The sequence below is a fragment of the Nannobrachium achirus genome, assembly GCF_963921795.1.
Source record: "Nannobrachium achirus genome assembly, chromosome: 13".
Taxonomy (NCBI): Eukaryota; Metazoa; Chordata; class Actinopteri; order Myctophiformes; family Myctophidae; genus Nannobrachium; species Nannobrachium achirus.
The window spans coordinates 10,693,084-10,764,157 of record NC_137833.1 but is presented as its reverse complement, the minus strand read 5'-3'; the positions used below and the strand labels follow the sequence as shown (position 1 = coordinate 10,764,157).

The window sequence follows — 71,074 nt, the reverse complement described above, 5'->3', positions numbered from 1 at the left end:
CATCTGTCCCAGATCCCACCCCTCAATTTGGAATTGATGGATGCATGGGATTTAGGGGAGGACGCTGCCTATATATGGACTGATTATTTATTGCGGGGGCACTTGCGTGTGGGTTAAAACAGCGGCTCTCAAATTTCACTGGACATTTTAAACCATCCTGGCAGCATGGAACTTAACGCAGGTTCTGTAGCATATATTACTAAATAGATTGTCATTTTCTTTCTCTAGGACACAGTTTACTGGAGGAGGTGGTCCGTCTCCAGCTGTTACGGACGGTCCTCTGTGGATTCCAGAGGCGCAGGGAGCCGGTGGAGCCCGTGCACGGACACCAGGGCGTCATCACCACCCCAGCAGCGGCCCCGGTCCGATATTCATCAGAGAGTCGCAGGCGGCAGGCGGCGATGGCGCACGGCGGCCAGCCCGACATCAGCCACCACATGTACGCTCCCCCATCCTACTCGTGTGCGGGCGACGTGTACCACCAACACCAACAGGACCAGTCGGCGGCGGGGTACCTGGCCAGCTCCGCGTGCGCCGTGGCCTACCACCACACGCCGCCCGCCTACGGTTCGGGTTCGGCGGCGCCCAAGCCGAGCGCGGTCGACGGGGCCGCGCTCCTGTCCATCGTCCCCGACTACGGAGGCTTCTACCAGCAGAGCTGCCAGCGCGGGGACCTGCCGCCGCTGCATGGCGGGGGCTTCCCGGAGAGGAAGTCGTCGTACCCGCTCCTCACTCCTCTGAACACCATCAGGAACTTCACCCTGGGGGCGGTGCCGGCGCCCGCGGCCCCCATCGAGGGCCCCATGGCCGCCGCCTTCCACGGCCACCACCACAGCCTGCCGCTCAGGCCCATCCTGAGGCCCCGGAAGTACCCGAGCCGGCCCAGCAAGACGCCGGTGCACGAGAGGCCGTACCCGTGCCCCGCCGAGAGCTGCGACCGGCGCTTCTCGCGCTCGGACGAGCTCAGCCGCCACCTGCGCATCCACACGGGACACAAGCCGTTCCAGTGCCGCATCTGCATGCGCACGTTCAGCCGCAGTGACCACCTGACCACGCACATCCGCACGCACACCGGCGAGAAGCCCTTCTCCTGCGACCAGTGCGGACGGAAGTTCGCGCGGAGCGACGAGCGGCGGCGGCACGCCAAGATCCACCTGCGGCAGAAAGAAAAGAAGACGTCCTAATGATTTTAACAATGCGTCAGTGTTCCTTCCGGGCGGCCCGTTTGCGTAGCTAGGGTGCAGAAGATGAGTACAACATCGCAGAGTGTAGGAGTGTCGAGTCGTCCGGCGACACTCGAGAAGTGCCAAGACTTTCCGAACCTCCAGGCTGTCCAGTGCGTCGGTGTGCTCTGTGCCCGGACAGTTTGTCATCGTGCCATTTGTTCTCAGGGATAACAAATTATAATAAAATGAATATAAACAACAACAGTGATATACAAACCACCAAGTAAGATTGACAGAGTTTTCTTTTTTTAGTGATGCACAGCTGATGCGCTGGCTCATTTCCTGCTGGGAACAGTACAGCTAAAAACCTCTGGGTGGAGCTAAAGAGCTGCTTCAAAACCTCTGCCTGGACTTGTCTATTGTGGATTGCTTCTGTCATTGTACTGATGCAATGATCGAAGAATCGTACTCCAGTGTTCATTTCAACCTGACATCCCCATTTTGGGAAATGTTCTTATAGGCAAAACTGTCAAAACGTTTTTTTTTTTTTTCTTTTTTACATTTTCCAAAATACATTTACAAAAAAATATATATTTTAAGTAGTCACACAATAATGCTAAAAGGATAACAAAAAAGGCCTGGGGGCTTGTTTCCATTGAGGTCCTGGGTATCAGGCACGTGCACACATAGACATCAAAGGGGGCTCGAGCCCCTGCCCTTTTATCCATCTCTAAAAAAGTGCCCTCTCCAGACCATGAATGCAGTCTTTACTATGGTGAAAGAAATGCAAATGCCCTCTTTCCATGCCATATACCTGAAGGCAGTATTCGAGAGAATTGCCTTGTCCAAACTCTCCTGAACTTGAATGCAGCGTCTTATGTTGAAATCAAGAAGGAAGTAGGAAACAAGCATTGAAAATAGCCAACGCGTTGTGAGCTTGGGAGGTCTGCTATTTTCAATGTTTTCACCAAAAGGCCCTTTTAGAATTTTCAGCCCCTGCCTCTCTAACATTCTCTGCACGTCCCCTGGTGGGTATTCAAATCCTCAAGCCACATAAGGATATACACTATAAACGAGATCATCAATAATACTGGGAGTAGTAAAAGGTTTTACAGGAATAACATTGGAGAGGCATTTCTTTTGGCAACCTTGAAGACATGTGTTTAGCAAAGTGGCCGATCTACAAGCCCACAGCACGTGGCAATGTGACCTGCTGTGAGCTTTTTATTCTTCTTCTTTTTTTTACAAGGGATCATAATTATTTTAGATTGTAATTAGAGAAAAGAAGAGTGTTAAAATGTTTTCATTTACTGCTTTCTATGGTAGCCATTTTAACGATTTTGATGCGTACAAGTGTTAATACAGTATCTGGCTTAAAGTCCTGTTCGCAATTTGGTGTTAGGGGAGTTTCTCACCTGAACTGAGTCAGTGGGTCCCTAGACATGAAAAATCACAGAGGTGCTCGTCCGCCATAGTGCCAGGAATGGCGCAATGGCCAAATCAAATATGGCTGCCATCGGCTATGATGAAAATCCAACTTTTCTGTTTCTGGGTGTATATGCACATGTAATACCTCTATTTGGACTAATTGTGGTGTGGGGAATTCATTTCTGATATTGTTTTGACCATTTTGGGCGATTTGGACCTCAAAAGGTCATGGTCAAGGTCATTTTGCTATTCCGAAGACCGTGGGCCATAACTTGGCCATTGTTAGGAGTAAAAACAGGTGCAGTAGGTCTAAATCAACTAATGCTGACATGTATAATTCATTTCTGACATTGTTTTGACCATTAAGGATCATCTTGTCTTTGAAATATCAATGTCAATGCCATTTTCTAAAAACGATTTTGTTCATTACTTGCACTTTTATAGTATTTTTTGTAAGTTTGTTACTATTTTATAGTAAGTTTGTTTTGTTTATAACAAAAGACATACTAGTGGGAAATACAACAAGTAAACATCCGCATTTAACTTCAAAGGGGTGTTTTAAATGGGTGTTTAAATGAGCAAATAAGACTATTTACGAATAAAAGTGACAAATAAAATCACACAACAAAAGCACACATAAAATTAAATAACAATTTCCAAAGTGCACCATATTGGGATTGTGTGCATCCAAGTTAGTATGATGTGTTTTTACAGGATGTATTCAGCAAGGCAGCCATATCCTCGAGAGTCGAATCCTTGCATCCGTCCATGTTCCATTGGTTCTAGTCTTTCCTCAGGTTCCTTGGCTGTTGCAAGCAGGTGGCAAGACATGCACTAGAAAGGTGCCTTGTTGGTCTCAGGCAGCAGTTGTACTTCTCTGCTACCAATGCTGTCTTGTTCTGTCAAGGTCTTTGCCTCTCCAAAGTTTGTTAGATATTGTATTCGGTCAGAAGCCATAGCTGCATGCTTAGTCCCCACCTGGCCCATGCAGTCATCTCCAGTTTCCAAGGCATATGTCCCCTGATCACTGTCTTGGCTAGTGGTGCTCCAAGATGAGAGACTGCTTGATGCTGTAGAAGCATGTGCCGCTGCACACCTAGTGCCATACTGCTACCAGATCTACTTAATCCCCAGTGCTTGGAAGTACAGTATCACTACGACAACTCTCTGGGGTCCACTCATAATCCTGGCGACCCATTACTCCCTCCATTAGGTTAGGGTTATGGGTAGGTTTAGTTATAATAGGGCCAGTTGACTCCACATGTACCAGCAGCTTGGTGACAGCCTCCTCAATCTAGTTCAATCTTTGGGATCTCTTCACCTCCAGCCCCTTTTGCAGGGAGCCACTCATCATCATCAGAGATAACAGAGTCGATAGACGCACCCATCCCTCATCAACTTTACAAATTCTGGGTGTCTGAGGTGAACAAACAGCTCTCCAGTTGTGTGTTCGGAATATGGTGGCCATTCAAGCTTGTGGCGATATAGGTAGAACGGCTGCCTTGGAATCTGAAGGTTCCAGGGTCGATTTATGTCTCCTCCTGCTTATTTGTCGAAGTGTGCTTAAGCAGGACACTGAACCCCTAACTGCTCCCGATGAGCACCTTGCATGGTTTCTTGGTGTGAATGTATGTGTGAATGTGTGTGTTAATGGGTGAATGTGAAATACATTGTACAGCGCTTTGGAGAAGAGCGCTATATACTGTAAATGCAGTCCATTTACCATTATCAGCTCTGTTGTCTCTGTTGATGATGTCGCTAGTGGAGAAGAGATCCCAGACATCTTGAATAGGATTGAGGAGGCTGTCACCTGGTGCATGTACAGCCTCCATTATAACTAAGCCTATCCCTAACCTTCACTAACCTAATGGTCAGAATAATGGGATGTCGGAACTATGAGCGGACCCCAGAGAGTTGTTGTCTCCTTCACATTACTGCTATACTACACCCCATATTTCCAAGCACTGGGGATGAAGGAGATCTGGCAGCAGTATGGCACTGGTGAGACTCACTTGCACTGCATCAAGCAGTCTCATCTTGGAGCACCACTAGCCAAGACAGTGATCAAGGCACATATGCCTTGGAGACAGGAGATGACTGCATGGGCCAGGTGAGGATTAAACATGTAGTTATGGCTTCTGACCGAGTACAATGTCTAACAAACTTTGGAGAGGCAAAGACCTTGACAGAACAAGACACAGTATTGGTAGCAGAGAAGTACAACTGCTGAGACCAACAAGGCACCTTTCTAGCGCATTTCTTGCCACCTGCTTGAACAGCCAAGGAACCTGAGGAAAGACTAGAACCAATGGAACATGGAACAGGGCATGACATAAAGGCTTGTCCTGTTGTCCGGGACAAGTGCCCATACTATGGAGTGGAGGTAGCAAGGGGGGTCATTAGCCGTCCTTTTGTTATTATTTCAATGTATGAAATTTTTATCCGGACAAGTGACTTTTGTCTCCGGACAAGTGAATGGGAAATATACTTGTCCAAAGGACAACTGCCTCAAAAAGTCAATGTCAAGCTCTGATGGATGGAAGGAGCACTTTGACTTTAGTACACTCCTGCCATGTCTGAAGCAAGATACTCGACACTGATGGAGTTCTGTGCATCATATTTTGCCATGGAACAATGCCAAATCAATCCTGTAAAAACACCTCATACTAACTTGCATGCACACAATCCCAATATGGTGCACTTTGAGGGAAATTGTTATTTAATTGTGTGTGTGATTTTGTTGTGTAATTTTATTTGTCACTTTTATTCGTAAATAGTCTTATTTGCTCATTAAAACACCCATTTTAAACCCCAATTTAAAGTTAAATGTGGATGCTTACTTGTTGTATTTCTCACTAGTATGTCTTTTGTTATAAACAAAACAAACTTACTATAAAATAGTAACAAACTTACACAAAATACTATAAAAGTGCAAGTAATGAACAAAATCGTTTTTGAAAAATGGCATTGACATTGATATTTCAAAGACAAGATGATCCTTAATGGTCAAAACAATGTCAGAAATGAATTATACATGTCAGCATTAGTTGATTTAGACCTACTGCACCTGTTTTTACTCCTAACAATGGCCAAGTTATGGCCCACGGTCTTCGGAATAGCAAAATGACCTTGACCATGACCTTTTGAGGTCCAAATCGACCAAAATGGTCAAAACAATATCAGAAATGAATTCCCCACACCACAATTAGTCCAAATAGAGGTATTACATGTGCATATACACCCAGAAACAGAAAAGTTGGATTTTCATCATAGCCGATGGCAGCCATATTTGATTTGGCCATTGCGCCATTCCTGGCACTATGGCGGACGAGCACCTCTGTGATTTTTAATGTCTAGGGACCCACTGACTCAGTTCAGGTGAGAAACTCCCCTAACACCAAATTGCGAACAGGACTTTAAGCCAGATACTGGATCATGTCTAAATGTGTCTTTTTAGACACAATAAGCCCGTTCCCCAGATGCACCGCAATCTTTCAAGGGCAGATGTGACTTATGGGGGCTCTACTGGAAATAGTAATAGAAGAAAGAAATGGCTGACATATTGTGTCTAAAAATACATTTTTAGACACTTGTACGTTGTACACCCACCCACCGAAATCAAAATCGCTAAAACGATACTTGTAACAGAAACTTTTACAAAAATATTTATATCAAAGCCTATAATCAAGTTATCCAGGATCCTGGTGAATCAAGACCATGAAACCTTTGATTTTGTGAAAAGAAAAAAGAAAAGAAAATCGCTAATCAAATAGTATTTATTAGTAGGTTGTATCATATGATTAAATATCCTGGATGGCTTCATTCTAGGCTTAAAATAATTGATATCAATATTTTTGTAAAAGTCTATGGGAAAAATGAATGGGAGATTGTTTTAGTGGCACCAGTAAACCACGCCCACCAACATGCCCTATTACAGGGGTCTTCAACGGTGGGTCCGGGACCCCTAGGGGATCCTCAGAGGGGGATCTCCAAATCATTGCGGGATAGGATTTTTCTTTTTTTTTACATTAACCACTTGAACCCTATAGCATGCCCATTTTGAAGGGAACATTAGCCAAAAAATAGCAGCTCTACAAGCTCACAAGGCGCTGTGAGGCCTTTAATTGTGAGCTTGTAGATTGGCTATTTCTGGCGATGAGGTTTGGTGTAGAAGGAAAAAAGAGCAGACAAAGTACAGAGCCAAAGGTCAAGTTTACTATTGAGGGTTTAAAGGGATATTCCACTTTCCAAAAAAACTTTTGGTCATTTTATCGTCTAATCAGGCCTTTATGAACACCCTGAACAGTTTTTAATTTGCTTGATTCAATATTTAGATATTTGATATAAATGTTATCAGGCCCTCCAGGCCCAGTTCCTCTCCACATACACACCCATTGTAACTTCAAACTCCATTTTAACCATGATAGATTAATTAAAAGCACCCATTATCTTTTTCTGGTGACTCATACTACCCTCCTAATACGTGAGCAGGCTGTGTTATTTTTAATAATTCTTTTGGAAAATGGAAAAGATTAAATACAATAAAATATTATAAAAAATAAATGAAAAAAGTTATCGAAAAAACACGGCCTGCTCACGTATTAGGAGGGTATTATGAGTCACCAGAAAAAATAATGTGTGTTTTTAATGAATCTATCATGGTTAAAATGAAGTTTGAAGTTACAATGGGTGTGTAGGAGGGCCTGGTAACATTTACAGCAAATATCTAAATATTGAATCAAGCAAATTAAAATCTGTTCAGGGTGTTCATAAAAGCCTGATTAGACAATAAAATGACCAAAAGTTTTTTTGAAAGTGAAATATCCCTTTAAGTAGTGGTCAAATGTCTTAAGATATTATAATAACGTGTAATGAAATGAAATCTATGCAAACTTTTAATCTGTAACAATTCTATACGTAGTGGTGGTGGGGGGTCCCTGGCTGCTTCATCTCTCTCTCTCAGCTAAGGGGTCCTTAGCCTGAAAAACGTTGAAGACCCCTGGCCTGCTCTATAGCAAGCAAGGACTGCTACCAGAATATGGTCGTTGTCGGGCAGGCACCTCGTATCTCCAAGTTTCAAATTTGTAATTTTTTTCACAAAGTAAAGCACTGCTTCATCACACAAGGCCATCGCACAAAATTGGTGAAAACAGCTGATCTACAAGCACACAATCGTTGTGTGCTTGTAGATCGGCTGTTTTCACTAGTTTAAATCATTGTATAAATACAAAATAAACGGTTTTGTAGATACAGGGTTTCCACCCGACAACGACGATATAGAGCCATTACAGAAGGACACATTGTTAAACTGAGGCGTTCTTGTTCATCATTCCAACATTGGTACAAACCTCTATAGCCATGTGACCAATCACATGACTTCATGGAAGTGATGTCACAGGGAGATGTAACAATGCAGATGTTCAAAGTGCAAAAATAGATACTGTCACCCAGTAAAATGACACATTTTCTTGACCCACTTAAGCCCTATATATACACTTCTTTGTACGACAAATAGAGGAAATAGCTCAGGGGTGCCCAAATTCAAGGTAGATTGTGATCTACCGGTTGATCACAAAGGCTGAGCAGGCAGACCACATGGCATGCCCCTAAAACAAATTATATATATATATATATATATATATATATATTAGGGGTGCAACGATACACAAAATTCACGGTTCGGTTCGGTTCGACATTTTGGTCTCACGGTTTGATACTTTTTCGATACAAAAATAAACAGAAATGTCCTTGATTTATAAATGTATTTTTATAACTATGTATTTTTTTGTTTTAACTTTGAACAATACGGTACCCAACCTAATAGGGTAGTGGGCTCTGCGGACTCCTAGGGGTCCTTGAGGGGATTCCAGGAGAATGTGGATGTGGAGTGGTATTGTATTCTATTGTTCGATACAGGGTCATTCGGTTCGATATTTCTCGGTTCGATTCGATTTTTGATATTCGGTTCGATATGTTGCACCCCTAATATATATATATATATATATATATATATATATATATATATATATATATATATATATATATATATATATAATTAAAATATATTTATAAACTAAAATCACAGGACCCCTTTTTTTGGCATCTGTCACTTGAATTAAGGTGACTTGGTTGATTGACATCAAGAAGGGCCTGTCAGCTCCCTTCACAATGCAATGCTTGTTTTCAAGAGTCAGTGTCATTGAAAAGAACCCAAAACTGCACTGCGAGGCGTTGTAAGCTTGTAGATCGGCTATTTTTGGCGAGGTTTGTAGAGAATGTAAAATTCAAATGTTCACGATTTTTCAAAAATAGCAGATCTACAAGCTCGCCGCGCTGTGAGGAGCTTGTATATCTGATATTTTTCAATAGTTAAAGCATAAAATAATGATACACAAAACGTGTACGCGTTCTAAATGGGTTAATCTGCAACACAATTTTATACGATATGTAGTGGGGGTCCCTGCTTCGTCTCTCCCTCGGCTAAGGGGTCCCTGGCCTGAAAACGTTGAAGACCCCTGAAGTAGGGCGTTAAGTTACGAAAAAGAAAAGGGAAAAAAAAAGTTAAAATATGGCGATGAGAGGTTTCTGCCCGACACGGCGACGACTTATTACTGTAACTGGACAGTCAGGGATGTTATCATTAATGCAGTAGCCTCGGAAACCCAGACTTTTATTTTGGCGATAGGAAACCCAGACTTTTATTTTGGCGATAGGAATAAAAATAAAAATTACTGCAGTAACTGGACAGGGATGTTATCATTGTCAAAGCTGCACAGTAACAACTCTAGTGTAAATACAACCATTTTGTGCCATCAGTAATTTTATAAGAATAGATATTTTGACATTTTGATATGGAACTTTCACGTTTAGGAGTTTTGCTACAGTAGCTACAGGTCTGTTCACGTACTACCAGCAATGTTGAATGTAAAGAAAAGATCAAATAAATTATCTCAGCTCTGTTGTGTTTATTATTATTATTATTATTATGAAATGAGTGGAACACTGAATTGACGCTGTCTTAAATAAAATCATTGTAATGAATATAAATGTGACAAAAACAAACAAATATCCATGAATTCAAGTCACCATGGCATGGGGTGAGTCATCGATAGGAAAAACATAATTTGGGGGGTGAACTACTGATTGATTGATTGATTGTTTTTTCTTTATTTTAGTGTCATGCTTCCAAGGAAGCCCAGCCCATATGGACCTACAGGACACTTTTACATTTCATTTAACAAAAAACTATTCACCGACATAATTCACACAAACAATGATCAAACGAATAACCAACTTTAACACTCAAGCTACTATTTGAAAAGCTGAGACTGTCTTCTACTCCAGGCTTTAGAAACAAAATGTGCCGTCTTAAAGACTTCATAATTAAACAACCATTCTAACTTCTGTCCATCATCCTCCCAGAACAGCTCAGGTTTTGTTTTTGCATGACATCAAACAAAGGGACCCTCAAATCATCATATAGAGTATACTAAAACATGAAATGAAATTCATTTTCAACATCTTTCAGGTCACATACATTGCATATCCTATTCTCTTCTGGTGCAGCTGAGAACCTCCCCACCTCAATAGCTACTCCTTTAAAAAGGTAAGAAAAAATGGGTGTTCTCCTTTAATGGGTGTATTGACTAAAGTCCAAAGGAGTTTTCTCGTTTTGTACCAAATCATTTCATTTGAGGCAATGCATGGAGACAGACACATTTTATTTTTATTTTTTGTTTTTTAATAATTTTGTTAACCAACATCACTCTCGTTCACCATGTTTACTACAGCGGTAGGTTTTGTAAAAGTATAGTGCAACACTTTGTGCTATTCAGCGGCTGCTTTAATCCAAAGACACCCATCACACACAAGTAGAAAGTGCCTTTCTCTAGCCATTGAGCAACGCAAGGAATTGAACCGATAACCAGTGCCGGTGTCATGTGTTAATGGCTCTACAGAGCTAGTTGACTTTGTTTTTTTACAACAAGGGTTCATATTTTAGATTGGAATTAGAGAAAAGAAAAGACGAGCGTTAAAATGTTTTCATTTACTGCTTTCTATTGTTTTAGCGATTTTAGTATTTTGATTTCAGTGGTTGGGGGCATGCGTACAAGTGGCTAAGTATGTATTTTTAGACACAATAAGCCAGCAATTTCTTAGTTTTGTTACTATTTACACGGACACCAGCCCCCATAAGTCACATCTGCCCATGAAAGACTGAGGTGCATCTTGGGAATGGCTTAGGAATGCGACAAAAACTAAACGATATCCAAAATTAGATAAACGTTTTTTTCTTGGGTGAACTATTCCTTTAAACACAGGATGAAAATAGCCGATCTGCTTACAGATCAACTATAGAGCATACATGAGACATCATTCTAATCAGTGACAAACTACCCCTTCTAATTGGCTCATCATTCACAACGCATCAATTACTTGTGTTAAAGGAGCACTTCAGCCATTTTCAACCTCATCTTCATATATAAATTGGTCCTCACTAAATGCTCATTATGAGATGGCGACGTTTCTGTCTACTCAGTGTGTCTCAGAGGACGGCTGTGGACTACCAGCGACATTATCACAGAGTGCAGAGTACATTCATATTATAGGTATTCATATTATGCACTTAAACATTAACATTATGCACTATTATGCACTTAAACATTAACAGTTTGTTTGCTAAATATGAACAAATCAAGCATATGGTTCACGAAGGTAAGGTCCATTTTCTAACCTTCTCAGAGACCAAACTTGATGACTCTATCACTGACTCTCAGATCGAAATTGACAACTACTCGGTCATCCGAAATGATAGAAACAGATTTGGTGGTGGTGTATGCATGTATGTTCATAACTGTATTAAGTATATCCCCCGCCCTGACCTACAACACAGCTCTTTAGAAACTGTATGGGTGGAAGTGATTCTTAAGAAAGCTAAAAACATACTAATCGGTGCCATCTATAGACCGCCCGACCAAAATGATTTCTGTGAGTTACTGGAGGAGAGCCTTGCACCGGTGGACAATGTTGAAAAATACATTATTGGCGATTGGAACATAGACATGCTTCGTAAAGAAGCTCCTCTATTCAAAAAGTTCAATAAGCTATGTAATCAACAGGGTTTCACTCAGCTCATCACCAAGCCAACTAGGGTTACAGATAACTCTCAAACCACCATAGATCTCATTGTAACCACAGACAAATCTAAAGTCTCCGCGAGTGGGACTATTGAATGTGGTGGTCTAAGCGACCATGATATCATTTACTGCACCCGCAAAATACATAAGTCCAAAGCTGACGGCCACAAAACAGTTGAAGCTAGAAACCTCAAAACCTACTCTAGCGAAGCCTTTAACCACAAACTGGAGAAATCTGACTGGTCCCCAGTACTAGCTAGCACTCAGGTCGATGAAGCCTGGCTAGGCTTTAAATCCATTTTCAACACTACCCTAGACGAAGTGGCTCCTTTGCGTAGGGTCAGGGTTAAAGCCCGCTCACAGCCATGGTGGAATTCGGAAATCTGTGAATCAATGAAACTCAGAGACAAAAAATACTCTGAGAAACGCAAATATAATCACAAACTCAAAAAAGGCCCCAATAAACACCTTGAAGCCAAATTAGAATTAGTCAGTTTAGAGGCTAATAAACTGAGAAATCGGACAACCTCCTTAATCCTTTCTGCCAAAAAAAACTACTTGGATGAGAAAGTTGAGGAAAACATCCACAAACCACGAGACCTATGGAAGCTATTTAAAACCCAGCTAGGCTGTGGTGCTAAACTCAGATCCATAGCCAGCAACATATCCATCCAAACTCCCATAACCCTCCTCACTGATAGTCTTGATGTAGCCAAAAATCTCAACATCTACTTCACCTCCATGGCCAAAAATCTGGTCAATAAACTGCCCGCTCCATCTGGGCTGTTTGGTGTTAGGCACATCTTGAAATTCTACAGGAACCTTGGGGTATGCAAAGACAACTTTAAACTTGCCACGGTGACAACTGATGAAGTGTTTAAAAAACTGCGCACCCTACCTCAATTCAAGGCCGCTGGCCATGATAAAATTGCCCCCAAATTTCTCATAGACTCAGCTGCCACCATTGCCCCAATCATTACCCATATTATTAATCTATCTATCAAGCAGGGTTATGTCCCCCAGGACTTCAAATTAGCCAAGGTAACCCCCCTGCACAAAAAAGGCAGTAAACTTGACCCTGGCAACTACAGGCCAATCTCAATCCTTAGTTCCATCTCTAAGGTAATGGAAAAAATTGTCTATGAACAGGTGGCTAAATATCTTGAAGAGAATAAACTAATCTACGAGTTCCAGTCTGGCTTCAGAGAGTCCCATTCCACAGATACATGCCTCATCTATTTGAATGATTACATCAAACGTGAAATTCACGATGGCAAATATTGCGGCATGGTCATGCTGGACCTCCAGAAGGCATTTGACACCGTCGATCATTCTATTCTGATTGAAAAACTCAAAGCTATTGGTCTTGATAGCACAGCAGTGAGATGGATGCACTCTTACTTGGTGGGGAGGGAACAGATGGTGGAAGTCAACGGAACCCTGTCCCCCCCCCTCCCAGTAAACTGTGGAGTACCTCAAGGGAGTATACTAGGACCACTGTTGTTCTTAATATACGTAAACGACATGTCATCTGCTTGTGACTGCAATCTGTTTCTGTTCGCGGATGACTCGGCTCTCCTAGTCTCAGGCAGAGACATTTTGCAGGTTGAAAAGGCCCTTAACTGTGAACTTAACAAGATCTGCACCTGGCTCAATGACAACAGACTCTCAATTCACCTAGGCAAAACTGAATGTATCCTCTTTGGATCTAGTCAGAAACTTAGCCTAGTTGAGAACTTCACAATTAAAGTAGGTGACACTGTGATAGAAAGAAAAAAACACATCTGCTACCTGGGTTGCATCCTGGAGGCTAACCTATCCAGTGAAAAAATTACCACCAAGGTAATCAATAAAGTCAATCAACGAATTCGCTTCTTGCAAAGAGTTGCCCCACTGATCAATATTAAATCCCGAAAGACACTAGGAGGTGCTCTTATTGGGCCCCTCATTGATTACGGAGTCCTTGTCTGGTATCGCGACGCCCCAGCTGCCTTAAAGCTAAAGCTCCAAACAGCCCAAAACAAACTAATTAGGGTTGTGCTTGGTCTCCCTCCTCTGACCCACCTTACCGAGCATCACCACGAAAGCGTGGGGTGGCTCAAAGTAGCTGACAGAGTACAGCATCTTGCAATGGGCCTGGTGTACAAGATACACTACACCTCCAAGATTCCCATGTACCTGACAAACTACTTCTTAAAGGTCAAGGATGTTCACGATCATAACACCAGAGGCAGCTCCACTAATCATCATCAGCGTAGATTTAACACTAAACAAGGCGCTAACTCGTTCTCCTGCTATACCATCAACATGTGGAACGCCCTTCCACAAGCCCTAAAGGAGAGCAAATCCCTAGCCTCCTTCAAAATTGGTATGAAAAGTCACCTTCAGACAGCAGCTACCCATGACTTGTAAATAGACTAAGCCCCCATGCTCCCCCCCCCCCTTTTCTTTGTATTCTGCCTTTTGTATTTGATGTTATGCTTTTGAAACTGATATTATCCTAGATAAAGTACTATGTTCTATCCGTCTGTCTTTCAATGTTATATGAGATACTTAACCCTCTAAGGCCCACGGTTGTAATATTACAACGTTTGTATTTTATCCAAAAAAAGGTTTAAATCATTTTATTTTAGCTCCCCCTACCACCTAAACACCACCATTGGATTCTATTGTTTAGTATTACAATGCCATTGGCCACAATATTTGCATATAAATACCCCCCACAGGGGCTGACATTCACACCCGCCACACCCGCTGAAATTCCAGAGTTTTGACGAACAACATCTCACTTTTTCATGGAAGCTATACCTCACAAAAACATAAGTAAAATGCCTGTACTATTTTTTTTGGTGATCATTAGAATGTCTAGAACATGTACATATGTTATTATTGTGAAAAATATCCCCCATATGTAAATTAGAGCATGATTTATGATTTTTGATTTATGGCTATAAAATCTTACAAAAACATTTTTTTGAAAAAAACATTACATTTTCCTCTGATTAAGACTCCTACAACACCATCTGATTTTTTTCAATTTTTTATTTCAAGTATTTCTTAATGCGGGCCTTAGAGGGTTAAAGTGTGGTTCCTGTGGAAATAAGCCTCGGCTTTCTAGGATCTCCTTTTAGTTGACCTTGTACCAGTGATTTGTACTGTCATGAAACTGTACTTTTTTCTATTGCAAACTTCTAATACATTCTTCAATCAATCAAAAAACAATGGCTTCTATTATTTCAGCATGCTCACCTTCCAGTCAGAGAAAGGCTGTATTAGCTTGGGATCAACCCCCCGTCGATGTCACAGGTAGGCAAGGTTTCTGAACTCTCCACAGCCCGCAGTTCAAATCTCAGCCACACTGTTTAGAGATAACAACAGTGTTATGGGTCTTTTGGAGGCTGTGGAAAAGTGTCACCTTCCAGTTCAAGTCCCCCACCATCTTGTAATGGTCACACACACACGACAGGGTTCACAATCTTTTAGGGGTCCAGGACAACCAAACGCACCTGTCAGCACTCAGGGAGTGTCGTGTGTGGGAGGAGTAGGACGAAGGCTCCACTACGTCCTCCCGGTGGGGGCTCCTCACTGGCAGATGGTGAGCCAGTAGGATGCAACAGTACGTCCTCCCGGTGGGGGCTCCTCACTGGCAGATGGTGAGTAGGTAGGATGCAACAGTATGTCCTCCAGGTGGGGGCTCCTCACTGGCAGATGGTGAGTAGGTAGGATGCAACAGTATGTCCTCCAGGTGGGGGCTCCTCACTGGTAGGTGGTGAGTAGGTAGGATGCAACAGTATGTCCTCCCGGTGGGGGCTCCTCACTGGCAGATGGTGAGTAGGTAGGATGCAACAGTATGTCCTCCAGGTGGGGGCTCCTCACTGGTAGGTGGTGAGTAGGTAGGATGCAACAGTATGTCCTCCCGGTGGGGGCTCCTCACTGGCAGGTGGTGAGTAGGTAGGATGCAACAGTATGTCCTCCAGGTGGGGGCTCCTCACTGGTAGGTGGTGAGTAGGTAGGATGCAACAGTATGTCCTCCCGGTGGGGGCTCCTCACTGGCAGATGGTGAGTAGGTAGGATGCAACAGTACGTCCTCCCGGTGGGGGCTCCTCACTGGCAGGTGGTGAGTAGGTAGGATGCAACAGTATGTCCTCCAGGTGGGGGCTCCTCACTGGCAGATGGTGAGTAGGTAGGATGCAACAGTATGTCCTCCAGGTGGGGGCTCCTCACTGGCAGATGGTGAGTAGGTAGGATGCAACAGTACGTCCTCCAGGTGGGGGCTCCTCACTGGCAGATGGTGAGTAGGTAGGATGCAACAGTATGTCTTCCCGGTGGGGGCTCCTCACTGGCAGATGGTGAGTAGGTAGGATGCAACAGTACGTCCTCCCGGTGGGGGCTCCTCACTGGCAGATGGTGAGTCAGTAGGATGCAACAGTACGTCCTCCCGGTGGGGGCTCCTCACTGGCAGATGGTGAGTAGGTAGGATGCAACAGTATGTCCTCCCGGTGGGGGCTCCTCACTGGTAGATGGTGAGCCAGTAGGATGCAACAGTATGTCCTCCCGGTGGGGGCTCCTCACTGGCAGATGGTGAGTCAGTAGGATGCAACAGTATGTCCTCCCGGTGGGGGCTCCTCACTGGTAGGTGGTTAGGGTTAGGGTTACAACACAGCAGCAGTGACGAAACAGAAATGTGTGTGGGGAGGAATTAATTTGCATAATGACTAAATTGGGTGAGAAAACTGGGTTAAAAAATAAATACAAGTAAATTGAATATGTAGTATGAGGTATCAACTTCTGATTAAATTCAGTTCGTTCGTAACTTTCTTGTAGAATACCACATTGACAGTGAAGAGTGGGAAATCTATGAATGAAAGATTGTCACTCTTCTGTGACCGGGCCAACTTCAGCTAACTTTGGCTAGCAGTGACATTAAAATATTCCACATTCTGGGGGGTCCTATACTATTTCCTGAGAGACTGCGCCAAAGACGAGTGAGTCGTCAAAGCCTTCTTTGGCTGGTTTATGATAGAGGGCGCTAGTCCGCAGTCTGTGAATGATCCCAGCATAACCAAAGCGCGTAGTGCAGCCAAAAATCTCATTGATGTCAACAAAATCAAGATGGATTACTTACTCTTGTTTCCAAAAGAAAAGAAAAGAACAAGCCACATTCAACCTGCTATAACTCTGCAACAGATTATCGCAGCCAGACGCCCTACAGTAGGAGATCTGTGTGCATCTTTTGAGACCACCCGCAGACGGATTGTCGCAACACAGAATATTCTATGAGTTTCTAAACGGAAATTACATTCTCAGGTGGGTTGCACATTTTCATCCAATCAGGAGAAAAAGACCCACAAGCTTCGTATCTGCTTGTTTATTTGTGTCATTACTTCCTTACTTTTTTAGTTTATCCTGTATGAAAATTGCTTGACCTGAGAACACATTTTCTGTGTTCTCAGGTCATTTTTTCTGTGTTCTCAGCATTGGAGAGACAGATAGACCCTGTTATACTGAACAAACACTCTATAACAATCAGAACATAGGAGCTATTTACCACCTACTTTAACAAACACAAATACAAATCCTGTACAACACTCTCTTTAATGTATCCACTTCCATTCAGAGAGTCAACCACATAAGCCCCGTTTCATACAAACGGTACGACAAAGTGTCACAACAACTCAAAAAGCATAGTCAGCCGATCCGGTGAGAAGGTTGTAGATTAGCTATATATTTTTTGGAAGACTTTCAGGATATAACTTAATTCTTATAACTAAGAATGTCAAGCCCAAAATCAAATTTAATTATAATTATTATAATTTAATTCTATTCAGATGGCTAACATGCTCCCTAAAGATATCTAGTCTCTGTATCACTTCTAGAGGCAGTAGTCTGCCTCTAAAACTATTTTATCTGTGAGAAGCTCTGAAAGAAATTCATGCCCTGGCATGACCAACCAATCAGGGTGCCTCTCGTTCGGATTGGTTAGACTCGTCTGTCAATCATTTTAGCCGCGGGTCGACCGGTCCATGCTAGTGACAGAGAGTAGGTTTCTTTAGCATCTAAACACAGCGTTGTCTCCAAAAATATGAATACTGCGGAAACATTTTCCGTAATCTAAAAAAATAAATAAATAACTTTCATGTATTCTAGATACAGTGCGCGTGCAGTGAAATATTCAACATCTTCTTTTTGTTTTACTTTTTATGGCATACGGCTCATGAAAATCAAACATCTCAAACATTAGAGAAACGTCAACCTTCTGAAGTCAGAGTTGCTTTAAGTCCTGTGTGAAATCTCCAGTGATGATTTGAGATGCCATGGCATCTAATGTGTTCAATGCTTTTTTACACAATATATAGAATTTTGTTGAGACAGAGCTGTATCATTAAATAAAAATTGAAAATGAAAATAACCAATAGCCAAAAAATCTGCTATGTCAGCAGAAAACAACATATCGAAGGCTTTGGAGCGCAAAGGGCGTATGTGACATTTTCAACATTTTACGGGATAGCTTTTCATTGATTGATTAAAAATCAAACCTCGGTTCGAAGTGAAGCGGTGATTTTTTATTCTGTCTTCTAGAGCTATGAAATCTGTGTTCTAGATCTATACATTCTGTGTTCTAGATCTATACTTTCTATGTGCTTTAATTCTATATTTCTATGAATTCTGAATGAATTAATGATTTTCTGGAGGGCCAAATTGTCATGTGAAGCTTGACCAATCCTCAATTCTGCATGCACGGGACATGTACGGGACAGACAAAGCCTGTTAATTCTGGACTGGAATGACCATATATGGACATGTACAGGACACACAAAGCCACTCCTTGGAAGCGGCTTTCACCGCTTCAAAAACTTTAGAAAAATAAAATAAAAAAGTAAAATACATTCATTCAAGCCTAATCTGCATTTAAGTACAGTATAGATTGCTTAAAAACATATTGTTTTTACAATCATTAGAAAGATTCAGAGAATTTCACTTTTGCGCCCTTTGCACTCCAAGCCCTCGGTACATCATATTACATTCAAATTACATTTTTTACAGCCCGCCCCTCATAAAGTCACGTGGGGTCCGGGGTACTGTTCACTGCCACACCAGAAGTCGGCGGGCTGCGAGATCTCCATGAGCCAGACCTCCTCCTCCTCCCGCGGTGGTGGGTCCCGGCCCTCGCTTCCTGCCCCATCACCACCACCAGAGGGCGCCACCGCTGCCGGCGGCGGCAACACCTTGTAATAGTGGCAGTCCCTGCCGTCGTCCGGCTCGTAGGGCGGGGCCAGGATGTCCAGGAAGGCGGTGGGGCCGTCCACAGCGTCGATGCGGTGCAGGTTGCTGTCGTGGGGCGCCAGCACGCACGGCCCGCTCTCCTCCGTGTACTCGCCCTCCGAGCGGAGCAGCGAGCGCCGCAGCGCGCCCCTCTGGAACCACGAGGCCGGGGGAGGAGCCGCGGAGGAAGAGAGGGGCGCCGCCCCCGAGGCAGCGCCTGAGTAAGAAAAGAAAAACTTACGTTATGTTTCTAAATCAGTGGTGCTCAAACCTTTTCATGTCAAGTATAGCCTTGAGGGGCGGCAGTGGCTCTCTGCTGCAGTGGCTCAGGGGTAGAGTTGCCGTCTTCCCGAAGGGCTCCCAGTTTGATCCCGGGCTCCCCCAGAGTTAGTGTCGAAGTGTCCTTGAGCAAGACTCTGAACCCCTAGTTGCTCCCGGTGAGCAGGTTGGTGCCTTGCATGGTTTCCTCCAGCATCGGTGTATGAATGTGTGTGAATGGATGACACAATCTATGTAAAGCACCTTGGATAAAGGCGTCATTATTCGGTAGATGCTTTTAAAAGACTGTTAAAAACCCATTTATTTAGGAATCACTTTGGTGTGTAATATTGTTTATTTACATGTACTTACTGTTTATTCATATGCATTGTGTTATTTTTCTGTGATGTTTTTGTCTTATTTCATTGTGTCTACTGTACAGCACCTTTTAACTTTTGTTTTGAAAGGCGCTTTACAAATAAATTACCTTACCTTACCATTTATATACATTTTGACACCAACCCTCATCTCAAAATATTCTGCTCCAGGGACCCCCCAGAAGCAAAGATTTGAGTTACAAATGTTCACTTTAAATAATATATACAGTAGATTTCCTCAAGTTCTCAGGATTTTTCAAAAATAGCAGATCTACAAGCTCATATAGCGTGGCACTCGGTGCTGCGCTATGAGCTTGTATATCTTCCATTTTTGAATAGCCAAAGTATGAAATGATGGTTAAAGTGGTTAAAATCTAAATGGTAATGGACAGAATTCTGTAGTGTGAGTCGTGTCACAGCAACCACACTTGCAATTTCCCAGAATTGCGTCTTTACTTGCGCCAGCAGAGCGCGCAAGCACTGCGTTCGGTGCAGTCTAATTCCGACAGTACAAAGGCAGAGGATTTTTAGCCAATGAGGGAGCAGCATTCTCCGTGACGTCACCACCCACAAGTGTGACCTGATATAGTCAATAACAAGACGCAAGTTAGCGCCTCAACAGAGTGCCAACTAGCCCGCCCACTTAGAGACAGCACTCATCATCACTAATCACAGTACTTGTGAGCTCTGTTGGCGCACAAGTAGGCCATATATGGCCACGTGTCCACAAGGCCACAGGAGTTTCTTTAGAAAGTCAATGTGGGGGCAGAAACAGCTCCGATCACGTGGTTCATGTAAACTCGAAATAATAGTGACAAACGCTCATAGACTCCAGTGCATTATGTAAACTTCCGTTCAGGGCTTTATCACTATTCGCCAACAGAATACCCAATGAAGTGAACGGAGCAACTCTCCTTAAATGGTGCTGTTAAGGCCTACTTAAAAAGCTGGCGGTGATGTCAGTTTGATGTCATTGGCTCACTGCCTATTTAAATCTTTTTGCTGTGGTTAAAAATGTTTTGTAAGCTATATTCCAGTCTGAGCCCGGTTGCAGCAACGATGAACATCAACACAATCAACACATTTGCTGAGTTTTCCAGAGCTGTTGCCACCGAGGAGGATGATGGCATGTCATGGTCGTACCGATGGCTCTGCAAACTTGTCGGAGTTATCGGAGGAATATCGTGCGCCGTCTCTGGAGTCTTGAACTTTGTAACGATATACCCCTTGACCATTTTTGCTGGAATATGGATGTTGCTAAATGCCTTTGTTCTGTTCCTTTGCGAAGCCCCATGCAGCTGTCCGTCCTTGGTGTGTGCCGATGCAGTGGCGGCGCGCATAGACAAACTCAAACCTTGGCAGAAAGCCTTCATCTACTGCGGAATGGCATTGTTTCCCATGTTCCTGAGTTTCTCAGTTACAACGGTGATGGGGAATGCCATGGCCTTTGCTACAGGAGTCATGTATGGCCTTGCCGCTCTGGACAAAAAGGCAGGTGCGGCGCACCAGATAAACGTGTGACAGGGACGACGGACTGGGTTTCACTGTGAGGCATCCATCCGCTCTACTTCAGTTGTCAGAGGCGACATTCCCTCCTTTCCGCTTCCATCCTACCTACTCCATCCACTTGACATCACCTCCTTAATACCTTCTACTTAAATGTGCATCCGAACCGTATGAAATGAGGTTTCTTCATTGAAATGGACAGACAGATCTATGCCCGAAAGTAAGCTTTTCTGTGGCCCTAGTCTGTGGTTGGAACATTGGGCTATCTATCACCTGAAGAAGTGGTTCATCAAGGGAGACGCAAGAGGAGAACTGGAGAAACAAGCAGGGGCAAAGAACCCGCAGGTCCTTAGACTTAAGAGAAAATGGAGTTCATTCCTGGAGCTGAATGGGGCCCAAGAAAGATCCTACAGGCCTTCTTCTATTGGCTTCACTATTGAGAGCACCCTGACCAGTTATATCATGGGAACTGTGCCGCCCTGAACCTTCAGAGGGCCTTTGCCGACAGCCCAGCCCAAAGCCATCCCAACCAAATGCTACGAATTGGGAAGTGACTTTGAAGCCACAAGGCCACTGCAAGTAGGCTGCAAAATGTATTTTTAATATTTTTTATTGTATTCTTTTTTTTCTTTTCTTAATTTTCCCAAATAATTATTAAAAATAAATGAATAAAGATCACAGCACGCTGCAAGCTTGTAGATCTGCTATTTTTGGAAAATTGTGAACATTTTGTGCAAGTCTTTAAGTCAAGAACAGAACTTTCTAGTATAAACCCATGAATTACAAGTGTGCAAATGGCTTCCCACATGAAGAAGAATGAATACATCAAGAATACATGACAAGGTACAGGGAAAACAGGGCAAATGTTAGTGCCAGGGAGAAAAAGAACATGAAAGAATACAGGAAGAAGAATGTAACCACACTTGCAATTTTCCCAGAATTGCTCCTAGGGCAACCACACAATTGTTATTGGGTTATTTTCTCATCATCTGATGTAACCCTTCAGCCAATCAGATATCACACTACCTTGATATCGTGATGTCATCATTTTCCCCCCTTATCTGATTGGCTCCCCATTAGAGTCAACGCAACCACACTTGCAATTTCCAATTGCACCTTTCTAGTTGAATTTATATTATTATTCTTTTTATTCTTAATTCATGACCTTTTGCTCTTTCAGGGAATGTTTTTTGAAAAAATGTTTTGAAATAATCAAATAATTAAAATAATTAAAAACAAAATGTACGCGACTCACAAATGGGTCCCGACCCAGTGTTTGCGGAACCAGCAAAATAAAGTATTCAATCAATCAATCAATCATCTATTACAGTGGTTCTCAACCTGTGGGTTCGGGGCCACCAGGGGGGTCTGTAGCAACTCATAATGTAATAACGGCTCATAATGTAATAAGGGCTCATAATGTAATAAGAAAAATGTAATAAAAACTCATAATGTAATAATCAGCTCATAATGTAATAAAAAAACGAGCGCATAACGTAATAATGGATTTTTCAATAATGTAATAATGTAATAATGTGTTACATTAAGAACCTCCACATAGGAGGCTCATAATGTAATAAAACTTCATAATGTAATAATGTATTTTTATTACATTATGAGCTGATTATTACATTATGAGCTTTTATTACATTTTAATTATTACATTATGCGCTTGTTTTTTATTGTCTCCACCAGCCGAAGGCTGAGGGAGAGTATGTTTTCCCCTCCGTCCGTCCGTCCGTCCGTCCGTCCGTCCGTGCGTCCGTGCGTGCGTGCGTCCGTGCGTGCGTCCGTCCGTCCGTCCGTTTGTCCGTTACCAGCTAATCTCCGGCGCCGTTGGCCCGGTCGCTGCCAAACTGTGCACACACACTCCCTCGACACCAATTCAGAACCTCTGCCCCAAATATTTCACATGGGCCTGTTCTAGCGCCACCAGGAGGCCGACTTTTGCAAAACTAACTTTTGCCAGTACTCCTACAGATTTTGTCCAAAAATCACGTAAATCAGTAGACAGTATCTCTACAGTCATGTGATCGACATGGATGTGTCAGATTTTCCATATTCCATCCTGATTGGCTAAAACTGGCTTTCAAAGTTTGCAGGATTGGTCAGTTTTGAATAAAATGCCTGAAATCCTGAACGCAGTGTGCGATTTTGGTGAAATTGTGCATGCACATTCCCAATAGGCAGAGGAATAAATGCCACTTAAGAAAAATCAAATCAGCCTCATGGTGGCGCTATAACAGGCCGATTCATGTTTTCACCTATAACTCCACCGATTAGTGTCAAACTTTGTATGCGCACTCCTTAGAGGCCAAGGTAAAACCTTTTCCCTGCATTTTTTACATCAGCCTTTTATAGCACCATCAGGAGGCCGACTTATGTAAAACACATTACATGCCTGACCTGGTGGAGACCTGTGCTCGGAAGAGCACTGCTTCTAGTTACATTATGAGCTGATTATTACATTATGAGTTTTTATTACATGTTTTTATTACATTATAAGCCCTTATTACCTTATGAGTTGCTACACAACCTGCCAACTTTGTTGATGAAGAATGGAACAACTATCTACTAAACATGCAGCAAATGAATACATATGGGGATCATTTAGCTGTACAAAGAGCATCCACAATGTTCAACATACAGTTCGTGATTGTATGGACACTGGGTGTTGATGCAACATCGATAATATCCCCATGTGGTCAGTATGACGACAGTCTGCCATTGCTAGTTCTGGGCCACTTTGCCGAACAGGCACTGGCCGGGTTTCCCAAAGCGATCTTAAGCTTTAGGATGGTCGTAAGACCCATCGTAGCAGCAAAACTGCTATGAAGGCTCCTGTCAATCAAGGCTACGACGGCTTTCAGGAAACCGGTCGAGAGTGTACAATGGAACCAAATGGGCTGCTACGATGGGTGAGCACACCTTAGGAATGACTTCAGAAAACCCATCGTAAGGTCTCCAGGACGATCGTAGAAGAACCTGTGAAGGCTCCTGTCAATCTCGCAGACCTGTCTTACGAAGGTTTTTTTTTAAAGGTGACCTGGGGCACCCTTGAACCCTTTGTAGTGAACCTGATCACTATAAGTATAACTATAAAAGTATATAAAAATCGATCTAAGTCAAGTGGATGGCAGAGTAGCTAGCTTAGGCTACACACCTGCTATAAAAATAAGTAATATAGTGAGGGGAAAAAAAAAGAAAAAAAAAGATTAACTATATATTTGTTATGTTATGCGTCTGTTGGGTTGCTTGAGAGAGCGCACCACAACACAAAATACTTACATAAAAATGAAGAGCTCCCCATTCGTTCTCAAAGTGTGGTTCGGGGACCCTTGGGCTTGGGGGTCCCCAGCTAAATGATATATAATACCGCACGGAAGCAGGGATAGAACCCGGAGTTTCCACTTGTCAGTCCAACACACAAGCCATTGCGCCAATCAAGCGCTGAATTTTATTGGCAGGGCTGTTGTATTTAGTTAGGAAGTTATATTCAACCAAATGGACCCTCATCTTGGGTATGTAGCCTGCTACGTGCATGTACAAATGGGACCATTTAATTGTACAGTACACTCTCTGAGTTACACCCATGATGAGGGTTCATTTGGTTCCTACTTCAACCTTTTTGCCACCGCTGTTGGCTTGGTGGACTGTATGTTAGACTGATGAGTCAAAGCCTCGGGTTCGACTCCCGTTTAAGTGCATCGCCACATATCAAGGACCTCTTGGGGTCCCCGGACCCACTTTGAAAATCAAAGCTCTATAATATAGTCTCATGGTAGCTTATATAAATATTTAAGATGATTTAGACGAACAGTTAAGTCGTAGTTTAAAATTAAAACAACTAGGCTATTTTGTGCAGCTGTTAAATCTTCCAAGTAGAGTTTAAAATAAAAACAAGGGGTCTGTGTGGTCAGTTAGCCTACCAACAAGTTTGTTAATTTTCAGCATTGTTTTCTACTTCTTTCTCGCGGGGCGAGTAGCCTACAATCACACAACAGCTGAAATTCATTTGCGAGCGCAGCTGGTTGTGGGGATCAATCAGGACCCAGAGCCATTCAAGGAGAGTCGGTGCAGAGTTGCATCATCTCCGTTCACATGGGGGCAGAGTTGGCAGAACTCTATAATACAAGGCTCTGGCCAGCCTAAGGGCATGCGCAGAGATGGGCAGTATTTGAAATACATGTATTTGAAATACGTATTTGAAAAACTTTTTTGTATTTTGTAATTTGTATTTGGCTGGGATGGAAAAATTGGATGTAATTTGTATCAAAATACTTTCAGGTCTAGTATTTTCTGTATTTGAAATACAAAATACTTTTTAATGTAATTTTATACTCAAATGGACACATTTTAAACATTCACAAAGGTTTAAACTGTAGGGGGAAAGACACATTTTCCTTCAATCTAATTTGCTGGTGGTTTGTGTGTGCGTGATACAGCCATAGCACTTGACTTTGATTTGCTTCAAATGTAAAGTGCATTATGTTTACAATTTTGAATTACTTGCGCGCAAGTACTGCGTTCATCTGCGTATGTATGTATGTATGTATGTATGTATGTATGTAGGTTGGGTGGTAGGTAGCTGTGTGTGTTTAAGCACGTAGCACAATAAGGGACCAGCATTTCTGGCAATGTCATCATTAACAGCCAATGGGACCATAATTCCTGGTGATGCCAGTGGTGATATCACTGGCATCGCCAGTGGTGATGCCAGTGTTGAGCGCACCTCATGGCACGCTCTGCTGGCGCACAAGCAGGCCATACATGGCCTACTTGTGCACAAGGAGCAAGTTGGCACCTCAACAGAGTGCAGTTTTAGTTATTATTATAAGGCTGGCAGAGCGGTTTTGCACTCTATGAAGTTCTGGCGCAGAGGCACCTGTGCATTCAGTCTCATGCCATAGTTCCTTTAGAAGATAACGGTAAAGTGGGTTCCAGACGATTCGCGGTTACCGCCTCCTAGTAATTCATTTTCAATGAGAGGCAGGCGGCTATTTCTGCCACGCAGCGAAGTTTTGAGGCGGTGAGGCGAGCGGGCGCAGTCCCGTGAAAATCCCCGCGAGCGTGCTCGTTTGTGCAATATGCATGCGTGGGCAGTGAGAGATGGATTGTGTTCATCTTTGTGAAATACCGTGTGGCATTTACTCACTGAGCGAGTGTGTTTGTGTCTCACCGCGGTGCGGCCACCGCTGACCCAAGCGGCGGCCGTATCGTGTGGAAGGCACTTCTGGCCTGAGCTCTCACACACTGGCACACAGTGGTAAATATTTAGGCTGCCTGCTCAAGACAAACACCTAGTATGGTCAATTTAAGTGCCTTCCACACGATACGCGGTCACCGCTATGGCTGCCGCATGGGTCAGAGGTTACCGCACCGCGGTGAGACACAAACACACTCACTCAGTGAGTAAACGCCACGCTGTATTTCACAAAGATGAACACAATCCATCTATCGCTGCCCGCATATGCACAAACGAGCACGCTCGCGGCCAAAATAGCCGCCCGCCTCCCATTGAAAATGAATTACTAGGAGGCGGTGACCGCGTATCTTCTGGAAGGCACTTTATTCTTTGAAATTCTGACAGGCAATTAATGTAATACTTGGCAATCAATCTATAAAATTACTAATCATTGCATCAATTTTTACAAAAAGTATTTATGTATTTTCAAAATACAAAATACGTATTTGAATCTTAAATACATTTCTCTGGCCTGTATTTATATTTTGTATTTTGATACATTTTTTGACCCAGTAGGCCTATTTGTATTTTGTATCAAAATACTTTTCAATGTATTTTCACCCCATCTCTGGGCATGCGTAGCCTGTTTTCAGAGAGGCGCGTTTGGGAAACAGCTTCGTCGTCGTACCGGAGTGTCCTACGACGGGCTTGTACGACTGCGCTTTGGGAAACCCGGCCATTGACACTAAGGCTTGCCCAACTGCCCCCGGCAGGTACATAAAACTTTGGGGCAGGTGAAGTTTGCTTTCAGGTTGCCCGACTGGGCAATTGCTCATTTGAGAGGGGACACGACCGTCTATAAACAACACAATATATCTGTCTAAACACCTGAACGTGGCCATAAAAAAAATATATAAAATGACAAAGTGTGAAACCATAGCAATCATAACTACCTAGGTATTTGGATTTGGAGGTATTGAGGTATGATTACAAATTGTTATTGAGTTAAATTGAGTGGTAATTAAAATCTTACCTATCATTTTATAATGGACGATTTACTTTGTGTACATGACCTTTGGGCAAGTAGAACATGACCTGTACTTGCCCGGCGGGCAAGTGCCTCTTAGACCTTAGTGTCAACCCCTGCTGAAGGTCATGGGGACCATTATGTAAACCTTGATGTACCAGTCACACACTTGATTCAAAGAGCGCACCACTTCGATCTGTCCAGACTTAGGGCCAGAGTGAGGGCCTTACAGCGAGAGTGAGGGCCAGATTTAGGGCCAGCCAGAGTGAGGGAACGAGTCAGGGCCAGTGTGAGGTACTGAGTCAGGGCCAGAGTGAGGGCTAGACTTAGGGCCAGAGTGAGGGACAGATTGAAGTGGTGCGCTCTCCTCTGCTTCCTGGACTCTTTGAATCAAGTGTGTGACTGGTCCATCAAGGCTTACAGACTGTCATACTGACCACATGGGAATATTATCGATGTTGCATCAACACCCAGTGTCGATACAATCACGAACTGTATGTTGAACATTGTGGATGCTCTTTGTACAGCTAAACGATCCCCATATGTGTTCATTTGCTGCATGTTTAGCAGATAGTTGCTCCATTCTTCATCAACAAAGTTGGCAGGTTGTGTAGCAACTCATAATGTAATAAGGGCTCATAATGTAATAAAAACATGTAATAAAAACTCATAATGTAATAATCTGCTCATAATGTAATAAAAACAAGCGCATAATGTAATAATTAAAATGTAATAAAAGCTCATAATGTAATAATCAGCTCATAATGTAATAAAGAATACATTATTACATTATGAAGTTTTATTACATTATGAGCCTCCTATGTGGAGGTTCTTAATGTAACACATTATTACATTATTACATTATTGAAAAATCCATTATTACGTTATGTGCTTGTTTTTTTATTACATTATGAGCTGATTATTACATTATGAGTTTTTATTACATTTTTCTTATTACATTATGAGCCCTTATTACATTATGAGCCGTTATTACATTATGAGTTGCTACAGGGTCCCCAAATTAGTTTGGGGGGTCCCCAGATGATTAACTTAATGTGCAAAAATGTTTTCTCACTTAACAGTAAACCAACATAAAGTTTAAGTGTATAGAGAGTATCTTCTCATTTCTAAAGTGACAATTTAGGGACTTCTTTCCTCTAAAATGATTAATTAAACATTGGTCAAATTTCAAATGTTAGAGGCAGAAATTGTGAAAAGCATGTAGATCTGCTATGTTCACAATAGAACCGTGTTATACAAAATGTAATGCCTCAACTCTTAGTGCTCATAAGATGGGGGGGGTCCCCAGTTCAAATATGATTATTTTTTGGGGGGGTTGCGGCCTGAAAAGGTTGAGAACCAGAGATCTACTGCACCTGGGTGGTCGGTGCGGTCGAAGCAGGTGATGCGGGCGGTGCCGTACATGACCTTGAGCAGGCCGTGCATGCCCGGGTGGTCGTGCAGCGGGATGGACGCGCCCTTGCCCAGCAGGAACACGCCCATGCTGAAGTCCTCCGTCTCGCAGATGTGCATGTAGGTGACCGGCGGCGCGCCGTGGAACGGGTGCACCGCAGAGCCCGCCGGCCGGCCGTCGCCTGCAGGGAGGAGGAGGGTGCCACGTTTCATCTAATGAATCGATTGTGAACGGATAACAACCACTTAAAAACCCATTTGGACATGGTACACATTAGTGTGTATCATTATTTTATGCTTTAACTATTGAAAAATAGCAGATATACAGTACAAGCTCACAGCGAGTGAGCCGCGCTGCGAGCTTGTAGATCTGCTATTTTGGAAAAATCGTGAAAATTTTAATTTTGACCCGATTCTATAAGTGTCTTTTGAATCCTTGTTTCTATGTCAGCAATCTGGCCAGCCATCGTCAAAGAAAAGGTCCTTTTCACTTAAATGGAGCTCAGTTGGTCTGTTCTTGAGAGACTACTATGTCAGTGGTTCTCAAACCTTTACATGTGAAGGGCCCCCAAAATGATATTTATTTGGCCACGGACCCCCATTCAACATATTTAGTTCCAGGGACCACTCAGAAGCAAAATTTGAGTTACAAACGTTCACTTTGAAAATACATATATTCAAAGATTTGCACACATTTTCACAACTTTTTCAAAAATAGCAGATCTACAAGCTCGCGGCCTGTGAGCTTGTATATCTGCTATTTTTCACTGGTTAAAGCATTCAATAATTCTAGGCCTGGGGTGTTCGAACTTTTTTTCAAAGAGAGCTACATTAGAAAATATTAAAACACCCAACGACCGACTACATCTCCTGACATGTACTTTCTTTGCGTGATAGGGATCTTTGTGCCAGCAGTACGCGCAAGAAGGGTGATGGGTGCTGTCTGTCGACTGACAGTAAAAAGATCTGTATGCCTCTCCCTCATTGGCTGGTCACATATAGCCTCAAGTAGCCAGACGAATCTGCCATTGCAAAGACAAATTTCCCTTGGCAGATGATATTGCCTGGCAACGCGAGGCTAGGTCATATACAGTACATACAGACTATTTGTACTGTCAGTCGGCAAGTTGGCACCTCGACTGCAGTCTAGTTTTTTGGAACGGTGCTAATGTGACTCACTGTCTCAGCCTGATGGCCTCAAAAGTCTAGTATCACCCCCATATGGATATCCCTTTGGGTCGAGTTGTTAAGATATTGGACATTCATGTGGGAGACCTGGGTTCGGATCCGGGCGTTTGACTAACCAATCCAATATGTGACTTTGTGTGTATGACTAGGGATGGAGCGTTAAACAAGGGTAGCTCGATAACCCGAAAACAGATTTATTGAGTACCCCGGTATCAATAAGCTTTGGGCTTATCAAGCTTGTAATCGAGCATAGCGGCCCATGATGTCATGTTTAAACAATCAAGACAAGAGGTGACCAAGACATTATTACAGTACTATCCATAATATAAAGCCATTTAAACTTATTGCACACTAACGAATGATTGCTTTAATGATATTTAATGATATTTGTTGCTTTGGTCAATTGTCATCTTCATAGATGGTGGTCAGCCACATACTCACAGTCACAACAACTGGCCAATAAAAAAGATACCAGTTCTGTCCAGAATTTGCCATCTCACATCTTTCCACAAAATATTAGAAAACGCTCAATAGTGGGCTCGATAAAAGCCCGGCTCAATAAGCAGCATCGATAAGGTGCTCATTATCAATAAAAATGAACAAGCTCCATCCCTCCTGTATGACCATGTGTTTTTCCACGGTAGCCTACTCATACTGAATACTGATGTTGTAAGTAGGTCTCAGATGGCAATATGTTGTCCCTGCTTCATCCCTCTCTCAGCTAAGGGGTCTTGGCCCGGACCCTCATACACTGAATACCCCCCCGCTGTAGTCTTAGTGAAACGGACCTGAGTTAAGCATCATTCCCACTGGGCATGATCAAAATAAATAATATAGTTTTCATTTTAAAAGTAGTTCTCAAGTCAAAAAAATAAAAAAAATAAGAAAAAAAGCGTGTCCACCCCTGTTATAAAACCCTCTCCTCCTGAGCGCTCACCTTTCCTGGGGACCAGCCGGAGGTCCTCGGCTCGGACCTGCTCCATCAGGCTCCTCAGCATGCTGTGGTTGTCCAGGAAGGAGGCTCCGTGGCCGGGGCAGGGCAGCCTGAAGGTGGCCAGCGCCTGGCGGGCGATCCTCTGCACGATGCACGGTGTCATGCTGTTGCTGCTGGGGTCCTCCCGGTGGTGCATCCTAGCCCATGGGTGGCAGGCAACCTTCATTAGCAAAAGAGACATTTTTGTCCCCCCAAACAAGTATTCAAAGTCTGTCTGGAGCGGAGCCACAAATTATGTTTGCTTTATTTATTGCGACCGTGGGTCGCAGTTTACGGTCAGAACGGGCACAGCTTGTGCGTATATACGTGTAACACCTGACACTGTGGTTCCCAGACACATCACTGTGACATCACAGGTGACATCACAGTGATGTCAGATAGTCAGAGCAGGGATCTCCATATATGGGCATAAAAGGGATTGTATGTTGTGATGTCATGGGAACCACTCTATGCCCATATGGAGACCCCTGGTGTCATCAATATTAAGCCCATATCTAACAGGACTTCATATCCATATATGGGTAACTGGTCCAATATACATCACTGGCCAGATGGCCAAGACATGGCGCGACGGTCCCTTGTTGCCCTGAGGCGTCTTACTAGTTTATACTGCTTTTTCTGGTCTTTCAATATAAAGGCCGGTCCATACTCTCTCCGGATTGGAACCGAACTTTTCTTCTAAGAGTTCCGACTTTCCGTCGTGCAGCTTTCCTAACTCTAATTCGGGATAATGCTTTTCAGATGTTCCGAGTGACGTCATTTTGTAGTTGAAACGGACCTTTCCGAAGAAATGTTCGGTTTCGGAAAGAGTATGGACAGGCCTTTACTTTTTTATTGTTTGCTAATTTCTCATCGGAGAGTTCCGACTTTCCGACGTGCAGCTTTCCGAACTCTAACTCAGGGTAATGCTTTTCAGGAGTTGCGAGTGACGTAATTTTGTAGTTGAACCAGACCTTTCCGACAAGGAGATAGTATGGACAGGCCTTAAATTAGCCAGCAGCGTTAGCGTTAATAAAGCATTAATAAATTATGTATTTTCTTTCAATAATTAGTTTCTTTATTTGTATCATTACAATAGGAGAATGCAATGATAACGTTATGCCTACTACAATAATAAATAATGATTTAAATCATTCAAAAGAAAACCTCAACCTCAGAAATACAACAATAATGTGCGAACACAGCAGCAAGATTTGTGAACTGTTGTGATAAAAGAAGGCTAGAGAAAGGAATACAGCTACCCGACTACCTACTGTAACTGCACATATATAAACAGAGCTGCTACCTTTTAATTAAACACATGTTTGTGAGGCTTTTTTTTTTCAACATTCAAATCATTTTGAATGCTATTATTTGTTCCAAAGCGACTGCTATTTGTTTCCAAAAGCTAAATACCCTGATATAAATGACACAATGTTACATGTAGCTCTGTTTACACAATCCTGTAATGTATATATAAATGACACAATGTTACATGTAGCTCTGTTTACACAATCCTGTAATGTATATATAAATGACACAATGTTACATGTAGCTCTGTTTACACAATCCTGTAATGTAGCCCCTCCAGCTGTAGGCATGTTCCCATTTTTAACTGTTTTTATTTTAACACTTTTGCTTTGGCAATGTTCTCATGCCAATAAAGCTCCTTTGAATTGAAATTAGCAGTTTCTCTACTACTCCCAAGTCCCTGCAACACCACTTCCACGCTGGGTGTGTTTTACACACCGGTGTTGTGTTGTAATGTTGTGACGCCTCTCGTCTCCTTCTTCTCACCGTCTGCCTTCCAAAGGATCGATAATAATTACGATCACAAATCGAAGCGATCGATCGATCGGAACGGGTTCCATAGATGACCTGGCCGGATCAGAGGTTGTTTAGCTCCACATGTAATGCCCCATTTCTGACCAAATGTCACACACGTCCGCACAGCACAGCACAGCGCACACACACATACACTCACACAGAGACCTCTACGGCACATGATTGCAGCAGCACCAGCACGCATCAGCAGCCGCGGTGCGTTGTGGGGGTTGTAGTCCGTTGTGCGAGTTGTAGTCCTAAATTATAGGCCTGTCACAATTATAACATAATCTTCTAATCGAAATTATTTGACATAATTGCAATTATTTTGTCAAAATCTTTTCCATGTTGAAAAATTATCATATATTTTCAAACATTTGCAAAAATGGTTGTTATATGGCCGATCTACAAGCTCACAAGTGTCTGTCTGTCTGTCTGTCTGTCTGTCTGTCTGTCTGTCTCATTGATTGGTTGGTTGATTGATTGATTGATAAGTCTGCATAGGAAAAGGTAGGCTAAATGACAGTAGGCCTACAATTCACTGGTACAAGGTCAACTAAAAGAAACACAAGAAAGCTTTTGGGCTTGTTTAAATTGGGGTCCGTTAATTTCTACTCAATTCATACAAAAATTAAGTTAATGTTGCACATCAGGACCGATATAATTAATTCGATGTCGACTCTTATGATCGGATATCAAAAGATATTAAGATGTATTATTTACCTCCATGTTATTTGTCGTAGCACAGGAGAAATGATTTGAGTTATAAAAAAAAATGTCTATAAATTGGAACTATTTGTCCCATTCTGTCAAGATCTTACACTACAAAGACCAGCATGCAGCGGGGTCGCTTCACCTCAGCTGATCTTTGCTCACACGGCACAGCACCGTTTCCCAAACAGTGGGTCGGGACCCATTTGTGAGTCAGGAGCAATTTTTACGGGTCATCATGACTCGAGTAAAAATGACACACCACTAGGGTGACCAGATACAAGTATTGTTTGTGTGGGACAATGTGAGACGGGCAAGCGGGGTGGTTAATAGCAACTTAGGCTACTTAAGTTATTAAATGCTTTGAGGTCATTTGATACTGCCTATCGTTTTGTTTGTAACCTGCTCTGTAGCCTAAGCCTAAGGGATATTTCTCACGTTATTTTAACAGGCTTAAAGCATCCAATTATTAGGAGGATACCCAACCCTATAATTTATTCGTGAGAGAGCAATGCTGTACGTTTCTAGCTCTAGCTTGCTCACCTATGAACACCTGCATTGATTATTACTGGAGCCTGCCAGTCTCAATGTGGGACAGGGTCTCAATTTGTGGGACGCCTGAAAAGTCATGGAAATGTGGGACTGTCCCACGCAAAGGGGGACATCTGGTCACCCTACACACCACGCACGCACGCGCGCGCTCGCGCGCACACACACACACACACACACACACACACACACACACACACACACACACACACACACACACACACACACACACACACACACACACAAGGTTAAAGGGATATTACACTTTCAAAAAAACTTTTAGGTCTAATCAGGCTTGTATGAACACCCTGAACAGTTTTTAATTTGCTTCATTCAGTATTTAGATATTTGATGTAAATGTTACCAGCTCCAACACGCCCAGGCCCTCTCCACATACACACCCATTGTAACTTCAAACTCCATTTTAACCATGATAGATTCATTAAAAACACACATTATTTTTTCTGGTGACTCATAATACCCTCCTAATACGTGAGCAGACCGTGTTTTTTCAATAACCTTTTTCTTTTATTTTTAATAATTCTTTGGGAAAATGGAAAACATTAAATACAATAATATTTTATTGAAAATAAATGAAAAAAGTTATTTAAGTTTAAGTTAAAAACACGGTCTGCTCACGTATTAGGATATTATGAGTCACCAGAAAAAATAATGTGTGTTTTTAATGAATCTATCATGGTTAAAATGGAGTTTGAAGTTACAATGGGTGTGTATGTGGAGAGGGCCTGGGCGTGTTGGAGCTGGTAACATTTACATCAAATATCTAAATACTGAATGAAGCAAATTAAAAACTGTTCAGGGTGTTCATACAAGCCTGATTAGACCTAAAAGTTTTTTTGAAAGTGTAATATCCCTTTAAGTTCAGTTACAAACAGTGCAAGTTATTTAATATGCAAGTCAAAGCAATAAACTTAAAACTTGTAACCAGTAGTAACCAAACATAAACATAAACTCAAAATATGACAGAAAAGGCTCCAGAGAGACGTGCAGACCGGCCAACATCAACAAGGAAAGGATACGCTGTTGTCCGTGCTGTCCAGGGGTCAAGGTGGTGGACATGTTTTGTAAAATTCAATTTTTGCCATGGACAAAACAAGTAGGCTAGGCAGATGTAAAATAGCTAGCTCAAAATTACAATTACAGATCTGTAACTCAAGAGTTATAGTCCAGGCAAACTAGCTCATTTTGGACCCAAAACAGAAAGTAATTGTAACAGAATTTTTTTCTTCACAGACCTTTTCTATAAGGTCTCCAGAACAACATACTAAAAGTCCTAAAAAATCCTAGTTGCGGGAATATGTTTAATTGGCACCAATCCAAGAAATCCACCCAGGAGGAAAATACCCAGAAAAATATTTTTTTTCTGGGTATTTAAGGAGGATCTGAGGGGTCTACTAGGGGTTTGTCATGATGCAGAATCCATTGCAGGCATTTGTTTTGCACAAAAAACATTCCGTGGGCTAGAAATGGCCTCAGAAAACAATACACGTATGGGTGAGTATTCATGTTAGTCGGAGGCCTTAAGGGTTTTTTTTTTCTCGTGCTAATCAGTCTAAAAGTGCAAAATTTTGCACAGATGTAGCTCAGGGCATGCTCTATGATTTAGCTATGGCGCCCGAGTCTGCGACATTCGGGGTCGCCACAGCAGCCAAATCAAGTTGGGCTCCCATCGACTTTAGTGATGAAAAGTGATGAGTCAGAGTTTTGTGGGTGCTGTGGTGACCCCGAAGGTCGCCGACTCGGGCGCCCTAGCTAAATCATTAGAGCATGCCCTGAGCTACATCTGTGCAAAATTTTGCACTTTTAGACTGATTAGCACGAGAAAAAAAAAACTAAGGCCTCCGACTAACATGAATACTCACCCATACGTGTATTGTTTTCTGAGGCCATTTCTAGCCCACGGAATGTTTTTTGTGCAAAACAAATGCCTGCAATGGATTCAGCATCATGACAAACCCCTAGTTAGACCCCTCAGATCCTCCTTAAATACCCAGAAAAAAAATATTTTTCTGGGTATTTTCCTCCTGGGTGGATTTCTTGGATTGGTGCCAATTAAACATATTTCCGCAACTAGGATTTATTAGGACTTTTAGTATGTTGTTCTGGAGACCTTATAGAAAAGGTCTGTGAAGAAAAAAATTCTGTTACAATTACTTTCTCGTAAAACGCTAGTTTGCCTGGACTATTAATAGTGGTCCTTGAACATGAGTTGAGGACCACTGTCCTGGTGGTCTCCTAATCCAGAGTGTTTTGGTCACCAACATGTGGGTGTAAGTGTATAGAGGTTATAGGCCTATGCATGTTTCTAATCTAAAGTGACAATTTAAGGACTTTCTAATACCTCAAATTAAACATTGGCCAAATTGTCAAATATTAGAGGCAGAAATTGTGAAAATAGCGGATCTACAAACTTTGTGAGCATGTAGATCTGCTATTTTCACAATAGAACCGTGTTATTCAAAATGTAATGCCTCAAGTAACTTGTCAAGGTTCTATTACTACTATTATATTTATCAAATCATCAATTAAAAAAAACTATTAATCAATGTGAAAATATTTAAAAAAAAAACTATTATAGTCGACTGAATCGATGTCTTGTCTTTCAGTTGTAATGTGACTGTGTCTTTCACACAAGCTTTGATGGATGGAGATTCATAGTAAAATAGGATATAATAAGAGGTAAAAAACAACATTTATGTGATAAGTGCGTCACCTGGATGAGTCAACATGACCTAAACGATTCTCCACATGTTAATATTCTGTGATACTCATGAATGTTGTTTTTCTCATAATGTGTCATATATGGTCATAAACAAATGAACAGATGTGTTACAATCTTAATTGCAACCGTCAGGTCGCACTTACTACCAAAACCTTCACCGGCTGTCTGTCTGTCTGTCTGTCTGTCTGTCTGTCTGTCTGTCTGTCCGTCTGTCACACATCACACGTCACACTTTTGCCCTGCTCATATCTCTGCAACCGTTGCCCCGATCCATGCCACATTTTGCACACATACTCCTTGCCTGCCAAACTACAACCTCCACCCATCATTTCTCACATGCCCCTCTTCTAGCGCCACCATGAGGCCGATTCTTGAAAAACACATTTTTGGACACTGCTCCTACAATTTTTGCCCTAAAATCACGCAAATCGGTACACAGAATGTCTACACTCAGTTCATCAACATAGATATGTCCCATTTAGCGCCACCTTCAGGACGATTTTTTAAAACACATTTTTGGACACTACTCCTACACATTTCACCCTAAAATCACGCAAATCGGTACACACTTGCTCTACACTGATGTCATCTACATGGATCTGTCCCATTTAGCGCCACCTTCAGGCCGATTTTTTAAAACACATTTTTGGACACTACTCCTACAGATTCTGCCCTAAAATCACGCAAATTGCTACACAGCATGTCTACACTCATGTCATCAAAATGGATCTGTCCCATATAGCGCCACCATCTGCCCGGTTTTTCAAACACATTTTTGGACACTGCTCCTACAGATTTTGCCCTAAAATCACACAAATCGGTACACAGTATGTCTACATTCATCTCATCAACATGAATATGTCCCATTTAGCGCCACCTTCAGGACGATTTTTTAAAACACATTTTTGGACACTCACGCTGTGACCTGACGGTCGCTTATCTCCCGATTAGGGAGTCTTACTGGTAACAATCAATAAAAATATGTGTTTGTTGGATATGAGCATTATGGAGATCTTTAAACAAGTGGCTCTCAAACGATTTCATTCCTAAATTGATGTCTATTGTCTGTGGACCCCCACCTGAAGAGCAGATTTGCATTGTTAACATGTTTCAAAATTATTTATGATTTTCATAATTCTTCAAGATTTTTCAAAAGATTTAAATAGTAAATCTATAAGCTTACAAAATATGTTGCAACGCAATTCATTGTGAGCCGTAGACCAGCTAAATGGGGAGCATGTCGATATTGCGACGTTCGACGTCCCAATAGTTTGACGCTGGTGAATGCTAACCAGGTGAAATGCTAACCTGCCGACACTGGTGAATGCTAACCTGGTGAATGTTAATCTGTTGAACGCTACTATGCCTAAACCTAACCCAAACCCTAACCTCAGTAAAACCCTTGGTCAAACTAATGGGACGAGATTTTACTGATAAATGTTCCTCATTTTACTGGGGAACCCCTGGAAAGTGTAAACTCTTCAAGGACCCCTCAGGGACCCCTCTTTAAGAACCACTACTTTTAACTCATTCAGGCCGGGAACACATTTTTGTGTAGTACAGTACATGTACAGTATGTAGCAACATATTTGTTTTTGTAATTTTTGAATAATAGTTGATGTTTTTCAGAAAACTCAAGGCCTAAATGGGTAAAGTAGTGGTTCCAGTAGCACTGTTACAGTAAATGGAATAGATCAGAACACACTCTATAAAGTAATGGTTCCAGTAGCTTTTGATTGATTGAATTCTTAGAAGTTCACATAGGAAAAGTACAAGACAGTACAGTTCAGATACAAGGTCTACTGAAATGATTTAAACCACCAGAAAGCACAATGGCTTGTTTGGATTGGGGTCCTTTTGCAACTCATAAACAATTAGTACAAGCAGTGTTACATTTAGACCAGAACACTCTATAAAGTAATGGTAGCAGTAGCAGTGTTACATTTAGACCAGAACACTCTATAAAGCAATGGTAGCAGTAGCAGTGTTACATTTAGACCAGAACACTCTATAAAGCAATGGTAGCAGTAGCAGTGTTACATTTAGACCAGAACACTCTATAAAGCAATGGTAGCAGTAGCAGTGTTACATTTAGACCAGACCACTCTATAAAGTAATGGTAGCAGTAGCAGTGTTACATTTAGACCAGACCACTCTATAACTCTATAAAGTAATGGTAGCAGTAGCAGTGTTACATTTAGACCAGAACACTCTATAAAGTAATGGTAGCAGTAGCAGTGTTACATTTAGACCAGAACACTCTATAAAGTAATGGTAGCAGTAGCAGTGTTACATTTAAACCAGAACACTCTATAAAGTAATGGTAGCAGTAGCAGTGTTACATAGAATAAATCAGAACACCATTGAACACGGTGCGGTTATGTGAGTCATCATAGAGCTTGTCTCCGCCACGTAAACGCATGTAAACCCTGTCTCCCTGCTCCAGCTCTATGATCCTTCCATTAGATATCTGTTCTTCACTTACACTAGTGTATCCACAGGTAGTTAAGAGGCTCTGCTCATTTTTGAGCGGTGGTAGACCGCTCCTTAGCATGGCCGTGTGTGTATCCGCGTATGTATCCGTGTATGTATCCGTGTATGTATCCGTGTATCCGTGTATCCGTGTGTGTATGTAGCCTGAACTACCACTCAGTGACCAGAGAGGGTGCTGTTGAGTCTAGTCTGAGCATCAACTGCAATACTCTCTATCTCTCTCTCTCTCTCTCTCACACACACACACACACACGCAAGGGCTGTGTTTTCTTCACACACACAAGCGCACACACACGCACGCACGCACGCACGCACGCACGCACGCACGCACGCACGCACGCACGCACGCACGCACGCACGCACGCACGCACACACACACACACACACACACACACACACACACACACACACACACACACACACACACACACACACACACACACACACACACACACCACAACCACCGCTCAGTTCACACGGGTGTGATTTTTATACATGTCGACACAGAAAAACTCTGATGACCACGCGCTATATGCAGCAAACGTGAAGTGATAGACTCCTTTCAATGGTGCAGAGAAGATTCCTGAGACATGAGATATCACTCACACACACACACACAAAATTAATTAAAAATATAATAAAATGCTATAAAAAACATAAAAAATGCAGGTGTACAATGTGTGGCTTGTAGATCTACATGTGTGTGAGAAACCGCTGAAGCATTATTTAATTACATTTATTTATATCCTGATATGCAAGTTGTGTATTAATTATTGTTGGTGATTTCTAATCTTAATATAACATGGTTTAATCCCTACCTGTAGATGGATTGTATGCGTTGCCGATGTTAGTGAAGACCTTCTTGTAGACCAGAGTGCTATCAGAACCATAATTTCCAGCACTTACACCCAAACCAACAGAAAAGGCCACCTTTGGTTTGTCTGACAACACAGGAGCATCATCAAATTGTTTGAATACTAGAATATCGGCCGCCTTTGGCGGGCGAATCCTAGAATTCGCACGCTTCGCGTGCTCACATGCACACACACGCACAACTGCTCCAAGCCATGTTGCCCACAAAAAGCACTGTTTCTTCATGTATTTTGAGTGTGTGTGTGTGTGTGTGTGTGTGTGTGTGTGTGTGTGTGTGTGTGTGTGTGTGTGTGTGTGTTTGTGTGTGTGTAGGTGTGTTGGTAAATGTGGTTTAACGGGACAATTGGCCTGAATACACACCACACTAACAGGACATTTTGGATTAGCAGGACAGGACTGGTGTCCTGCTAATTCATGGACAATTCTGAAATAGCAGAAGTGTTTCTATTGGTCTAGAGAGCCCAAATCCACCTTTTTTTTTGATGTCCTGTTAATACACATACACCCGACTTTTTTGTGTCTGAACAGCGCCCCCATAGGTTGTGTAATGCTACTGCATGTTCATACACAAGCTCATGAATATTCACACACAGTGTATGTTTTGAAGCACCTGATTGGCTGGGTGTCAGAGTCCTGTTAATGCACATACATGTTTTTATGAACATTTCAATGACATAGCATTTTGGGTGAATAACGTTAGTCATAAACACTCTTCAGGGGTCTGCCATTATAATAGCAACACCACAGGCCCCATGTGGCCCCCAGGGGCCCCTGGCTGCCATAAGCACACCGTTGCTCCGATCCACACTAAACTTGGCACACACACCGTTCAGGGGTCTGCCATTATAATAGCAACACCAAGGGCCCCATGTGGCCCCCAGGGGCCCCTGGCTGCCACAGGCACACCGTTGCTCTGATCCACACTAAACTTGATTGTACAAACACCGTTCTGGGGGTCTGCCATTATAATAGCAACACCACAGGCCCCACGTGGCCCCCAGGGGCCCCTGGCTGCCACAGGCATACCGTTGCTCCGATCCACACTAAACTTGGCACAAACACAGTTCAGGGGTCTACCATTATAATAGCAACACAAGGGGCCCAATGTGGCCCCCAGGGGCCCCTGGCTGCCACAGGCACACCGTTGCTCCGATCCGCACTAAACTTGATTGCACAAACACCGTTCAGGGGTCGGCCATTATAATAGCAACACAAGGGGCCCAATGTGGCCCCCAGGGGCCCCTGGCTGCCACAGGCATACCATTGCTCCGATCCACACTAAACTTGATTGAACAAACACCGTTCAGGGGTCGGCCATTATAATAGCAACACAAGGGGCCCAATGTGGCTCCCAGGGGCCCCTGGCTGCCACAGGCACACCGTTGCTCCAATCCACACTAAACTTGGCATAAACACTGTTCAGGGGTCTACCATGTTGGTGGTTTGCCACACCATGGGCCTGCAACATGATTTGCATAACATACAGACAATGTTTCTTAATTATACAAATTTAACCAGATATTGCAATTGTTGTATTGTTATTTTGTGTAATAATTAATCAAAACGTCCCAAAAAATCACGTTTATATTAATGTCCATTTTCCAAGTTTGCCAACATTTTAGCTCACTCCAAGGAGGCTATGCATATTTTACAAACCACTCATCCAATTGACTGTACATTTTGTGGTTCTTACATGTTTCTATTTTTTATTAATGAATTGCATTTGTTTTCTTAATGAAAATCTTGGCCGGATTTAAAAGGCATTTTTTGAATCGGCCCCAGGCCTAAATGGATTAATGCAGTGGTTCTCAACCTTTTCAGGACACAACCCCCTAAATTAATAATAATAGCAGATCTACATGCTCACGAGGATGTAGATTGGCTATTTTCACAATTTCTGCATAATATTTGTCAATTTGGCCAATGTTTAATTTAAACTGTCACTCTAGAGGTATTAGAAAGTACTTAAACTGTCACTTAAAAAATGTGTAGCTATACAAGTGATGACCATGGTAATCAAATGGCTATTCGCATAACAGGTTTACCAGGCAGGCAGTGAGTGGTGGGCTTGCACATACCCCCCTATTCATATGGATAGGCTACTTTAACACCTACTGTAGGTTTCCAGCGGTGACTGTATGTGCATTGTGCGTGTCTCAGGCTACCTGGCTCCATTACTGTGATAGATGAGATTTGTTCAAAGCAAACTTTTAGTTAGCATGCACACATCTAAAGGCGCTCGTGCATGTGACGTCAATAAATGACCGTCCGCCCTGAAAAGAAAACCCCAAAGCACCACTGGTAGCAGCTCTGCACAGTCATGTATGCTGATCAGCGTAGCTCCTATATACAGTATCACATGACCACATCATGACCATGACATCATGTACAGTACATATGAGTTTAAGTTAACTCCGACATACAGGAGTAGGCAGGCACCCAGGCACCATTTTTACCCTTGGGTAAAAATGCTAATTAAGTTCAAGCCTACAGATCATTTTGGTCACTTTATCATCTAATCAGGCTTTTATGAACACCCTGAACAGTTTTTAATATTTATATATTTGATGTAAATGTTATCTTTCCCCCCAGGCTCAGGGCCTCTCCACATACACACCCATTGTAACTTCAAACTTCATTAAAAACACACACTATTTTTTTCTGGTGACTCATACTACCCTCCTAATACGTGAGCAGGCCGTGTTTTCTCAATAACCCTTTTCATTTATTTTTAATAATTCTTTGGGAAAATTTGAAAAATTAAAATTATTACAAATAAATGAAAAATTGTATCGAAAAAAAACATGGCCTGCTCATGTATTAGGAGGGTAGTATGAGTCACCAGAAAAAAATATAATGGAGTTTGAAGTTACAATGGGTGTGTGTGGGGAGAGGCCCTGAGCCTGGGGAGGCAGACCCATGCAAGGCAGAGTTTTTTTAAATGGAATATCCCTTTAAATCCCGATACTGATTCTAGAATTATTCCTCTACACAGTATTACACAGTATAGGCAAAATTCTTGTGTTACGAATTGTGTGTACATCTTGTAGATCAGTGACTTCACTAGCCTTCAGATACAGTATATGACACCAAAGTAGCTTACTACAATTCTAAGGTCAAATTATTCTAAATAAGCTTGTGACCTTGACCTTTTATCACTGAACTGTACTGTCTGTACTGTACTGTCTGTACTTTTACTGTACTGTAAAAACAGTGCAGTAAAAGTTTGTTTATCGGTGATGACACTGATTGACAAATTGTAGCATTCCCTGTGGGATCATAAAGCACCAAATAGAGTGTCTCGTTTGGCTTGAATAAAGCATAGCCTTATTAGCCTACTACCAAGGTTGTCCCGAATATGCCATTTCCTCATATGTGACACAATGTTACTATAGTCCAGCCAGTTTGTGCAGTATTTTGATGGAATCGCGCACTTTTTTGCCTGAAATGCTCGGACTACAATCAGTCTAACCTGCTTGATTCCTCCAGACTCAAATCTAATCCTCATCTCCTTGCTTGAGGGAGCAGGGATTTAAAGTTCCTTGAAGTACACAAGTTCCTTGAAGTACACAATAAAGAGGAGCTCAAGTGGGACACAACGCACGTGAGGATAAAGAATTTGCAACTATATTGCTTTTATCGCCTGAAGAGGTTCGGAGTCTAGGCTACTGCATCCTCAGGCTGGACTACAATAGCTCCATTGAGAGTGTTCTGTCACACCTGGATTCGCCCACGAGAATTATTAAAGTTATATCACTGGATTGATCCAGACAGACAAACAGTCTTTTAATTATATAAAAGAAAATAATGTGTGAATTAAATCAAACAAGCCACCTGTCCTGTTCTCTGATTGGCTGTAGCACGTCTCTACTCTCAGTGCTGTCACAACCCATGTTAGGCTTTTAGGTTATAGGACGGCAAAAGGATCATCTGGGCAGGCATGTTGCATTGTGAACCGGGCTTAAGAAATCTGTTATACAATCCGGGATGAGGTGCGTGTGTGCGCGTGTGCGTGGGTGCATCCGGCAGTGGTAGGTCACTTCAGACAGTGGGTAGGTAGGAGTCTATGGCATCTCAGTGATGTCATGATGACTCAGACATGCAACAAATCGGTCATATATCTGCACAAAAAGGGGTAAATTGCCCCCATTGATTACGGAAGGGTACTTTAGAAATCTGAAGATACCCTTACACTTAAACCTTATGCTGTATGTTTACTGTTCAGAGAGAAAGCAATGGTGCACAGTCATTTAGATAATCATCTGGGGACCCCCTCCCCAAAATAATTCCCTGACCCAGAGGTTGAGAACCACTGCTTTAACTAACCAGAACAAAAAAATAAGCCATGTGCATAGATTACACAGATTATGAGTTCCATTTGGTTCCATTTGTATATAGTCACTAGTAAGACTACCCTAAGCATAAAGTAACACGTAGGATTTACTTTCACACATATTCACAGTATTTAAAGCCTTGCCTTGTACAGACTGCATACAAACAAACAAACCAACTGACTGTGGGGGGAGGGGCAGCTTCTCACTCACACAGTTTTGAGTGAGTGCAGTGAGGGAGATGGGGGATGGGGGATGGGCAGGCAGCACAGGTGAATTTGATCAGTGGCTGATTGCATTGCAAGCTAGTAATCAGCAAGTGGGCTACAGTGGAAAGAATGAGTGAAAGGGTTTCCCTGCACAAGGTGAAATCTTTGAAAAGAGTGGAGGAGAGCTTAACTCAAATTGGTTAACAATCGGCAGACAAACAGGCAGGCAGGCAGGCAGGCAGACAGACAGACAGACAGACAGACAGACAGACAGACAGACAGACAGACAGACAGACAGACAGACAGATAATGTTAATTTAACCTTGCATCATGAGACTTAGTGTTCATTTGGTTCCATTTGTACTGTCAGAGCAGTGTAGATGTTGTTGACTAAAACTATGACGAAAAGTATTTGTCGATTGCATTTCTTTCACTGACAAAAACTAAATAAAAACTAAGCTGTGATGACTAAAACTAAGACTAATTATATTGACAATTTCGTCAACAAAATCAAAACTAGACTAAAACGTTAGGGAGGGACTAGTGGAGTAGAGAGTCATTTTATGTTTGGTTGTTCTCAAGTGTTGCGTGCTGAAAATAGCAGATCTACAAGCTCACAACGTGTCGCGCAACGCGTTGTGAGCTTGTAGATCTGCTATTTTCAGCACACAACCAAGTGTAAAATCACTCATTACGATGCCATCAAGGCCTGCCAAAATACATTTTAGTTGACTAAATGAACTGTAGATTTAGTCGCCTAAAAATGTATGATATTTAGTCGACTAAAATTAGACTAAAACTAAAACTCTTCAGGTCACTAAATTATGACTAAAATTAAATGACATTTTATTCAAAACTAAATCAAAATTTGTTGTCAAAAACAACAGTGTCAGAGTCCCTGGGCCTGAACAGTGGTTCTCAAAGTGGATTCCAACCTGGAATTCACTTTGAGAACCACTGTGTGAACAGAATATGAACATTTTTACATAACAGCATGGTAGCAATATCAGAATAATGATAGTTGACAAAGTAACCATCTTGGTGGTGCCGGTGGTGATAACATTAATATCCAAAGAAAACATTTGCCTTGTCATGGCATGTTCGGGGACATCATAAGCATTTAGCAATACAAAAGATTTGCATTCATTCAACCTTTATTTAATTTCTCGAAAAGATCAATTGAGGGAGATCCTCATTTACTACTTTATTGAAAATAGATGTTTTGATTTATGTAAATGTGGGGGTTTCTGGACTAACGCTGGTATTAAACATAATTCTGGAAAAAGTAGCCTATTTATACATTTGCAGGCAACTGAATAATGGGGATGCAGTAACGCACTGTAGCTTATGAGATACTGCAAATCAATTATCAAATTATAATTGCCATAATTATTCCTTGCAGCTACAAAAATGATGTCATACAACATGTAACTCAACATTAAAGTAGGGCTGGGTGATAAATCTCAGACCTGACTTTCTTTTTTTTTAAGATTAGTTTTTTGGGCTTTTTATGCCTTTATTTGTTAGGATAGTAGACAGACAGGAAATGGGGAGAGAGATGGGGAATGACATGTGGCAAAGGTCGTCCGGATCGGGAATCGAACCGGCGACCTGCATACCTAGACTTGTGGATCTGCTATATTTTAAAGATTCACTTAATTTTTCTTCCTGTGCATTTACCCGCTGGAAAAAACAATGTCATTGCTTAATTGCAGTGCACTTAAAACTGACCCAAAAACAACAAATGTATCGATAATTTATACCTACAATCGACAGGCTGCAGTCTAAGGCAGATTTTGGTTTCGGAAAATGATTTGAAAAATGCTCCCTTCAAATGTTCTGGGTAGCTATAATCACTGTAGCAGGTCCCCCAGCAGCAACGTTTCACCATGGCCGTAATAATGTAATATAAATGTTTTTGATATTAATTTGCCTATATACCAGTAAGACTCCCTAATCGGGTCACATTTATGATCGGCTACTTTTGACTATTTTCCCATATTTTTTTCCCAGGGGGTCCGTGGGGAGCCCTGGCGGTGGCTGGGCCCCTGGGTACCCCCTGGGTGCTGGCCCCGTCTCTCCCGGTCGATGGGGGGCCAAGGTACGGGCTTTTTAGCGGGTTATGGGAGCCAACTTTGGGTGGAAGTGTTTTGCTACGCTGTCGTCCAATCCTCACAGTTAGGGAGAGGGCTTTGCGACAGATCAATCATGCAGTAATCATGCAGATCTACAAGCTCGCAGCACGAAGCATTGTGAGCTTGTAGATTGTCTATTTTTTGGCAAAGAGATTTGGTAGAGAGTGAAAAACTACTGTATCAAGTACATATATTATGTACCTTTTACCAATTATAGAGGGTTTAAATAGTACTGGATATGCAGCTCGGCAAATAAAAGGTGAATTGATCCCAGTGTATGACAGAGGATGATATCACGATAAATTAAATCTCCACAATATGATTATTGTGAGTGTTTTTTATCACGATAAACGATAATATCGTATATTGTCCCATCCCTACGGTCTGAGGTGCTTTGGCGGTCTTCCCCGAATTTTGTCTGATTACAGCGGGGCAGGGCTACATTCCTGTGTCCTACAAAAAATAAATGTTGAACCTTGTTCATGATTGGTGTGTTTTTCAGCTATAGTTTTTGGTCTTATAACCCTTCCAGTAAATCTCTTATGAAAATCTCTAAAGAAGTCAAGAATAACAGACGAGCTGTAAAGTTAACTTCACAAAGCTTAAGTCTATTGACCCCTCAGTCATGACATTTTCAATGTCGCCCTTCGACCAAGATGGATGAAAATGCTAGTTTGTTCACTGCAGAACTTTATTAACAGTAGCTCAACATTGAAGATGTTGAAATCACATCTCTCAGCCTGTTCTCAGGCCTGCTAAGTCACACACAGTAGTCATATTGCATTGAATTGTAGTTTACCATCTCAGTGGCACCAACAACACTTAGTTAGTGAGCTTTGTATCGATGTCATTCCAGTCCTGCATGTTTACTGGCTTATATTCCACTTGTATGGTTGATCCTGAGGGCAAGTCAGGTGTTGAAACAGTAACACACCACTGTAGGCAAGAGACATTGACCGAAGTGCTGTACATGGTGCATAAATGACAAACAGGCCTACCAGTAAGACTCCCTAATCGGGAGATAAGCGACCGTCAGGTCACATGTATACACAAAGACGGATGTAACTGGCATTGGTTCCTAGTTGTGTGGACAATGTATAGTTTTGGTTGGCTCAGAGAATGTGGGGTGTACCGATTTTCGTGATTTTAGGGCAAAATTTGTAGGAGCAGTGTCCAAAAATGTGTTTGAAAAAATCGGCCTGATGGGGGCGCTATATGGGACAGATCCATGTTGATGACATGAGTGTAGACATACTGTGTAGCGATTTACGCAGGAAAATTAAGGAACATTAAAAGCCAGCGAAAAAACAAATGTGTCTTAGGAAGAGATTTAAAAACATCAATAGAATGCCTTGTTTGTGTTTAGCTATGTCACATTTAATCACATTTGACCCTTAAATACCCTGCAGTGACATATTTTCATGTGTTTAATTGCAGCTGTCCTGTTAATGTAGTTAGTCCTGTTAATTCACATGGGCGGAGCTTAGAACCTAATTATCTAATGTCCTCCTAATGTAGGATTTTGTCAGATTGTTAAAACTTGAGTTGTGTTGAGTTTATTCAACTTTTGAAGTGAAATATGTGTTCTATGGCTCAAAATAGATTTTTTGACATGCTCCACATATTAGTAAAGCAAGTGGAAAGTGGTGTCCTGCTAATGTTGTAAACCGCAGGTTTGAGCTAAAGGGTCCTGCTAAACCACATCTACCAGTATTGTGTGTGTGTGTGTGTGTGTGTGTGTGTGTGTGTGTGTGTGTGTGTGTGTGTGTGTGTGTGTGTGTGTGCCCCCTGTGCAGCTGACCCCTCTCTCTCTCTCTCTCTCTCCCTGTGCAGCTGACCCCCCCCCCCCTCCCTCTTGTAACCTGAGACACTCTCTCTCTCTCTCTCTCTCTCTCTCTCTCTCTCTCTCTCTCTCTCTCTCTCTCTCTCTCTCTCTCTCTCTCTCTCTCTCTCTCTCTCTCTCTCTCTCCCCCTGTGCAGCTGACCCCCCCCCCTTCCCTCTTGTAACCTGAGACTCTCTCTCTCTCTCTCTCTCTCTCTCTCTCTCTTGCTCTCTAGCGAATGAGCGGACGGCATAGGGTTGTGGGCGGTATTCCGTGAGTTCTACCGACATACATCTGATCTACATCTGATCTACCTATGAGTTGAGGTGGATGTGAAGTAGGCGTGAATGGGCTTGGAAGTGGGATGCGGCTCTTAAAGTATTGTAGAATAGGATTATAAAAACAAAGCCAATACACCAATACTGCAGTATATAGCAGCTTATCAGCTCCAACAACACAAAGTATTAAACTAAACAGTCATTACAATATATGTCACGTTTCTTCATTTTTTTTTTTTTTGAGTTTCAGTGAAATTGAGAACAGGAGCGCTCGTCGTGCAGCGCGGGGCGGAACAAGCGGCCGATTTGATCCACAACAACAACAACGACAGCGTAGTGTCGGCAGGAATGATAGCGCCTCACCCCACGGAGGTTAGGGTTAGGGTTAGGTATAGTTTTACAGAGGTTAAGGTTAGGGTTAGGGTTAGAGTTAGGCATAGTAAGCTAATGGCTAAACACAGCCGAGCTGGGCTAGTGTAACGCCTATGTGAAGTGAGCAGGAATAGCGTTAGCAGGAATAAGGCTTCCGGCGCCGATCTCTTCAGAATAAGAGTACCCCTAAAGCCATCGAAAAACTTTGAAAAACGGATAATTTTGCCATAATATGGACGTTAAAAATATAGATTAAGTATCTAAACAAACATACAAAATGCAAATTAGGTTTCTGTGTAAAAAAGAAAGATTTTAATAACATAAAAACATGATAAATGGATAAATGCTGTTCACTGGAGTGCATAGCCTACAAATTTGACTCTGGACAGCAGACGGCTCTTTGCATCGCAACTTTGGAGAGAAACAACGAGAGGTGTCGCAAACGAGTGACGTCAGCGACTGCACAAGTGAATGGCTGTTGTCGCCATCTCATGGTGACTACGCAGAATTACACAGGTGCGCTGATAAGAGACTATCAAGGTGAATTGATCCAGGTGGTATTAGGGGTGTGTGCATAGGCGATTTTAAGGGGTGTCCTAGGGTGCACGTGCACCCCCTGGCCGCCAGGTGGCCATTTTGATTTTTTTGATCATAATAAACACGCAATATGATTAAGAAGAAGAACATCTCAAATTCGCCTTTTTTGACCCTTTGAAGCACCCATAGCATGACTTCTAAACCAATCACAGCAAATGGGGGGCGGGAGGTAATAGGACTACTGGTTTCTCAACCAATCACAGTGACTGTCTGAACGTCTCTGACAGCACCGCTGAAAAACAAACGGCAGATGATGACACCTGCAGATTTATCTAAATAACAGAATTAAACAGTTGTTTCACAGTGGAATATGCTACCTGGGGTTAACTACAGACATCCACAGGACATGTGGATAGCTTTTACATTTACCATACGTGAACTAAAGTTTTCGGCGCTGCTCAAAGAGGCTGGATTACACGATGTGTTCTGTGCCTCCAAGGAATAACACTTTCTTCTGGGCACCTCAATATAACATTGGATATTTTCTTGTCATTTTCTTAAGGTAAGACATGGCTTTATTTAACTATCTGTTCACTGTGGAGTTAGCCAGCCTGTTTTCTTCTCCTCCGTGTGTGTGTGTGTGTGTGTGTGTGTGTGTGTGTGTGTGTGTGTGTGTGTGTGTGTGTGTGTGTGTGTGCGCGCGCGAGCGAGCGCGCATGCTTGCTTCACTTGCTTGTAAATATTGGTAGCTGCTGGTTATGGATCTTTGGTGGTGTGGTTGTGCCACACCACCAATGTAAATGACTGCTTGATTGCTTGATGAATGATGATTAACTTGATGTTTGGCTTTATATGTCCTGGCTGTGCTGCCTCTGTCTGCAAAATAAGTAAATAAATCCTATAGACATATGCTCATGGTGTCTAGAAAAAGAAGCACCTGTTTTACACTTTTTTTGTTTATATTGTGTTACATTTGGGTACAAAATTAACTGCAGAAATCCGCTAAAACAACATTACAAAACCGCTAAGCGCGCGCGAGCGTCGTGCACGCGCGCTGCGCGCGCGTGCATGAGGTAATAGAGGTCGTGCACCCCCTGCTGGAAGAGGCTAGAATCGCCTATGGGTGTGTGGTGAACGACAAAACAAGCGCTCTTACCCCAATCTCACCGAGTTACCCAAACTGACTGTAACATATACATTATATGTGTATATATATATAAATATAATATATATATATATATATATATATATATATGCAGTATTTATTATATTTATTAATTACTTGAACCCTAATGCCCCCGTTCTGGAGCAAAAATAGCAGATCTATAAGCTTGCAATGCGTTGTTGCACTTGTATTGTGCACTTGTATCTTTATAGAGAGGCTGGATTTATTTGTATTTGTATTTAATACAGAGGCAGGATATTATTATTATTAAAGCTGCACTATGTAACTTTCTTCTTTAATACCCAGGTATTTTCTTTTTACATTGATTTAATAGAGCTTGCCTGCTTGCTCAGGGGATAAATTAAATATGGAACATCAGGTCAAAATGTGTGTCAGATCCTGTCAGCTATATTTTCTTATGTCTTACCCCTTAAACCTCTTCTTTTATTACTATTTTGAAAAAGATTTTGAAATAGATCAAATAGCCACATCGACACATTGTGAGCTTGTAAATCAGCTATTTGAACAATTATTATATTTTTTTCTTCAAAATAGTAAAAAAAATCTAACCAAGTTTGAAGTGAGCGGTGGTGCATGTGTGTGTGCATGCGTGGCCGTGTGTGTGTGGGGGGTGTGCGTGTGTGTGTGTGAGAGATGCAACAGTGCCACTTGGTCAGCAGCGGTATTACAGCTCATGATACGGAGGAATAGGGACACCAAATATATCCCAAAACGTTCCAAATATCATGTCGAGTCCTTATTAGGGCCTAAGGGGGGCACCCGATGGCCAGTTGTGCGTCGGTCACCAAAATGGGTTGCAGCGGCCCAGCCAGGCCCAGTCAGTTCTGTTCATAACTTGCCATTTGTTTTGGTCACAAGCAGAGCTTTAGGTATGAGTCATGTTCCATTCTTTCCATAACAAGAAGTGGAGAAGAGATGTTTTTCTATTTTTGTATTGGCCAATGGGCATACAAAATGAGTTGTTGAAGTTAAAAATAATTGACATGCCCACATGGTTAACTTTGTAGCCGGCTAACAAGCATCGATAGGCTACTGTACATTCACGTCATGAATCCCAACTATCCCAACTACTAATTGAAGCCGAGGCCCAAAATTGCAAGAAAGAGGTCTCACAGCACATGGTTGGTTCTACAGACTCCAACTTTCGCACACGGATAGCTCAGACCTTTGCCTATTTTCTTAGCTATTTCCTATAGAAGTTCAGATCCAAATTCTACCACAACAATTGGTTAAGAAGAGAATGAACAAGTTGGCATCTACTTGCCTCAACCTGTGTTCACTCATGGCCAACTCTACACAGCCTTATCCAGGGGAAAGAGAGCCAGCGCTGTAAAGGTTTTCATTGTGCATAATGACAAGGGCATTACTGACAACATTGTTTATAGCGAACTCCTTTAGGATAATGGGCATAAAGGGACACAGACAGTCGAGACAGATAGTCCATGGGCCATACGAGTTGTCGGTATCAAAAAGGTGGCAAAGGTTACCATGCATTTTATAAAAGCTCTATATCTGTAGATTATATTTTGGTATGATATTGACCTAGTGGGAATATATGTGTCAAATATCACGTTAATCGCAAGCTGCGTTGATGATTTGACAAATTTTGTTCAAAAACGGAGCAATCCTGCAAACTTTGGAAGCCAATATTAGCCAATTAGGATGGAATATGAAATATCAGACAGATCGCTCTTGATCACATGACTATAGAGATACTGTGTACTGATTTGCGTGATTGTTGGAGAAAATCGGATGGAGTAATAGCAAAGAATGTGTTTTACATAAGTTGTCCTCCTGGTGGCGCTATAAAATGCAAACGTGAAAAATGCAGAGCAAAGGTTTTAGCCTGTAGGGAGTGCGCATACAAAGTTTTCCAATTATCGGTGGGGTTAAAGGTAAAAACACAAATTGGCCTGTTATAGCGCCACCCATGATAGCCTGATTTCAGACTCTACGCTGGAGCTTGAGTCTGAAGTTGTCCCTATTCTATTTGATTACTAGTAAGACACCTCAGGGTGACATGCGACCTCGCCCTAAAGGGCGAGGTCGCGCCAATTCTTGACTATCTGGCCAACCACAGTGTTTCTCTGACGATTCTAGTTGTTATCATTCTGGGGGGAGTTTGTTCATGTTTTTGTGAGGGTATCAACCCTAGGAGACACGGGGAAACATGCAAACTCCACACAGAAAGGCCCTATCGCCAACCCCATCGAGGGTGTGAGCGATGGGGCCTAAACATGGAAATGTGGAGAACACTATATATGGAGATAGTCCAGTCCATCATGTCATAATGGGACTACCATCATAGACAGTAGCCATTGTTAGGCCGGAGTCAATGGCTGTGTCTATGACGGTAGTTCCATATGACATATTGGACTAGACTATCTCCATATATAGTGTTATCCACATCTCCATGTTAGGACTCATATATGGGCATAAAAAGTATGTCATGTGACATCACTTCCTGTACAGACAGTCAGCCATTGACTCCGGATTAACAATGGCTACTGTCTATGACGGTAGTCCCATATGACATATTGGACTAGACTATCTCCATATATAGTGTTATCCACATCTCCATGTTTAGACAGCCAATGACTCCGGCCTAACAATGGCTACTTTCTATGACGGTAGTCCCATATGACATGATGGACTGGACTATCTCCATATATAGTGTTATCCACGTTTCGTGTAGCCGCCCTGTACAGGAAGTGATGTCACAACTCGCTGACATCACACTGACATCACAGAGGATACGGAAGGACGGTCACGAGGATACGGAAGGAAGGAAGGAAGGAAGGAAGGAAGGACACTCAAGCGACACGATTCTTCAGAGTATATGCGACCTTCGGTCGCAAACAAAGGGGAGGGGATTTGAAATTTGAAATTGCAATCACAAGAGATGTGGTGGGAGGGGTTGTGTTTGACTTGTGTACACAAAACATTCCCTCCTCCCCTCCCCTCTATGACATGCACCAAACAGGTCATTGTCTTTGATGTTTCATTGATTAGAGAGAATCACTAACGAGCTATCGACACTTGTAGTTGTAGCTCTTCTGAAGATCAAAGGAGGCAATTAAGAACTCTGGTGAGCCACCCCTCCCTCCACTGTTTCTGTTGATTTTCAAAAGTTAGACGCACCCCTCCTCTGTCTTGCATTGATTTCATTGGTCGGTTAGCCAAGAAACCGAATCAAGAGACGCGTCATATGACACCTCCAGACCAAGAGAAGCAGTCCACTCAGAGAGTGGGCGGGTCTATTGGCTGGAGCCAGGCAACCACCATGAGGCTGATTTGAGAAATTTGAAGTGGCATTTCTTCCTCTGCCTAGTGGGAATGTGCGCATGCCCAATTTCACCAAGATTGCATAGTGTGTTCATGATTTGAGTCATTTTGTTTGAAACGGAGCAATCTTGCAAACTTGTAGCCAATCAGGATGGAATATGGAAAATCGGACAGATCCATGTTGATCACATGACTGTAGAGATACTGTCTACCGATTTGCATGATTTGTGGACAAAATCTCTAGGAGTAGTGTACAGAAATGTGTTTTGTAAACATCGGCCTCATGGTGGCGCTAGAACTGGGCCATGTGAAAAATGTGGGGCAGAGGTTCTGAACTGGCATCCAGGGAGTGTGTGTACTCAGTTTGGCAGCGACCGGGGCAATGGCGCAGGAGATTAGCTGGTAACAAACTGGAGGGACGTACGGACGCACGCACGGACGGAGGGGAAAACATACTCTACACAATTAAGTAAATGAATATAGAAGGAAAAAAAACAGAAGTATCTATTCATCTACCAGAAAAACAAAGGACTGGTCTACATACGGTATATCTAGGACAACTACAGAAAAGGACTGAAATCAGTCTCTTCATTGGGGCTTTTAAGCCGTGACATCATTTTGTAGGCAGAGGAGAATCTGCCCCCAGAGCATTTTCTGTCCCTCGCTATTTCAAAAAACAACGACTAAAGAATAACGACTAAAGTATAATTCTAACACTTTCCTTTCAACAACAAAGAGAAGAAAAATGTGTAAATAGTAAAAATAGTAAAAAGATTCACGGAAACTGGGGGCAGAAATTCTCCTCTGCCTACAAAATGATGTCATACTTAACAGCCCCATAGAGTGGCTTGCATGTGATATACTATATAGAAAGTTTCTCTCTGCAGTAATAATTTTAGTCGTCACCCCCTCTAATGTTGTTGTCTCCACCAGCCGCAGGCTGAGGGAGAGTATGTTTTCGCCCCTGTCTGTCCGTCCGTGCGTGCGTGTGTCCGTCCGTCCGTCCGTCCGTCCGTCCGTCCGTCCGTCCGTCCGTCCGTCCTCCAAGTTTGTTACCAGCTAATCTCCGCCACCGTTGGCCCGGTCACTGCCAAAATTAGCACACACACTCCCTGGATGCCAATTCAGAACCTCTGCCCCACATTTTTCAAACGGCCCTATTCTAGCGCCACCTTGAGGCCGATGTTTGCAAAACACATTTCTGTACACTACTCCTACAGATTTTGACCAAAAATCACGCAAATCGGTAGACAGTGTCTCTACAGTCATGTGATTGACACGGATCTGTCTGATTGTCCATATTCCATCCTGATTGGCTGATATTGGCTTTCAAAGTTTGTAGATCCTCCTTAAATACCCAGAAAAAAATTCTTTTTCTGGGTATTTTCCTCCTGGGTGGATTTCTTGTGTTTCAGGCATTAAGGGGTTAATAATAGAACATGCTCAATGGATATCACTGGTCATCATCTTGAATCCTTAAGAGGTGACCCCAAGCTACAAGAATCAGTTGAGAAAAAAACTTTTACAGGCGAATCCTCGTTCACCCCCACGGCTCCCGGACTAATATTCCATCCTGATTGGCTGATATTGACTTTCAAAGTTTGTAAGATTGGTCCATTTTGGACAAAATGCCCCAAATCGCAAATGCAGAGTGCAATTAACATGAAATCGCACACACACGTTCCCACTAAGCCGAGGAAGAAATGCCACTTCAAATTTTTGAAATCAGCCTCATGGTGGCGCTATAACAGGCCGATTCGTGGTTTTACCTATAACTACACCGATCAGTTTCAAACTTTCAAGCGAAGCGCACTCCCTGGCTGCCAATTCAGAACCTCTGCCACCCACACTTTTCACATGGGCCTGTTCTAGCGCCACCAGGAGGCCAATTTGTGCAAAACTACCTTTTGGCCAGTACTCCTACAGATTTTGTCCAAAAATCACGCAAATCGGTAGACAGTATCTCTACAGTCATGTGATCGACATGGATCTATCTGATTGTCCATATTCCATCCTGGTTGGCTGAGATTGGCTTTCAAAGTTTGTAAGATTGGTCCGTTTCGGACAAAATGCCTCAAATCACAAACGCAGAGTGCAATTAACATGAAATCGCGCACACACGTTCCCACCAGGCCGAGGAAGAAATGCCACTAATTTTTGAAATCAGCCTCATGGTGGCACTATAACTATTCGTGGTTTTACCTATAACTCCACCGATCAGTTTCAAACTTTTTAAGCACACTCCCTATAGGCCAAGGAAAAACCCTTTCCTTGTATTTTTCACATCAGCCTTTTATAGCGCCACCAGGAGGCCGACTTATGTAAGACACATTTTTGGATATTACTCCTTCAGACTTTACCCAAAATTAACACAAATCAGTACACAGTATCTCTACAGTCATATGATCAAGACAAATCCAGCAAGAGCCGCTGATACAAACGACCTACGGCCTGGTCGCGACTTAGGCCACGACTTGGAGGTCGTAGGTCCCGGTTCTGGAGGTTTTGCGCGATCTCGGTCGTAATTCAGCGACCTGGGAAGTCCGCGATCGAAACTCTACGCTTGCTAAGGGAAGGGACGCGAGTTTAGAAACTCTACGCTTGCTAAGGGAAGGAGCGCCGCGATCGAAACTCTACGCTTGCTAAGGGAAGGGACGCGAGTTTAGAAACTCTACGCTTGCTAAGGGAAGGAGCGCTCGTTTTCAACAGCGTCGGCAGGTTAGCTACTCAGTGTCGGCAGGTTAGGGTTAGGGTTAGGGTTAGGGTTAGGGTTAGGGTTAGGGTTAGAGTTGGGGTTAGGGTTAAGGTTAGGGTTAGAGTTAGAGTTGGGGTTAGGGTTAAGGATAGGTTTTGGTGCACCTCGCGCGGTCCAAGTGACTACAATGGAGCGCTTCCTACCTCCGGTTCAGCCAATCACAAGCTTCAAAAGGTTGAATAGCGCTGCTGCTCTAGAATATTCTGCAAAAAGACCTTTTAAATACGACCGCGGACTTCCCAGGTCGCTGAACAACGGCCCGGGGACGACCGAGGTGGCGCAACCACGGCCGGGGGTCGCGAAACTAGACCGGCCGCGACCTAACAAGTATGTACCGCGAACTACGACCTCCAGAACCGGGACCTACGACCTCCAGGTCGTGGCCTAGGTCGCGACCAGGCCGTAGGTCGTTCGTATCAGCGGCTGTCTCTCGACAAATCTGTCCCGTATTAAATATTCAATCCTGATTGGCTAACATTGGCCTCCAAACTTTGCAGGATTGATCCGTTTCGAACATAATGCCTCAAATCAAACACAGCGTGCAATTGTAATGCAAAAGGCCAAGGAAGAAATTACACTACAAAATGTTCAAATCAGCCTCATGGTGGCGCCATGAAAGGTCTAAGATTGGTGAAGAACACATGCCACCCTTTTTACATTGGCCTATTATAGCACCACCAGGACGTATGGCTGGTGGAGACCTGTGCTCGGAAGAGCACTTCTTCTAGTTTTTAATGGTTTCTAGGCCTTCAACCTTGAGACTACTGTACAGTATCTGGATTGCTGTATAGCCATAGGGTAAAACAGAGGTCTCTTCTGATAGCATATTTGTGCTCCGAAACTCTGTCTTTTAGTCGTCTCTTTGTGCGACCTATATAAATGCAACCACAGGGGCATGGCAAGCGGTATACCACAAATGTAGTATTACAGTTGATACGTGCTTTTATGTCATACATTTTTTGTGTCTTAAAGTCTCTAAATTGCTTACATTCCTTTATGTTCATACAGTGATTACAGGAACCACACTTGTAAGTACCCTTCGGAGACCTGTGTAGCCATGTTTTTTTGTTGTCAGCAGCACACACACTCCTTGGCTGCCAAACCACAACCTCCAACCCTCATTTATCACATGGCCCTCTTCTAGCGCCACCATGAGGTCGATTCTTGCAAAACACATTTTTGGACACTTCTCCTACAAATTTTTGGAGCTGTGTGAAACACAGGCTCCCTATACGTGGCTGTGTGGGTCTGTGTGTGTGTGTGTGTGTGTGTGTGTGTGTGTCTGTCTGTCTGTCTGTGTGTCTGTGTGTATGTAGCCTGAACTTCCTAAACTTCGGCACGCCACTAGTCCCACAGTTTTGCCACCACACACTCGCGCCATATGTCAAATCGACCGGCTTACTCGGGAATCGTGGGCTATTACTTTTCTAAGAGAAAGGTTCTATAGTTTAATTGATATTAATTTATTAGTGAATTAATTTTCCCCATTGACTTATAATGGGAATCGCAAAAACTCACATTCAATTATTTGTCTCTCGCAAGACTTGGAGAGGAGGTTCATAATGATTTCAAGGATTAAATAAAAAATAATTGTGTCATTTGGCCGCATGGTGGCGCCATAACACCCCACTTTACGTTTTGGCCTGTAACTCTTGAACCGTAGGTCGGAAAATTAAAAATATTTTTTCCCTGGATTCCTTGGGTCATGACGCATCTCCCCATATAGGCCACGCCCATTTGCCGCACCATTTACGCCACTCGCGCAATATATACATCAAAATGTGCGGCTCGGCCAGGAATGGTGTTCTATTACCTTTCGTTCCGATCCGCCTTACCATGCCGACGTAATCGGCAAAAAACAACGCTTAATTGTCCCCATTGACTTATAATGGGACAATGCAAGAAATCACTTTCAAGTATTTTTCTCTCGTAAACCATAGGAGCTACAGTTTCAAACCTCGGAGAGGAGATTCATAATGATTTTAAGAATGAATCGAAAAAAAATTACATCACTCGGCCTCATGGTGGCGCTATAACGGCCCACTTTACGTTTTGCCCCGTAACTCTTGAACCGTAGATCGGAAAATTAAAATTCTTTTTTCCCTGGATTCCTTGGGTCAAGACGCATCTCCCCATATAGGCCACGCCCATTTGCGCCAGGATAGATTTTCTGCCATCTTGAATTTTCTCCAAAACACACTTTTTGCTCCTTTTCCTACATATTTTCTTCAAATGTCACAAACATCGGTACACATGATCTACACACACACACACACACACACACACACACACACACACACACACACACACACACACACACACACACACACACACACACACACACACACACACACACACACACACACAGTTCCACTTCACACGGGTGTGATTTTCCCTAAAATCCCGCAAAGCAGTACACACTATGTCTAGACTCTCTAGTCTAGAGTCATGTCATCAACATGGATCTGTCCCATTTAGCGCCACCATCAGGCAGATTTTTACATGCGACCTGATGGTCGCTTATCTCCCGATTAGGGAGTCTTACTGGTCCTTTTTATAGGATTTGCTACAGAGCTGTATGTAGTAACATAATAAACCTGTTGTCCTGGGGATTCTCTTGTCTTTTTATTATTCAGATCCAGGGGCAGACTGGGCTTGTTTATAGGCAATGCCTATAAACAAGCACAGTCTGCCAGCCATGCAGCCCAGTCTGACCAGAATGCCTATTAGGTATCCTGGGCTTTGTTTTGTAGCCTCTGTGCAAAACGGTTTGACCTGACTACAGCCTGCTCTTAACTCTTTTTCAGTGTCACAAATACGTCTAAGGCGTTGAAATTGTCCAAAAGGTATGTTGTCTTCACCCTTTGAGATAATCAAGTCTAGGGAATTGACCTTGGTTTTGGAATATTTAATGGCCAATGTTATATTTCTATTGTTAGTATTCACCATTTTATTTTGTCACTATAGTTGCTGTTAAAAACAGAATCCTTTTCTCATAGACCTAAACACTAATTGGCATAGTTAGGGGCAAAATAAGCCCCCATAGCAGTACCTCGATCTTGAGTATATAATTGGTCTTACTCCAGAGTCCAGGGCAAAAATCCACTCGTCCGAGACAGTTTGCCCTCTTGGCTCCCAAGTTGTGGAATAAACTCCCTGTCGCACTTAGAACAACGGACTCACTCTCTACCTTTCGCCGTGGACTGAAGACTCACCTTTTCAGACTCCACCTAATCCCTTAGCACTACAGTAAAATCAATGACCATACATGAAGCTAATTAACATTTGTTTGTTAGGTTTCTTTAGAACTTGATTATATTGTGTTTTTCTCTAGATAGATATCCATTTACATTGTTATATTGCTGTTAATGTACTGACCTATTATCTTGTTTATTATTGCGATGTTGTATCTGCTTATTGTAAGTCGCTTTGGATTAAAAGCGTCTGCTAAATGCCTAAACTGTAAACTGTAAACTGTTAGAAAATAAATATTGTTTTAAGAATATTCTGGATTGTGTACCCGTAATTGCTGGACTATAAGCCGCACCTGAATATAAGCCGCACCAGCTAAATTTAGAACAAAAAACAAATGTTTACATATATAAGCCGCACCTGACTATAAGCCGCAGGTGTCCTTCCTGCTTCCCGCTAGAGTGCCCCTGGTGGCTGTTAACTGTACAAATCTATATATAAATCCTTATTAAAGACCATTGTAAAACTAACTAACTGGCCGTTTGCTGTAAACGGCCAGCACCTTTGTATAAGCCGCAGGGTTCAAAACATGGGAAAAAAGCTGCGGCTTATAGTCCAGCAATTATGGTAGTTGTCATAGAGCTTCCTTATCCATTACCACCACTGCTCCTCCTTCATCAGCTGGTTTTATAATGATTGATTCATTCTTGGCTAATAAATTCAAAGACTCTTTTTGAGATTTTGTCCAATTCTGACCACCAGTTGTATGAGGTGTGGAGAACAACTTCTCAATGTCATAGTCCACCTTTTTAGTAAAGGTAGTCAGAGTGGCATTTGATTCTGGAGGCATAAAATGGGACTTGGGTCTAAAAAGAGACCTAGGAGCAGTGAAATCAGTTCTGAAAGTATTATGATGGTACCACACTTTCAGGTGAAGGCTGCGATAGAATCTAAATAGATCAATCTTGGTGTTAAACTCATTGGTGTGGTGAGTGGGGGAGAAAGAGAGGCCTTTAGACAACACACTGACACAATATGGGGAAAGAGGTGTGTTTGAGATGTTGATTACCGTCTTTGATTCGGACTCCTGAGACCCTGGCGTTGACCTTGACCGCCTCCTACCCCTCCTTGTCTTGGCCTTTTTATCATGGATCTTGTGGGTTTGAGCCACGGGCCCTCGTCCAAAAAAGCTGATGTAGATGAGGCAGAGGGGGAGGATTCAATGGGGTTAGGAGTGGAAGTGAATTCTTTTTTTGAAGATTTGTTTTTTTGGGCTTTTATGCTTTTATTGCTAGGACAGTAGACTGACAGGAAATGGGTGAGAGATGGGGAGTGACACGCGGCAAAGGTCGTCCGGAACGGGAATCGAACCGGCGACACCGCTAGGCATCCATGCCTATGTGGCAATGCCTAATAAGTGGTATGCGCCTGGACCAGTAGGCCAGCGGGGCCCCGGAAGTGAATTCTTCATCACTGCTGGTGAAGTTGAAAGATACAGACCGCTGCCGCTGTCCCCATCTTTTTAGTATTATAAATAATCTACATAATCCAGATATTCTACATATTCTACTCCAGTCATTCTCAACCCTTTGTATTTCTGGGACCCTCAGTTTGGTATGGATCAGACCACAGACCCCCATTTGATACCATGTTTATCCCAGGGACCCCAGTCTACTGTAAAATCATCAGTATTTCTAACTCTGAAAGAAATGGAACCAAATGAACCCATAGCTGTCAACACACATGTGAACGCACTCACACACAGTGGAATAATACTGTAAACTTAATATGGGTCATTGTTACCCAGTGGAAAGTCAGTACACGCTGGACACTAAATAAAGTCAAGGACCTGAGAGTTCCAACATGTGGTTTGATAAGAACTGACAACACTGAATGTCTGCTTCTGAACAGAGTGGATGGGAATGTATTTGATGTAAATCAGCTGTCGTTGTTTTAAAATATATAGTAGCCAGGTTTTTAGCGAGGGTTCTGTCAGCTTCCGCGACGTGAGTGAACGGGTTGGGTTGTAGGGTGCGAATGCGATCAGGCTTTGGAGGTATGGAGGTGCCATACCTTTGGCTGCTTTAAAGGCCAACATCAGTGATTTGTATGAGAACCACTGCTTTAAAAATCACGTTTAAAAACTCACTTGTACTCTTTGGCTTTTATTAAACCTACTGTACTAGATGTTTCTGAGAGTCAATGTGTCTGTACATCTTTATTTATTTAACCTTAAAAAAATCGTGGGATAAACATTTTGGGGTAAAAATAAATGCTGTTGTTTTAACTTTAACTCTATAAATACATTTTATTGGATATAGTAGCCCATATCAGACCTTATGTTTGTTATGTTGGTTATAAAGAGAATCTTTCTTTAATACAGAATGGAAGAATCTCCAGACTCACCGATATTTCAGCCTGGTCATGGTCATGTCATTAACTGGGGAGTTGATCTGAATGAGCAAATGTAGCAGATCCAAACCCTTTGATCATTCACTTTATTATTATTTAGTATTATTAATTATTAATAGCCTATTATTAGAGGCTCATACAGGCTCAAACCCTTTGATCATTCACTTATTTAGTATTATTAATTATTAATAGCCTATTATTAGAGGCTCATACAGGCTGAACCATGTGTTGTATTTAACTCTGCATTCTGGCCTTTTGTTGTTGTCTTTCATTTCTCTTTTTTACCCAGCTTCTTTTTTGTGGAAAAAAATGAAAATGTATTTTTTTATTAATAGCAAATAATCCAATAATCCACATGTTAATATTCCGTGATACACATGAATGTTGTTTTTCTCATAATCTGTCATATTGACATAAACACATAATCACTGCTAGTCTTCTATCTAGATCAGGGGTTTTCAAAGTGGGTGACGGGGCACCCTGGGGTGCCGCAACGGCAGTCCAGGGGTGCCGCGAGATAATTTGATAATATTTGAAATTTATTTGGACATTTAAAAATATATTTGGATCATTTTAAACTTGAAGTACAAAGTTAGTTTCAGTCAGTTCTAACCAAAATGGCTATTATCTATTTTTTTCCGCAACATAATCGCTAAAATATGCTATAAATATAAGGTGCTGGGAAAAGGAATATAATGTAGGGGTGCCTTGGATGAAAAAAAAAATATTTATAGGGGTGCCCCGAGCCAAAAAAGTTTGGGAACCCCTGATCTAGATGCACAACAGTGCTTTTTCAATGTGTTTATTAAGGTGAATATGAACATTATGGATGCTCTTTAAAGTAGTGCTTCTCAAACTATTTAATTCCTAAATTAATGTAGGCCTATAGCAGGGGTGCCCACACTTTTTTGACGTGTGATCTACTTTTAAAATGACTAGCTCAACATGATCTACCCATCCAAAATGTTTTAGCTGAGGGCCTGAGGGGGGCTTTGGAATAGCAGCACTGGCGTTACATTTTAGACAAACACACTTACCGGTACTATAAGGGGGAAATAAATGGGAAATACTGGGGGAAATGTCTTCATCCCATTCTGTATGGAAGTGGTAGGTTTTGGAGTTCTTTGTAATGCTACTGACTATTGAACAAAGTATTGCATTGGAGGTTTGCCTACTTTAGAAGCCATGAAGGGAGCTGACAGGCCCTTCTTGATGTCATATTGACATATTCTTTTTATTATTTAATTATATATTTTTAGAGGCATGTCATGTGGTCTACCTGCACACCCTTGGTGATCTACTAGTAGATCACGATCTACCTTTTGGGCACCCCTGGCCTATAGGTAGTTGTCTGTGGACCCCCGTCTGAAGGACTTTGTGCCAGTGTGCCATGGACCCCATAAAAGATTTGTATTAACATGTTTCAAAATTATGATGATTTTCGTAATTCTTCAACAAAAAAACGAATTTAAAATAGTAGATCTATAAGCTCAAAAAATATGTTGCAATGAGATGAATTGTGAGCTGTAGATCAGCTATTTTCCAAAAGATCAACTAGGGTTAAATGTTCCTCATTTTGCTGGGGAACGCCTGAAAAGTGTAAACTCTTCAAGGACCCCTCAGAGACCTCGGACCCCACTTTGAGAACCACTGCTTTTAAAGTAACTAGTCCTTACCCGTTCAAAGATATGAGCTCTGAAATGATGTGCAGTGTGTGGGTTATGGGATGTGCACTGTGCACACAGTATATGAGGGATGGAAAGTAACTTTAACTGGTGCTTGCATGATAATATGTAGGAGCATCAATGTAAGAAATACCCGTTTCGTTTAATGGCTACAGAGATACTGTGTACCGATCTGCATGATTTTGGACAAAATCTGTAACAGGGCAAAATTATAGTATAGATGGTACTAGTATAGCAATGTTATATGGAATAGACCAGTACACTCTATAAAGTAGCAGTGCAGTGTTACATAGAATATACCAAAACACTATAAATGAAAGGGAGCGGTAGACTTTGATTGATTGATTGAATACTTTATTAGAAGTTCGCATAGGAAAAGTACAGGACGGTACAGTTCAGATACAAGGTCTACTACCTTTTGTACTCAATTAATGAAAATTTAGTACAAGCAGTGTTACATAGAATAGACCAGACCAGAACCCTATAAAGTAATGGTAGCAGTAGCAGTGTTACATAGAATTGACCAGAACACCACTGAACACATTGTATGTGTCTGGGTTCTCATAGAGCCTGTATCCTCCTTGTAAACGCATGTAAACCCTGTCCCCTTCCTCCATCTCTACGATCATTCCACTAGATATCTGTTCATGACCTCCAGTATTGTATCCACAGTTACGTAAGAGTTGCTGCTCATTTTTATACATACTGATACAGAAATACTCTGATGACCAAAGGTTAACTGCAGCATATGTGAAGAGATAGACTCCTTTCGATGGTGCTGAGAAGATACCTGAACACACATGCACGGCACGTGTGTGCACACGCACACACACACACACACACACACACACACACAAACACACACACACACACACACACACACACACACACACACACACACACACACACACACACACACACACACACACACACACAAAATGAAAATTATAAAAGCAGATCTACTATCTCTCTCTCTCTCTCTCTCTCTCTCTCTATATATATATATATATATATATATATATATTAAGGCTGGGACTTTTAACTGATTAATTGTGATTAATTAATTACAGAAAATTAACGCGATTAAACAATTTTACACATTTTAATCGCACTTAGTTTTTGCACCACAGAACCTTCAGTTTCAGGCATACTGATCATAGCGATGCACCAACCAAGAAGAGACAACAAACGCAAAGGGAGAAGTAGCCGATCAGAGCGCTTTGCTTGGCCCAGTGGATGCGAAATTTAGATTTAAAAAACTCACTTGTTGATTCACTCCTACAACAAAATGTGTTTTACTTGAAAAAAAAATGCTTCTCAGGTCAAATATCAATGTGTGATTAAAATGCGATTAATTGCGATTAATTAATCACAGAGCCTGTAATTAATTAGATTAAAAATGTTTTTATCGCATCCCAGCCCTAATATATAAATATATATATATATATATATATATATATATATATATATATGGTTACATGGTTACTTTCCTCCTAACATGGTTTAATCACCACCATCACCACCTACCTGTAGATGGATTGTATGCGTTGCCGATGTTACTGTGGACCTTCTCGTAAACCAGAGTGGTGAGAGAACCAAATGGTCCAACTTGTCCAGCAATTGTCCTCAGACCAGCAGAGAAGCCAACCTTTGGTTTGTCTGTCAACAAAGGAGCATTATCATATTGTTTAAATATTATAAAAACATATAATTATGCTGTTGCAGTATATAGCAGCTTATCAGCTCCAACATGACAAAGTATTAAACTAAACAGTCAGCATATAATATTATTGTATGTCCATGATTTATTATTACTAGAAGCTCGGCCGGCCGAGCGTCTAGTCAGGGGCTGGCCTACTCAGGAACGATGTAAATAGGGAATGAATGCCCCACCCTTTAATGCAAACCTCATTATACCGTTTTGACCATCTGTTTGCCTGTGTCCATTTATGACCATACATGGAGATATCTGTCTGTCTGCGTCAGCTCCGCATATACGGAGATTCCGAACCGGTTCCGCAAAACCGCGTATCGGGTCGGGTTAAGGCCGGCACTGCACTCCTTGCTGCGGCGGGGAACACTCGTTCCGAAGTCTGTGTAATGAAAACCCCATTATACCTGCTGTCATAGGACCCGTTTTACCCATCTGTTTGCCTGTGTCCTTTTATGCCCATATATGGAGATATCTGTTTCTGTCTGTCTGCGTCCATTTTATGCCCATATATGGAGATCTCTGCAGACACAGTGCCGGTTCCGGAAATCCCTGTTGTCAGACATCAGCTCCGCATACGTAGATTCCGAACCTTTCGCGCCGGTTCCGGAAAATCACGTATCGGTTTGGGTCGAGGCCGGGCACTGCACTACCTGCTGCGGCAGGGAACGTGCGTGCCGAAGTCTGTGTTGACTCATGTGGCGTACGTGATGTCAGAGCCTTTTATGCCGGTTCTGGAAAACCCTGATGTCAGACATCAGCTCTGCATACTATTTGCACAGGAATGATGTCAGAATGAGTCAGCAGAAGTGATGTCACAATGAGTCAGCGCTTGCGCCAGTTCCTCCGGAACAGCCTGATGTCAACAATCAGCTCTGCATACGGAGATTCCGGACCTTTCGCGCCGGTTCCGGAAAACCGCGTATCGGGTCAGGTCGAGGCTGGGTACTGCACTCCGCGCCGCGGCGGGGAACACGCATGCCGAATCTGAAGCCGTTGGGACGAACGGTTCTCGCAATATGCCGACTGGAGTCATGGGTAGGTCTTAGTGGCACTGCTCTCCAGCTAATGAAGTCCTATCTGACATCAAGAACAGTATCTGTCGAAATTGGAAATGCCACCTCCTCCTCTGTCCCCCTTAGCCACGGTGTTCCACAAGGATCAATCCTGGGCCCTCTACTATTCTCTATCTATATGCTTCCTTTAGGTCAAATAATCCGCAAACACAACATTCATTTTCATTGCTATGCAGATGATACCCAACTATATAATACCTACCACTCAATACTTCTAACCCCAACTGCCTATCCTCCCTAAAAGCCTGCTTAACCGACCTGCAAAATTGGATGTCTGCCAATTTCCTGCAACTCAACACAAATAAATCTGAAATCCTCCTGTTCGGCCCCCTTACTTCTAGATCCCAACTCCACAACTCTCTCGGTACACTGTCAACTAATGTTACACCGGTAGCAAAGAATCTCGGAATACTACTCGACTCTGACCTCCGCCTTGAAGCACAGGTAAAATCTGTTGTCCGTACCTGCTTTATCCACATCAGAAACATTTACAGAATCCGGTCTGCCCTCTCCACTCCCAACCTTCACATAGTCACTAACGCCCTAATTTCATCGTGTCTGGATTTCTGTAACGCCCTCTATTCGGGTATCAGTAAGGGCGCCATTCACCGCCTGCAGCTGGTGCAGAATGCGGCGGCCAGGCTCATTACTGGGACAAGGAGGTCTGAACACATAACCCCAGTACTGGCCGCACTGCACTGGCTACCTGTTATTTATAGGATAGATTTTAAAATGTTATTATTAACTTTTAAAGCTTTAAATGGCCTGGCACCTCAATATCTTTCTGAACTGGTGCAACCCTATGTACCTGTCCGTCAACTGAGGTCCTCCAACTTAGCACTTCTAGAGGTTCCGAATTCAAATATGGTGACCAAAGGGGTCAGGGCATTTGCTGTCAGGGCCCCGACCTTATGGAACAGCCTTCCTGTGGAACTCAGGCTTTCTGGCACCATAGCCATATTTAAATCTAATTTAAAGACGTACTTTTATAGGAAAGCCTTTTTAACCCCATAACTGACCCCTTTGCGATACTGCTGTTTTGTGTTGTTTTTACTCTATTTTGTTTTTGCTGTAATTTTATGATATATGTTTCACTAATTGTTTTTATCATGTTGTTAAGCACTTTGTAACATTGTTTAAAAAGGTGCTATATAAATAAAGTTTATTATTATTATTATTATTAATATGCGGATTAAATACATACACGCACACGCGCACGCTCACAGGGACTTCTCGCATTTATTGTAAGATATATTAATTACTTGAACCCTAGTGCCCCCGTTCTGGAGCAAAAATAGCAGATGTTGTGCTGTTTATATCTTGTATACAGAGGCATGATGTTTTTTTTTTTTATTATTAAATATAGAGGCAGAATTTATTATTATTATTTAAGCTGCACTATGTAACTTTCTCTTAACCCTTAACTCTGAACTAAGTAAGATCTGCACATGGCTTAATGACAACAAATTATCAATTCACCTGGTCAAAACTGAATCCATCCTCTTTGGATCAAATCATAACCTTAAAAAGGTTGATAACTTCACAATCAAAGTGGGTGACAAGGTTATAACACGAAAAAACAAAAATTTCCTACTTAGGATGTATCCTTGAAGCTAATCTTTCCAGCGAAACGGAGTCCACTTATCGTTCGTGACGCCCCAATAGCCCTAAAAACAAGGCTCCAAACAGCCCAAAACAAACTAATCAGGGTGCTGCTTAACCTTTCCTATCAGACTAACCTCACCGCTATAGTCACCAGTTAAGAGCGGGGTGGCTCAGAGAGTACAGCATCTTGCAGTGGGCCTGGTGTACAAGATACACTGCACCACCAAGATACCCATGTACCTGACAAAATACTTTAAAAACATTAAGGATGTCCACAATTAGTGCCACAGATCACGTTCAGTCAACTCAAAGAAAGGGTCAAATTCGTTTTCCTGCTATACCACCAAAATGTTGAACGCCTTACCGAAGGCCTTAAAGGAGTGTAAATCCCTAACATCCTTAAAAATCACCCTGAAAAACTACTTACAGGCGGCAGCCGCCCGTAACTGGTAAAAACAAACTTAGCCCAGCCTTACCCTCCCGCTGACCCTTCTATTGTAAATATCTACTGTATATTCTTTTGCATTTCTTTTGACGATATGTAGGCCTACTGCATAATACTGTGTTCTATCTGTCTGTCATTCAATGTTATGAGATACATAAAGGTTTCCTGCATGAGCTGAAAAGCTTACTAGGATCTCCTTTTAGTTGACCTTGTACCAGTGAACTGTACTGTCATGAAACTGTACCTTATATGCAAACTTCTAATAAAGTCTTCAAACAATCAATCAAAATAACCTGATTTTTTTTTTTTTTTTTTTACATTGATTTAACAGAGCCTTACCCCTTATCCCTAAACTTTTTTGTTTTACTATTTTGAAAAATATTTAAAAAATACTTCAAATAGACACATCGACACATTGTGAGCTTGTAGATCATCTATTTGAACTATTTAAAAAGGTTTTTCAATATATATATATATATATATATATATATATAAAAAGGCAAAAGAACTTTAGGGGAAAGGGTTAAGGCATGGACGAAAATATAGGGCCCTATAAGTGAGAAATTACCTTGACACGATCTAAATGTCTCAATAGAAGAGCAGGGAGGCAAAATACAACCACCCCAATTGTATAAGTTGTATTGTATTAACATACTCTACCATACAGATTGTATAAGTTATATGGTATTAACATACTCTACCATACAGATTGTATAAGTTATATGGTATTAACACGCTCTACCATACAGATTGTATAAGTTATATTGTATTAACATACTCTACCATACAGATTGTATAAGTTATATGGTATAAACACGCTCTACCATACAGATTGTATAGGTTATATTGTATTAACATACTCTACCATACAGATTGTATAAGTTATATTGTATTAACATTAGGAGTGCCACGGTTCAGTCAGCCCACGGTTCGGTTCATATCTCGGTTTTTGGCTCACGGTTTCGGTACGGTTTCGGTACAGTAAAATTTTAAAATGAAAAAATAAAGAATCCAAAATGTTCAGTTAATTTTAAAGATGGGGTGCAATCATTTGTTTCCCCCTTAATTTTAAAGATGGGGTGCAATCATTTGTTTCCACCCTAAAACATAATAATCAGTTATTATGATTATACTAGGAGGAAGATTTTCTCCAAAAAGTGTACAGAAAGAATTAAAATTATGTTTTTATTTATTTTAAAAATAAAGAAATTCGGTTCATTCGGTATGGGCTGTTCGGTTCGGTACAGGACCATTTGGTTCGGTATACTGGTTCGGTTCAGTATTGTGGCACCCCTGATTAACATACTCTACCATACAGATTGTATAAGTTATATTGTATTAACATACTCTACCATACAGATTGGACAAAATTAAAATGTATTGATTTTAAAAAATGTACATAGTGCTGCTTTAAATACAGAGGCAGTATTCATTATTATTTATTATTATTAAATACAGAATAGGATTGTGTTTTAGAAGTGTAGTATCGTATATCACTGAGTTTATAATTCAATAAGTCTACCGCAGGGTCTTAGTTCATGAAGTTCAGTAAGAGAGACATTCTGAGATACAGGAGGAGGCTAAGGATCCAGAAGATTCAAGTAGGACTCGGAGGTCTTTGAATGTTTTATATTAAATAAAGCAGGATGTCATAGTGTTGATAAAAGTGGGATTTCATCCAACTGTATTGCTTTCAAAAGATCTACAGTATAGTTGCAGCAATAGAAGTAGTAGTCAACACATTATATAAGGACCGGTATGAATATCATTGTAATAGTTCAATCTACTTATACATGAATTTACCTTTAAATAAAAGGTCAGGTGACGGAATCTCATCAGAAATTGTTCAATAACAACGATAATTGTCTAAACCTACTTCTTTCATTCACCTAAATGGCTGGATCCTCATCGCTGACATTTTAA

General features: G+C 42.1%; 1 protein-coding gene across 1 annotated transcript; it reads right to left on the bottom strand.

The window, feature by feature from the left end:
* Positions 1-18,632: 18,632 nt before the first annotated feature.
* LOC308296638 (2-aminoethanethiol dioxygenase-like) lies at positions 18,633-32,756 on the bottom strand. The gene is made up of 4 exons (XM_080739967.1): positions 32,671-32,756; positions 30,886-31,079; positions 28,724-28,942; positions 18,633-19,211 (listed from the first exon to the last, which is right to left on the bottom strand). The coding sequence occupies exons 2-4, from the start codon at positions 31,076-31,078 to the stop codon at positions 18,784-18,786; spliced, it is 840 nt and encodes a 279-aa protein (XP_080596093.1). The 5' UTR covers position 31,079; positions 32,671-32,756; the 3' UTR covers positions 18,633-18,783.
* Between the last annotated feature and the right edge of the window lie 38,318 nt (positions 32,757-71,074).

Excerpts from the sequence above, each read along its gene's own strand:
- LOC308296638 (XM_080739967.1), bottom strand. The coding sequence starts at position 31,078 with ATGCACCACCGGGAGGACCCCAGCAGCAACAGCATGACACCGTGCATC. Across the intron at positions 28,943-30,885 it reads CCGGCTGGTCCCCAGGAAAG|GCGACGGCCGGCCGGCGGGC; the intron begins GTGAGCGCTCAG and ends TCCTCCCTGCAG. Across the intron at positions 19,212-28,723 it reads CGACCGCACCGACCACCCAG|GCGCTGCCTCGGGGGCGGCG; the intron begins GTGCAGTAGATC and ends TTTCTTACTCAG.